Source organism: Diachasma alloeum, unplaced genomic scaffold (assembly GCF_001412515.2).
Source record: "Diachasma alloeum isolate Michigan unplaced genomic scaffold, Dall2.0 Dall_scaffold_00197, whole genome shotgun sequence".
Classification (NCBI taxonomy): Eukaryota; Metazoa; Arthropoda; class Insecta; order Hymenoptera; family Braconidae; genus Diachasma; species Diachasma alloeum.
In genome coordinates, this window is record NW_021680362.1 from 1,300,328 (window position 1) to 1,364,273 (window position 63,946).

The 63,946-nt window shown below is 36.5% G+C and overlaps 2 protein-coding genes across 2 annotated transcripts; one reads left to right on the forward strand and one right to left on the reverse strand.

The window, feature by feature from the left end:
- The first annotated feature begins 1,784 nt into the window (after nt 1–1,784).
- Nucleotides 1,785–2,611, forward strand: LOC107048807 (N-alpha-acetyltransferase daf-31). The gene has a single exon (XM_015272224.2). It carries the CDS (start codon nt 1,882–1,884, stop codon nt 2,470–2,472), a length of 591 nt encoding a protein of 196 aa, XP_015127710.1. The 5' UTR covers nt 1,785–1,881; the 3' UTR covers nt 2,473–2,611.
- Nucleotides 2,612–3,179: 568 nt separating this feature from the next.
- LOC107048806 (breast cancer anti-estrogen resistance protein 1) lies at nt 3,180–56,310 on the reverse strand. The gene is made up of 7 exons (XM_015272223.1): nt 55,908–56,310; nt 21,468–21,614; nt 20,169–20,312; nt 11,569–11,689; nt 9,254–10,218; nt 6,774–7,121; nt 3,180–5,520 (listed from the first exon to the last, which is right to left on the reverse strand). Exons 1-7 carry the CDS (start codon nt 55,965–55,967, stop codon nt 5,233–5,235), a joined length of 2,073 nt encoding a protein of 690 aa, XP_015127709.1. The 5' UTR covers nt 55,968–56,310; the 3' UTR covers nt 3,180–5,232.
- Between the last annotated feature and the right edge of the window lie 7,636 nt (nt 56,311–63,946).

Here is a 63,946-nt window from a genome sequence, read left to right on the forward strand (position 1 = left end):
GATTGAATAATGTAATTATCTCCAGGTTTTCCATCTCTTCTTACTCCAGTCGATGCCCCACCCGCATTGTGTCTGCTCCCTCAAATATTCTTTATTTATCCATCTTCCAGGCCAGTATTTCAGTGAGCAAGTTTTATGGAGCATTCCGACATTCGTTCTAGAAATCCTCTCAATAGAAAAGTTCAAAGAAATTCACATGGATTATGAGAAAAATTCTGCGGAAAAAAAGTCTAATTTTTCTCATACAGAACCAAATTTTTTATAAAATACTTTCATATGACGAACTCTTCTCATTCAATCGTTTCTGTAGGAAATATATGAATTCTCATAGAATAATTCCTACGGAAATCTTCCATACGTGAAAACAAGATGTCAATTTCGAAATAGCAACGCGTATGAAAAAATTTGACAGAGAAACACTTTTTCTTTCAAAAAACTCCAATTTCTTTCGAGATTCTATACGATTTGTATAGGAGGTCTATGCGAATTGTATTGCAAATCCAAAAAAATTTATCAATTTCTTGTGTTGTTTTGAAAATATCGTGAAATTGGTGATGGTGATTTCATCAAATGCTTATGGAAAAATCCCCGTTAAAAACTCTTGAAGTCACAGAAAAACTTTGAAGTGTCTTTTTTCTGGAAAATTTGATTCATCCAAAAATTCTTGTTATATTTTTCTCTAAACTTGCTCCAAAAATATTGAAACAAAAATCTGGATGATTTACTCTCAACTACTCCTCCCAATCACAATCATTGATTGAATAATAATAGAGTTCCTTTCTTGATTCACAATATTCTTCATCTTTCAGATTTGATCAGATATCTATAAAAATAGAGCACACCAGAGCTACATAATTGTCAACAGATGTCATAAACACATCATAGTCAAAAACACATAAATAGATTTTGTCGATCGAGGAATGCTAGATTTTTCTATTCAATTTATTCATAAAAGAAAGTTTTCCTCAATGTAACTTACGTAGATTTTACTTCCCTCCACAACACAGATTCAAGAAAATTCATCAACAACTTACCCTCAAATGTACACTATCGAAACTAGTGGATTCAAGTGATAACATTGAAATATGTTTTTTCTAGAAAATTTGATTGATCACGCGAAAGCTGTCTTAACATTTCCCTCTATACCCACTAGTTTCAAAAATATTGAAAAAAATCATCTGGACGATCTCCTCCTACCGACTCCTCTCAATCACCCTCATTGATGGAATACCAATATTGAGTAGTAATAAAGAGTTCCCTTCCTGATTCTCAATATTCTTCATCTTTCAGATTTGATCAGATATCTATGAAAATAAAGCACACCAAAACTACACAATTGTCAACAGATGTCATAGTCAAATACAAATTAATAGATTTTGCCAATCGAGGAATGCTAGATTTTTCTATTCAATTTATTCCTAAAAGAAAGTTTTCCTCAATGTAACTTTCGTAGATTTTACTTCCCTCCACAACACAGATTCAAGAAAATTCATCAAAAACTTACTCTCAATGTACACTATCGAAACTAGTGGATTCAGGTAATAACTTTGTAATACCTAGTTTCAAAAATATTGAAAAAATCACCTCTCAATTACCCTCATTGATTGAACCTGAATAAACCCAATGTATCTCCCTCCCAAACTCTCATGATTATTCTTCATCTTTCAGGATGGTATTTGGTTTGGAAATTCTTCTTATCCCGTTTCCGTTTCGTCCGTGAGCTCCTCGGTGGAATGAGTGAATCCTCATCAGTGCATGATCTCAAGAACGGTCGTTCTCGCATCAAAAAACTCCGCAAGGACTGAACAAACATCGAACAGAAATCCATCCAACGAATCGCCACAACCCATTACCCACTGATCACTAAAATACTCTCCTAAAATGGCGATAAACATTCGCTGTGCCAACACCAACGATCTTCTGAACATTCAGCACTGCAATCTCCAGTGTCTGCCCGAGAACTACCAGATGAAGTACTACCTCTACCATGCGTTGTCGTGGCCACAGTTGAGTTACGTCGCTGAGGACGAGAAAGGTCGGATCGTTGGCTACGTTCTAGCCAAAATGGAGGAGGACTGCGAGGACAATCCTCACGGTCACATCACGAGTTTAGCTGTCAAGAGGTCGCACCGACGTTTGGGAATTGCTCAGAAGCTCATGAACCAGGCCTCGAGGGCTATGGTTGAGTGCTTCGATGCTAATTACGTCTCTCTTCATGTTCGACGCAGTAATAGAGCTGCATTGAACCTGTACACGAGTAGTTTGGGCTTCGAAGTGTCAGAGGTTGAACCCAAGTACTACGCTGATGGCGAGGATGCTTATGCCATGAAGAGGGACCTCAGCAGCTTCCACAGCGAGAAGCAGGACAGGATCAGGGACGACGCTTGCAAGGGAATCAAGGACTGCGCGGTGAAAAATACTGGGGCCACTCAGCAGCACACGCATACTGGCCGGTGCTGCGATCACTCTTAGGAGGTTTTAATGAATTTGATGGAGTGGAAGGGGTGATTGTGTACATGGATTAATGAATTTTTATGGTAAATTAAGATTTTTGGAAGGGTGAGGTGATAATAAAGATCTTGTGGGATTCAATTGCTTTCTCTTTTTGGAATTTTCACTATTTATTATTTAAAAAAAAAAGTTTTCCAATGGGAATATTAACATTTGGGTACGTTCGTTTAGGGATGTTTGTATAATTTTTTAAATCATCAACTTCTTTTTAGACTCAATCATTGTAATGGAAAGGAAAGGCAAAACACGTGAAAATTATAAGAAAACATGAAATGGAAGATTTATTTATATTAAATGGAAGAAAATACCCAAACACCTCTTCCGAGTTTATCGAAATGTCTTCAATCGCCTGAAGATATTGCTGAAATAATTTGGTTTATGACCTGAATTGAAAATGATGGATCTAAATGAGATAGAAAATTCATCTTTATTTGGCTTTAATTCTTTATTGAATTCTCGGGGGATTTATAAATACAGGGGGTGACACGCCATAAAAATAAAAACCACAAGAAATTCAAAATTCCTGCAATTTCTCTTTTGACGCTGATAAGTAGATAATTGCTGCCTCTTCAATCCTGTCGATTACTATCTGATTGCACGATTTTCGGATACAGTATTACTCTCAATTTTTCATTCTCTACTCATGGATAACACTCATAGGACAGGAATTATATATAAATATTCATATTTATGTACATTGTATAATACTTTTACATCTAAAATCAATTAAGTGTTTTACAATTCTCTTTTTTCAATATTTTCTTCAATTTTTTGCCTCGATATGAGCCGCAGTGCTACGCAAATTGGCCTATTACCTAAAAACATCACAATACACGACTCGTCTTAAAAAACTAATACATTTTTTTACAAAATCTTATCGCAAATAAATTATAAACAATTTACGAAACTGCAAACGTGTATATTCCCTGGTCTTCAACGTTTCTCTTTATAAAATCAGTTCTCTGCATCAATCAGCAGTTTAGTGTCGTTGTGACTTCAATTCAATTTCAATAAAACATCGATAAGTATTCAAAAATCCAATGGTGGACTTACAGCTGCCCGACAAAAGTTTTTGTATAAAAAATTGATTCTCTTTCACTCAAAAAAGTCGATGGTGAAATCTCTTTTTTTGGTTCCTTCGAAACGTGAAAACAATTACTATTATATCCATGGGTCTACCTAATTCATCACTATCTCTTCTCTGTTCTTTCACTCTTTGTTGAATTTCTTTCGACTCTAAAACACGTGGAAAATTACAATGACTTCCAAAAAGGGTCTACGTGGTTTTCAGCTACCAAATAAAGGCCAGTATCATACGAACGTTCTTCCACGGAACGTATTCCAGTAATAAAGTGGTAAAAAAAGATCAGTTCAACCTCATCTCAAACATATCTTGGAATCATATAAAAGATTCAGAGAAAAATTATGAGACCATTTTTGCGGGAAACTTCAAGGTTTATGCACAAATATCTGCAAGATATGTTTTATTATTAAATGTGAAAGATTGAGGAAAATGTGGAAAGATCTCTAGTATACGATTTGAAGCTTCATTGAAGAATTTTAGAATGAATCCTCTGAAACCTAGAAGTTTCGAGCGTAATAAAAACATTTGTCTTACATGTATTATATTATCATTTCTTTGTTAAATTAGAAGATTCAGTCAGAGAATTCGAATTTAATCAAATTGGCTGCAAAATCTCTTAATACTTCTCTCTAAAATTGATGAGTTTTTAGATACACTCATAAAACGATATGAGGAAATTGCTTATTATCATCTTCAGAAAGAAAAGGTTTGAGAAACAAAATTAATACAACTTTTTTTTATGGAAACTCTACAAAAAAAGGTATCTTAATGAATAATCTGCAATCAATTTGTCTTATACAGCTTCCTAACTTATTTGCCACGTATATCTTGAATTGGAAACTGATGAAAAATGTCAAAAGATCTCAGCACAAAAATTTCTCTTGAAATCTTCCTCTAAACCTAATCATTTCTAAGATAATTGAAAATTTTTGGATCAGTTCGCTCAAATAGCTCAAATTATCACCGAGACGACATTTCAACTGTTTTCATCTGAAAATACACTAATTCATAAATTAATGTACTCGATTAATGAATAACTTCCGAATGGAAAGCTTCGAGCTTTAGCTCCAGCCAGCCTAGCCAATTTAACCCTTCCTCGCTCACGTGGGGTGTGTAGCACACCCCAGGCCTATTTTTCGATTTTTTTCATCCCTTTCTCATTATCCAAATTGAAAATATCCAGATGAATATTACTTCATTGCATTCTCGACTATTTCGTTAAATTTTTCTCCATTTCTACATGTTTCGTTTTCAGAAAGAAGGGAAAAATCAATCCAGCTCACGCCAGGTCAACCTCAAATGTCATCTACCCATAATAGACCAGATATCAATTATAACTTTTGGATCAAAAGCATCAAGATCTATCTGCGTACTAAGACTTTATCATTCATGAATTCACTCCTTAGTTGAAATGTCGTCTAGTCAATAAATGGTGGAGCCATCTTCTTTTACCACTTTCCTCCATACATTTGACTCCATCGTATTCATTTTATCATTTTATCTATCCGCAAATTACGCTTTGGCAGTACTTTAACGCTGTATAATGTCTAATAATTATTCTCGAACTGTTAAAAGTTCATTCTGCAATTCTTTTGAGGTAAAATTTCATTTCATCCACAGTGGCATATGCTTGGGATTTAAGGCTGCTGGGCAGCATGGATCATGGCAACTTTGAGTTCCTTAGACAGCAAGGAAACGTCAACAACACTGTCGACCATCTCTTGCACAGCTACGACACTTGGGAAGAACTGGGCTGCTTGTTTTGTCTTTGATACTGTCTGCGCCAGTGCTTCACTCAGGGCATTTGCACATTGAAGGACTCTCGTTCGTATTTCATTGCTCGTGACATTTCGGTGAACCGTGTCGCCAATGTGCACCAGACGGTGCGCACTCAGGACTACAAATTTTCCATGTGCCAGGAAAACCTAGAAGGAAACAAAAAATTGCCTGATAAATATTCTTGTTATCAAATTCTACCGTACACTGTACAAACGAATTTAAATTCAACTTGAGATTAAATCGGTCATTAAATTTTTTATTCATTTTGAGCATTCGACGAAATCGAATGTTCTTTAATTCTTCAACTCATTGTGAAAATTGGACATCACATTCTATTGAATTTCCAGAAATTAACTGATTTGCCAGTATCAAAATCAATACAAATTTCATGTGCATTGGGCGTTGTTCGAAATTTCAAAATTTTTTAAAATTGAAACGTCAGAATCAATGTTACAACAGTGAAAGAGACAGGGATATTCCGAGAATGATGTCAGCAGACATATTTTACAAATAATTGAATTGATTTGGTGAATAACTTTGAAACAACTACATTTGGGAAATAATCTGTTAAATTTTTTCAACTTCAAAGTTTTTTTTAGAAAAGAAAATGATTAATTAGTTATTTTGAGCTAGTTCCTCCATCTGCTAGGAAAACATAGCAAGAAACAACAAAAATTAATCATTTTTTTTATATCAAATTTTACTGTATACTGGTAAACATTTTTTTAAATTTAGTAATAGCTGCATTTGAGTTGTATATGTTGCAAATTTGAATTCAATTTAAGATCAAATCATGGAATTGTTCAATAAAGACATAATAATGTTTTTTTATTCATCTCGAAAATCAAAGAAAAGTGTATTCTCAAACAGCTTTCATTCTCAAACTCATTCTGAAAATTGAACATTCCATTGAATTCCCAATAGATCGGAAGCTCAGAATAATAGTTGCCTGAATCTCCACAATGTCCAATAATCTTGATTATCATCTGAAATTCCAGTGAATATTCCAGAAATTAACTGCTTTGTTAGTAACAAGACGCATGCAAATTCCATGTGAATTAGTTGTTAAGCATTTCACCATTTTTTACGTGAGATTTTAGGATCCATTTTTCAAAAGTGTAGGAAATAAGGATATTCAGAGGATCATATCAGAAAACATCTCTCATCATCAAATTTAGTGCAGATGATTTTATAAATATCTTTGAAATTAATATATTTGCAAAGTAATCTATTAATTTCCTCTCGAGTAATGTTTGCGTATAAACGAGGATCATTAATTAATTATTTTGAGCATTGCCCATTTATTATGTCACTCATCATTTTCCCAAGCAAAGATCTGTGAAAAAGTTATTTAAAAAAACCTTTTTTTTCAAAAGAAATGGAAGAATAGAATTTTTACCTTAGGCGGTTGATTATGCTGCACTGTCTGGAGAAAAGCCTCAATAGCGTGTGTCAAATGTGCCCCATGTGTTATCACTTGTGCCACATAGAATGCCAACAATTGCTTATCATTAGGATCCATTGGAGTTGGGGTAGTAGTTGTCTGAATAGCGGCGTTATCAGCTTCCGCCACGAGCAGATCATAAGTCTTCCTCAACTCGTCGGAAGGCAGGTCCGCCCTTATGTCCTCCCTCTGCTTCGCCACAGTCTCCCGTGAATCTAAATTCACGTAGTCATAGTCCTCTGCATTTGTGCTGGCACTGCTGGAGATGATTGACGATCTTTTGAATAACAGTGTTGAGTTTCCCTGTGGACACATATCAAAAGCATATTCAAATTCCATTTTACAAATTGAAATCAATCCTTCATCCTTCAAATTCAACGAAAAACGTGAAATCTTACATTGAGATCAGTTGCATAGAATCTTGGAGTTTAAGATAAATAGCACAAAACATAGAAAAACTGAGAATTTGCTTTGCGACTTTTTGGCGCACCGAGAAAATACTACATTTGAGTGTCTTTTAACATCATTTGGGTGTGTGGCGCCAAAAAAACCGCGCCAAAAAGACCTGCTCCGTCAAAATTAGACTGACATATGAAAAACGTTATATATAGTGATCAAGAATTTCTTCAGTCTTTGGATCTCGTGAAATTACTGAATTTATAAGTCAAATTTTGCTGCTCGGAGAGAAATTCTATAGAAAAATTTTAGTGTTATCACGAGTGAAAGGGCGCAAAGTTACGACTAGAGAACAATTCCAGTGCCGGAACTGGAAATTTTATTGAGTAGCACGTGAATTTTTTCCGTTCTTACATGAATTTTTTACACAAATCCTCGGAAAGTTTATCAGGAATCCCTAGAAATTTTAGCTTAATAGCACTAGAATTTTTCATGACCGGTGGATTGGGATTTTTTCTAGTACCAGCACTAGAATTTTTCTAAAGAATTTCTTTCGTGTGTCAAAAAAGCCAATGTTTCGACCCAGGTGCGGGTCATCTTGAGGACTAATGTATTGCCGAAATTTGAGTTGTAAATTCAGTAACGTCATAGGACCGTAAGGCCGAACAAAGTCTTGATTATAAATCCTAAACGGTCGAATAACACTTCTAAAATGATATACGTAATATAAATTTAATCAACACACTTCAGTTTGTGAAATGAAAATTTTTCTGGCACACTTCAACACCAACACAGCATTTTCCTTTATTTTTTGACACATTGGATGCTTCACATTAAGACCTTGCCTGCAGAAATTGTAATCCTCACGTTCTAACTGAACAATATCCATATTGAATTACTACTAAATTAACATTTATCAACCCAACTGTGCAATTTGAATACTACATTATACAAGTCAAACTTGTGAATGTTTAATTTGTTGGGCGCAATTTAACATGTATAATTCAAGTATGTGGAGTGCAGAAAAACACAGAATCCGTAAAACCCGGGCTCGAATCAGTGGATTTATTTTCCTTGAATTTTACATGCTGAAATTAAATCTTGTCGAAATTGTACTTAAGAAAGAACGTTTAAAACCGAATTATATAATGTGCAATTCAGATTATACAATGTGCAATTGAGTCGATAGATTTCAATTTAATAAAATTAAATATTCATTTCGTGTACTTCAAATGTGAGGATCCAATTCCCATAGACAAGATCTTGATGTAAAACATCAGATGCGATAAAAAATCTAATTTTCTGTTAAATAGAATAAAACCAAACATTGAAATTTGGTACCACAGACGGACTTGAATCACCATTTGTGGAGCTCTTGCATTTCTCGTGCCGAATTATCATTCAATCTCCTTTAACTCCAACGATATTGATCGTCAACTCACTCTAAATTTAAAGTAGTATATCTAAACTCCACGCGAGTCGTTGAGTGTTCCCAGAATAAATAAATTTAAAATACCCGAAAAAAAATTATTCGTCAATAAAAAATGTTTTATGTGCATGCACTCAGATCCCGTAATGCGAAATAAAATAAAATATAGCGGAAAAGCTTAGAAAATCCGTGCTCAATAATTTTAACAGGAAAAATCTCGAGAAAAATTCAAAAAGAAAAATCCAATCTATTGACTTTCTCCTATCAAATATCTAATAAAATCTGCACAAAAAAAAGAATTTTAACGAGAATTCCCTAGAATTTTGATAGAATGCTCACAGAATTTCTGGATAATTTCAATAGAATTTTCTCGCGAATTCACTAAGATTTTCCATTAAATTTTTTTACACATGCAACCAGGATGTTTTAATTCATATCAACTTCCGTTTAGAATTCATTTCCCATTTCAATCTTAAAAATTTAATTTATATTTATGCTACTTTAAATCCAGAAGCAAACCAAAACATTTCTACGAATTCACAGTCCCATTGTAACTCAACACCCCATCTCCCCCCCCCCCCCGCGCCAACAATCCAATAAAAAAAAATACCTGAATAAAACTGGCAATTTGTCGAACATCCTCAGTAAGTGCCCTAGCGCACGCGATGAGTTGATCCAGTGGATCAGGTTGTAGTGCTTGCCCAATGCTCGGTGGAGTGCCATTAGTGGGCGTTGGAGTCTCGCCACCCCCCCTCGCAAGCCTCCCGGCGTCCCACTCCATCTGATCCAACTCGGTCGCAGCCTCCTGGACCAGTTTATCTGAGTCCCTGAGGGCCTTAACCAGCGGCCTAAATTTCTTGGCAAGCCCCTTGTCAGGTGCCTTACTTGCATTACCAAGTGTGCCCTCAGCGAATTCAGCTAAATCATGCAGAGAAGTTCGTAATCTCAGAGCTGCCAGTCTTAAATCCATCAGTGTGGCATCGAGACGCTGTGGGGTCCTCCATCCGGGGCTGACGAAGCCCAGGAGACGTCCCACAGCAGCTGACGCCTCACTCTGGAGCTTCTGGAGGCCCTCGAGGGCTGACTCGAGCTCCAGGGGAAGTTCTTTGCTGATCTGTGGGCCCTCCTTGCTCACGGGAACGTCATAAATCTGTTGATTCTGCGGGATCTGACTCGGCGGTGGAGTTGTGGAGATCTTCTGGAGGCTGTTGTACCTCGAGGATGAGGGGAGACGAGGCCTAGGAATATCGTAATCGGGCGCTGTAATGCTCGATCTGTTGGATCCACTCAGAGATCCATCATTCGTCAGACTCGAGGCTGAACTGCTTGGGGTCAGTGGCTGCAGGGGACGAGGAACATCGTAACAGTCGAGGGGAGTGACCCCTGAACCACCGGAGCAATTGGAATTCGGTGTGCAGGAGGTGGGCGGCCTGGGGATGTCATAGCACGAGGGGGCTGGGCTTGGACTGCTTGCTGGAGATGGAATTACCGGGGTTGCACGGGGCGGCACGTCGTAGCAATCGCTCACGTCACCACCGGAGTCTATCGAGCTCTGGTGACCACCGGAGAATCGACCTGTTTTAAAAAAAAAAATTTTCCGTCAATTTTGCGAAGGAGATCAATTTCTGTGGCGATACGACAGAATATTTTCTTCCTCTTTTGAAGCTTGATAAATCAAACTCAGAGGTAACTCTGGGTTTATGAAAATTTCTCAGAGTTTCTCTCTTTCTTCGCTGGGTTTTTTTGATAAACCCAGAGTTGATACAGAGTTAACTCTGGGTTTGATCTATCAGGGAACTTTTATGAAGTTTTATGAGAAAGATCTTATGAAGAAGTTTTTTGCAAAAGAATACATCGGGAAGGTGACAGTGCACCTAAAAAAATGGTTCTTTTGAATCAAAACTCTTTATTTGACATTTTTTAATTAGTTCAAGAATTTTTTTGGTACAAATTAATAAATTTATTTATTTGCTTCATGAAAAAAGATTTAATTATATTAAGGGGATACGTCGATGAAATTTCAGTCTTCACTGGGTCTTGGGACACATTGAAAAGTTTGTAATATATGACGGAATATGGGAATAACTAGGGAGAATCGCGAACCCAATCGATTTTACCCCGTATAATCACGACAAACTTCAGTTTTTCCTGTTTTTACCTTTAAAGTGCTCCTTGCGCCGTAGTTTTCATACGATTTTTACTTTTTTTATGTTCATTACACTCCAAAGAATAAAGTTAGGCAGCCGTTTACTTTATTCGCAATAGATCATGAATAAATGAATTTTGAATTTTATAAATTTTTCGCGTCTCTGGAGTACAGTAAAATTTAGGAGACAAGGACACAGTAGGACCCTGCAATATCGATCGGCTATACGACCGGGGCTTTCCATGGTTTCCCGTGCAGTAGTAGCCCGAAAGGGGCGCAATTGATAATAGTAAGACGGCGCATGGTAACGCAGATAATTATGAAGAGAAAACTGGAAGAAAGACATAAAGGCAGACGAAAAGGGGAGTCTATCAAACCACAACGGTAGTAGGAAAAAAATAATGTTATCGAATGCTCGGAATGAATGAATAATCCCTTCCCTCCCCCTAAAGTGCGAATCAAGTGACAATTGAATGATATATTGATTACGAGGAGTTAGTCTTTTGTCTATGACGAATGAATTTGTCTCTCTCTCGCTCTCATTAAAATAAAACCCCCCCTTTAACGAAATAAAACTCTCTTATTTAAGGCAATGTGAATAGAAAAAAAAATACTCCAGGAATCTAGACTCGTTTCGTTAGACCACAAATCACTAAAAAAATTCATTAGTACAACATCCCCACATCGCAAACGACCAGAAAAAAACATTCAATCCCCATGAGCTGATGGAAAACTCTTAATTGAATGTTCCCACAATTGCAACGAAAAAAAAAAATTACCTCCATGAATTTGATCCATCGAGTTCAGCGGCGAGTCTCGATGTGAGGATGGGGCTGGGCTGCTCCGATTTGCTGGCAGATCGTACAGATAGACATCCCCACATTTTTGCGGTGTCACCACCTGTGGATCAAAAAGATAAAAACACGTTTTACAAAAAATTAAAAAAAAAAAGAACAAGCGGAAATTAAAGCCCCAGTCCTTACGTCCCCCGGAGGAGTATAAATTTGGATAAGATCCAGGACACCACCAACGCCGGCCACGCCTCACAATATCCATCAACTACCGTGCCAGTCACGTTCGATATCCCGGGGCGATATGATTGCCATTGCTATTGCCAGGCATGCCGTGAAAAATGAAGGATGAGGACTCTTAATTCTTCTCCACCGTTCATTCACCAATTAAACCCTCGGGTGGGTTAATTATGACGTTTCCGCCCTGAGTGAAGGGCTCGCATGTACAATTGAGGAGAAAAGACGTGTTTACTTTTCCCCCTATCGAGGGGAGATGAAGAGTACAGAATGAAAGGTTTAGACCTCCGGGAATGAGTGTGTGTGTGTGGTCTGCCGAAATTTCATACGCTTTATTATTTCAAACATCTTCAAATGTTCATTAAATGTTCCAGAAATAAATATCAAGATCTAAAAAGACTAAAAGATAAACTTGTCACCTTTATCCCATCACTCAAGAATTCACTTGATTGAAAAATTAATAAATTTACCATTCCAATAGCCACTCGATTCCTCCATTATTCTCTCTACTATTCCAACACAGCTCACCCTCATCAATTCTCTTTTTTTCAATAGAGAAATGAGAGAGACCTTTTCTTCTATAAATGAGTGTACGCGACGTGTACACAGTGAGCCTTCCTCTTGAAACGAAAAATGAAAGAAAAAAATGATGGAGTAGACTGAGAACGACCCTGAATTAAGCAGCCACGTTATTTTACTATTTCTCTCGTAGTGGAAATGCAGAGAGGCATCTAGGATGTTTGATTGTAGTGGTGAAGGGGGATGATGCTAGAGGGTTGAAAAGGGGCGGAAAGGGGTGAGATGGAATGAGAGGAAAGGACGTAGTGGAGTCAGTACGGAGTTGGGGGTTGAGGTCGGTCGATACCGAGCGTCGCGGCGCACTCTCCCTCTCTCCCTCTCGTCCCTCTCTCGCCACTGCCTTCACCGAAAGCCCTACGACCTGTAACGTGGAAAATGTGTACAGAAAGAGGGAGGGAGAATAGATGAAAACGGAAAGTGTATGCCAGTGAGAAAGGGATTGTGGAAATGAGAGAAAAAGAGGAAAAATTTTAGCGGGAGAGAGGACGTTGCCATAGGAACGCACAAAGATCCCTCCAGGTATGTCTTGCTGGGCGATCTTTAGTGGGGTTGAAGATGCTAGGGGGGCTCAGGTGGGCTATAGTTATGGCGTTGGTGAAACGTGCAACTGGTGCATAACAAGGGGGCCAAATGGGCATTGTTGTTTCTGAGGGAGGAATTAGATGAGGAATTATGTTATTGCGGGAGGTTTGGTGGGAACATTCTCGAAGGGAAATCCTGGGGGAATTTGTCGACAGACGGTTTTGATGGAGAATTTTTCGGCGGCTGTGGGAGATTGCCTCGATTGATCCATGTAAATCTGGTCTTTTTAAAATTATTTTATGAATAAAATAGGTTTATCATTTTTGGAACATCTTAGAGAGGAGGTTCAGAATAATTCATGGAAGTACAGGGGTTTTCGCAATTATCTCCGATACTATATTCGAAGGTCTATTAGAATTTAAACATGATGTTTAGTTATCTTTTAATTCATATCAAATGAAAAATCCGCTAAATGTGAGCGAGTGCTTGCTTAATCCGAATAAAGATTGTAGTTGTTAGACACCTGGAAAAATGATTTATTTGAATCAAATAGAGTTTATTTAAATAGTACCAAATAAAATTTTCTTATATTAAGAAAATCATTCATTTCAAATAAATAAATTATTTGGTTAATATAATTAAATCCTTTTTCTTGAAATGAGTGAAAAATGTCAAATAAAGTTTTTTATTTGATTAAAAACCATTTTTCTGCATGAAATGAAAAAATTGTTCAGACAGCGAAAAGAAAAAATATATTCACATTCAATAATATTGTATTAGATGCTGATAGAGGATTTTTTAGAATGTAGTAATGATTTATTTCATACAATGGAAACATTCTCATTAGAAAAAATTAGAGCTCATTGATTTAAAAAAAAAAATATTGTTGAAATGACCAGAAAAAGTTTAAATAAATAGTTTCAAAACGCCTCATTTTTCTGGGTTTAGAATCAATGAAAAACATGAACTTCAATTTTTGACAAAAAATATCTCTTCATAAAATTTTCTCAATCAACTCCTTCCGAAGATATTTGCAAAATAATCTGTAAAATTTATTCATTCTCCACTTCATCATTCACCCACACTGATAGAACGGATTAGTTATTGTTAACGAATGGATTTTGGTTGGAGGTTAGGGTCTATTCGGTCCCACCAAATGTTCATTCGTTAATAGTTAACGAATGTATATTTGAGGAGCCTTGTTTGACTTGACTTTCGCCATTCAAGTGAACCATTCGTTAACTATTAACGAATATTCATTTGGTCATATTCAACTCTACCATTCGTTAATAGTTAACGAATTTCGTTTGGAATAAATGAATCATTCTATCAGTGTATTAAATTGTATCACCATTGCAAAACGCCCAACAGACTTTCGTAATTAAACTTAAGCCCCGAGGAATATGATTTTTCCCCTTCTAATACCTAATTGAATATTGCCTACACGATGTCATCGCTTATAAACTTGATTACCTAATTAATCAGAAGCATTTTTATCCTTCAAGTGTGAGCTCTACACATACGTAGGACTCTAGGTCCTGGTGAACTGAGGATAAACCCACGCAAAAACAAGTTTCCCCGAGGTTCATTGATATCTCTTGTAGTTTCCCTGCCTACGCAGACTTCCTCAGGTACTCCATACTTCTTTATTATTTATTTGTTTTCACTTGCTGTTTATAGAATTGTGTACTGAGAAGGCGTTCTGCATTCAGATTTTATCGTTTTATTATTTGTTGTATTCTGCAATGAGAAGGGCCACGGGAGGACTAAATCGTTGGGCAGGGAGGCTGTTTTGAGGGACATTACAATCATTTTGAATTCACCAAGACATTTTCTGAACAAATACGAAGGTTAAAACTAAAGATATCAGCAATGAAATAGTGGAAGGTAGCAGCAGGGATGTGAGATGACGTCACGTTTTAAAATCTGTGACGGCTATGTGAAGTCAATTTTATTCACGTCATAATTACAGTCATATATTCCCTGCTATTCGGAACCCACTAAATATAAACTGGTCAGTAGAAATTTTTCTGCCATTAACCCTACTATATTGGTTATCCTATGAGGGAAACCCCGCCGCGCGTCGTTTTTCTTCAATTACAATTGACTGGTTGACCGGACAAATTAAAAAAAAATTGATTTGTCAATTGAAGTGTCTAAAAAATTATAATAGTTTTTGGAACAACATATTTTCCAAAATTTCTAAAGAAAACAAATTATTTCGGACAGATGAATTATTTTTTTTCCACGTTAAGGATGTATTACACCCTTTTCGCCAAGATTCACGTTTTTTGAATTTTTCTGGTAAATTGTTGATCGCATTGACGTGATAAAATATACCGTTTTTGCGTTTTATCATTACTCAATGACTCACGGAGTTTCATGATCGTGCAATCATTTTCCTGCGTTTTTTCTAAAACTTTTCGGAAATTGACCATACTTTAGAAAAAATGCAGGAAAATGATTGCACTATCATGAAACTTCGTGAGTCAGTCAATGATGATAAAACGCACAAACGGTATATTATTTTGCGGCAATCCGATCAATAATTTGCCAGAAAAATGAAAAAAAAGTGAATTTTGGCCGAAAGGGTGTAGTACATCCTTAAAAGAAAATGCCCATGACGCGACGTTGCATGAGACTCGCTAAACGCGCCCGGAAAGTGTAGAGTAAATTCGGCAACGCCAAAACCGAAATAGCACGGCGGGGAGTCCCCGCGGAGGTGACCAAGTCACAGAGTCACATTTGGTGACCAGGCTAGGATTAATTTTTGTCATATTTCTATCCAACCCTATGCATGCGGCGGTGGATTCTACACTGTATCGCATTCGCACCTCTATAGAACATAAGAGCGGCGTAGGAAACCACAGGAAACACATGCCGGTACTGGCGGTTACTCGATTAGCAACCTCCCGCTCGCCGGAGTTTCCCACTGAAAAATTTGGTTCCACTTGGGATCGAACTCGCAACCTTTCGCACACTAGACTCGGCCGCCGACATCGGTGTCATATTTCGTGATGATTCATATTTTTGACAACTCATTGTTGAATCATATAGGGGAGCGTCGGGCAAAATGGGACGTGTTGAGATCTTTTCCAATTGTATCTTCACTTATAAATGAAAATATTGACAATTACAAACGATCACGGAATGTCCCATTTAGCCCGACTCTCCCCTAGCTTTATTTCACAGAATTGTTTTAATGAGGTTATGCGTTAAAAAACGAATCGACATGGAGAGTGTCGGAGAGACATTGATATAAACATAAACAATGACGTCGGAGGGCAAAAGAACTGAGCGTTCTTTGTTATTAGGTCATGATATTCATTTGATCTTTGTAGAGTACAACCGTTTCTTTCTCGTACCATATTAATGAAGAAAGAACAGTAAAAGTCTATTTCTCATTTAGATTTGAATCCATTGTTTATATGTAATAACTGCTCAGGATGCACCCGTAGCATACATAAGAGAATTTGACTATAAAAGAAATAATCGTATAATTTAAGATGATCCAGAGAAGTAAATAGGATCCATGTAAGCGGTTGGAAGCTAATTTTAAAAGTCAAAAAGTCAGCTATCCCCACTAGCACGAATATACATTCACAATAATAATACTTAGACCCACAACTTCATCGCAAGTCAAAAAGCAAAATTGTTTGCATGTGTTTGACAATCCACTCAATGCCTCTTCATCATGAAACCATGAGGCTATCTCCGAATACCAAGTTCATGTCAGTGACATGTGATGTCCCTTTTTTGCATTTCTCCGTTGCATTAGATGCAAATTGTTTCAAAGATAAACGTCTCTCTGATAATAACGTTGAATGTTATTGATGTTTTCTCTCTATTTTTTAAATGTTTTCAAGTACAAGATTTTTATGCAAACCGAAAACCTCTAACTCATTTTTGAGCCAAATTCTCATGACAAATATAACTCTCACCGCAAGCGTTTTGCCCCCAGATTTCTAGCATTCCATTATTTCGTATGTTTTTTGCTCCAAAGAGGACAAATTAAAACACTGGACAAGAGAGGAAGTTTCGAATAAAAGTATCATCCACATAGGGGAGCAGATGGGCCTTATCCATGCACGCATCTTCTGTCCTCTACTCTTTGATGCCGCCCGCACATTCCATCGGGATGACTGCAGTGTCCTCTTGACTCTCTCCTCCATGTTGCTTTCTGTTCCTCTGTTTCCCCCTTTTTTTACAAAGTACTTTTGTCTCCTTTATTTCTGCTGAAAGATACTGGGGAGTGTGTTTGCACGAGTGCAGATACACTGTCGCACGCCCCACTGGCGTCTGCGACCGACCTCAGGGACTTATAAGGCCAACAAGAGACACCAGAGTGTCCAACATGGCAAGCAGACAAGCCAGCAGGTTCTCGATGGGAGACACCATAAAATTCCTGTTGTTGAAAAAAAGGTCTTGACTTCATCGCTTCTGTAAGTGTTTTGCGCTTTGTTGGTTTTGTAATGATGGGTTTGTATCCTGGGGAAGAAGGTAACTGTACAGCTTCCAGAAATATAAGTTCTCCGAACCGGTTGAACGGTCATTGGGAGCAAACAATTCGGTGTTGTTGAATTAATTTTTCTTTGGATTGAAATCAATGAAATGATGAACGGAGAGACGTGAATAGGGACTTCTATCATGATTAGGATTCATCCTTTGATGATGGGAAGGAGTGTTCAGCTGGCAAACAGAAGATCATGAGTTCGAATCCTGCTACTGATCATTGCTGGTTTTGATGAATGCAGAAAGATGCTCTAGAATTGTCTAGGAAAATGTAATTGTGTTCATGATGAAGGCGATGAACAGTAATCAACGAACTCAAGAATAATCTCTCCGATGGAGAAATTTGTAAGTGTCCAGCTTCCAGAAATATACTGAATTGGAAGTCAGTGGTGATTATTTGAAGTAAATAATTCGATCGCATCTAACTAATTTTCTCTTTCGATTAAAACCGATGGAAATGTAATGAACAAACATGAAACGTGTCATCATTTAGATTTTATCAATAAAAAGTCATTTGACCCAACACCAATCTATATAATTCAGTAGCGGATTGGTAAAACGGTTTAAGTCGACTTATCTCCCAGTTGAGTTTTTGAGGAATATTTCCGAATCTAAGGAAGGGGAATGAAAGGGAGGGCGGCATTTTCATGATTACATTTGTTGTAGCTCTCAATCGGCTCTACAAAAAAAGTTATAATATAAGTTTTGCTATCACCCTTAGATTCCGAGATATTCATTGAAAACTGGTCAATAGTCAAAATTGACTTGTACCGTTTTACCACTTCGCTACTGAATTATGTCAAATAAAATATTGGTCCAGTGGTGACATTCGACAGTTCATTGGGAAGCGCATTGAGCGATAAATTATTAATTCCAATACCCCTTCTGATATTCTTCTACCCATCTCATCATATCGAAATCACTTTTAGTTCCCGTCTTCAGAATCAAGTACTCAAACAAGATTTCATCATTAAAGCTTTCATCATTTGGCCCTCACATTTTGAGGAATGTGAGGAAATACTTTGTGGGCCGTGTGATGTGAACTATTTTATGTTACGGACCGGAAAACCGCGAGCTAGCCGAGCGAAACGAAGTTAGAATCGCAGTTTATCGGGCCTAATAACAAAAAATATTTCGAAATGGAAATATTTTATTCCAGCATTGAGAATATGTGAACTCCTGAATCTGGAATACATATTCTCGATTTTGGAATACACATATTCCTGATTCACACACATATTCGTAATTCGGGAGTAAAATATTCCCGATTCGTATTTTTTATTCTGTGTTTAGAAAAACCTAACACAATTATTTTGACGATAAAACTTGATAGTTTAATCCTTTATTTTACATGTCCACATAAGTTGTCTTCTGATGGTACACTCGACAGTTCAATGGTAAGAGAATCAACTCGATGATCTAAACATCATGAGTTCTTTGCGATCGAAATAGTATTTTTCCGGCCTGTTGCGATGGGTTTTTTTACTCGTGTGGTTGGCCATTCCTCGCCTACGGCTCGGAGGCCAACGCCACACGAGTAAAAAAATCCCATCGCAACAGCCCAGGAACAATATTTTTCTCTAGTGATTTTCAAGTTTTCGAGTTTGGGAAGTATGTAATACCAATTCCCAGACGAGAAATCGTGAGAAGCAGTACAGAAAATAATTTTTTGTGTCACGGGACCTGAAAATTAATATACACACCTCGCCATGGAAAACATATCACCCTTCCCCAAGTACTTGCCATCCTTGCCTTTGGCTCGGAAGGCAATCTTGCACATGGAGGACGGTGATCTGTTTTCCAAGGCTCGGGCATGTAATGTACTAATTTCTCATCGAAATAACTAGTAAAGGCCTCCAACAAAAAAGTAAAATTCATAAGTTTCCCGATTGGCCATCAGAACTCTTCCCCCTTCAAATTTCCGCTGAGAGATCCCAGTCAATCTCCACCAACAGTCGGGTCAGCTGACTCCTTCCCTTACATTATTCCCTCTATTTATTTTCCAACAGAACAACACGTACCGGCATATGGGTCCGACTAGGCACTGGGGGTGCCCATTCAAATTGATGGGGTGTACGGGTTCGCTCCGCACGAATTAGTCCTTATATGCGCACACAAACTAGCCAATGAATGTTACCCCCATACCCGACCATCGATTCAATCCAAATTGATCTGCTGGGGTACACCGAATTGAGCTTCAAATTAAACTTGGACCAACTGTCACTGTTCTCCCATTTTTTTTTAAGGAAAATAAAAGTCATGTGGGATATCAATCATAAGGAAGATGTCGGGAGTGAATTCATGGGTGAGGATGAGTATTTATAACGGTTTTGTGGTGGTAACACAATGATAGAACGTGGAACGTGTAAATGAAAGTCTTTGACTGGGGGGAAAACGGTGGGGATTTTTTTTCGAGAATAAAAGGATTCTTGAGGGACTCGTGAGGGCGTGGTCGGCCATTCTGGCACGTGGCTGTACTTCAATACGTATCATCAGCTGCTTCCTGCCTCACCTTTGCCAGTAATCTTTTATTTGACCCCCTCGGAGAGAAATGAGAAAAATCTAGTTGCTGTTTTTCCTTTTTGAAAGAACGAAATCAGAGGGAAAGGAAAGAAAAATCCGGAGAAAAATGGGAGACTATAATTTTGAACTCGATCCAATCATCCCGGGATTTGATGGGGGAGTTTTCTTTTTATGTGCAATGCGATTATTTAGCTCATCTATTTAAAGACACTCACCCTGTTCGATTGAACGTGCCAACTGCGTCTTTTTCCATGACGCTGGACTCCGTCCTCGGAGAGGGTGAGATCAGCTCGACTACCGCCAATACCGCTGTCGTACTGACCTACTAGCAGACGCAGTCGATTTCCTGGACATATTCCCTGAAAAGTTGAACGACAGTTAATAAGTGAACTTGTTGAAGTAGTGAGTTGTAGTTACTCGTACAAATTTCCTTGTATGCACGGAGAGAAATTTTTGATAAAAACTAACCTACCGTTCTATAAAAGTGTATCATGACTCATCGTTTCCTCATTTCTATTCCGAAATTTAGTAAAAATTAATATATGATGATCAAATTTTATTCTCCGTTAGAGAGATTTTATCCTCAAGCATAATAAATTTTACCCTTCCAGTCCAATAATTTTTATGTAGATAACAACGAAAATTCAAGAACGGTTGGAAAATTTTCCCTACCGGTACACTAATTTTTTCCTCTACCGGCACGGTAATTTTTATTTTTATCAGGATAAAATTTCTCTAATGTAGAATAAAATTTGATCTTCATATATTAATTTTTACTAAATTTCGAGATAGAAATGAGGAAACGATGATTCATGATACACTTTTATAGAACGGTAGGATAATTTTTATCAAAAATTTATCTCCGTGTGGGGTGACGAAAAAATATGCAAGCAAAGTTAATTCAAGTGCGTCCACCCACTTTTTTAACTTTTATATTCTGACCCTCTTTTTTTAACCCTAACATTCTGACCTTCATTCCTTCACCTTTAAATTCAGGCCCTCAGTTTTTGACTCTAATATTCCGACCCTCATTTTTTAACCTCCACTTTTTGACCCTTATATTCTCATACTTAGTGTGTAACCCTTATATTACACTTGAGAGCGCTTGGCACAACCCGGGCTGATACGAAATAATCGAATTGAAACACCAATTCCCCATTCGAGTATAAGAATCAAGTATATTGTACACTCAATTCAAGTATGGCAGCCACGGAATATTATTTTTCCGTGAACTCTAATTTTTTCAGAATTTTTAAATGTCGAGAAACACTAAAACATAAAAAAACGAAAACGGGCGGCGCCGCGCTCATTGAACGAGTGATCGAGGGTTAAGGACCACCCTAATAACTAAAATACAATAAAGTTTTCATAAACAATCACAAAACATTTAAACAAATCGCTGCTTAAATAGAAAACTTTAAGCAATAAAAGCCAATTTAATGCGAATCTTTCTTGAAAAGAAAAACTATAGATTAAAAACTAATCGAATTAAGGAAATGGGGAAGATAGATTACCTGCCTGCCCCTGAGGGCGCATAGCCACCATCCCTCCAGACCCGAGGTATTTTGCTCTAAAACCGTTAGAACGTCACCCTTCCGAAATGCCAGCTCGTCGGGTGCCTCCGCTATGTTGTCGTAAAGGGCGCGCGCCTTTACGCATTTCTGAAAACACAAAGGGTAACAAATGGCTTAAGTAAATTTGTTCGGTCTGGTTCATTCACCTTTTTACTCCCTCAAACGTAAACGAAATAATTTCTGTGCTCGTCGTTTTGAGAGAAATATTATTGAGGCCTCCCGTTCTTGCCAATTAATGCTGCTCTTTAGGCTCAGGGGCGAGTAAAAGAGGCGACAGTGTGACAATGTGTGAGACAAGTGTTTGGGTCTCTGTTATGTTGCCAGAAGCACTCAAGTGAGTTCAATTGAATTGGCCGCGCACTCAGAAGAAGTTTATGTGACGTCATTTTTTGGAGCATGTGGTCTTGCTTTGAGATTGAATTACTTGAGAGATTGGTTGCAGAGAACATGTGTAGAGAACATTTTAGAGAAATATGAAACCATTTTTAGAAACAATTGCAGTGACGAATTGAATGAAACGAGAAGATTTCAGGGATTTAGTACAGCTTATTTTCACGATAGGTTTGGAACTAATGGCTTTAGCGAATGATTTTCAACGTTTGCTGGTCGTAAAATTTCGTAAGGTAAATGTACCTATGCTCGTCTCTGTCTCTACACTGAGAAAAAAAATTTCAAATATCTGAAACATATTTTCTTCAGACAAGTAAATTTTTTTCAATTGCTTAATTCTAAGAGAAAGGCCTCATGCTTTAAAATATTCTTGTACTCAAGTATTTTTTTTTTATCGTTATTTTACATCGCTTCTACGCGATTGAAGTAAGTTCATTTGCGACAAAATCATACTTGAGTACAATGTTGTCCGGTGGCTTGGCGCAGTGGGTAAGTTCGTTGCCTCACATGCGAACGGTTCCGAGTTCAAATCCCGAACCGGTCTTCGACCCGGTTAGAGTATACTGCGATGATGATCAAGACTTTAAATGGTTAGATCGCACCATTCTACCCGGCCGGGATTTGAACTCGGAACCTTTCGCATGTGAGGCAACGAACTTACCCACTGCGCCAAACCACCGGACAACATTGTACTCAAGTATGATTTTGTCGCAAATGAACTTACTTCAATCGCGTAGAAGAATCGTCAATCTTCTAGCATTATTTGATCCTGTAATTGGCCTGTGCTGTTGGATCTTTATGAAATAAAAATGAAAATGAAATATTCTGTTGCACCTCTTCCTGTCTCAGAAATTCATCGATTCCAGTTTGGTAACTCATGTACCAAACGAGGGTTAATGCTGTCTTTTTCAATGAAAATCTTCTCATTTCCAGCACTCGCGTAATTAAAAAATGCTTCGAAGCATGAGATTACACACCATAACGAGAACAATATATTATTAAAATTCCTGTCTGCTCTCCACTTAAACCCTTCTTACCCGAACTCTCCTCTCATCCACCGAATTTTCGACGTTTTAATTAAATTTTGAACGGTTAATATTGCACGTGGAAGATTTTCAAGGCGCTCCGAGAGTGCTTAATGCAATTAGGTGCCACTAATTGGCGATGACATGCACTCTCCGAGGATCTAATCAACATTTAATCACCCCCGAAAAATCCGAGAGATGAACTTCGAAGAGAAATACCGTTCTGGAAGTGGAGATTGGAGACGCAATTGCATTCGGATATTACGAATGAAGCTTTCCCGATTTCCCTCATTCTCTGCAGCTCGATAAAACCGAGTCGTTACATACATCAGAGAGTTTGATTAAAACTGTCGCAAATGGTATTGTGGGGCGGGATGAAAGCCGAATTGAAATGAAAAAAACCTGTCCTAAACCAATATTTTGAGTCACCGAGGGGGACCACCGTCGAGGTAATTTTTTTGGTATCTCATGTGATCCGTATAAAAACCATTTTGTATTCAAACGTTGGTATTATGACACCGGCTGGTTCCTTCACCTTGTGTGAGTCAGGGGGCATTATCCGATCTTACCAGCCGGCGCGATAAATTCACGCGCTCAACTCAAGAGGGAATGAAAGACTCCACACAGAATGGAAAAACGTAAATAAATACAAAGGAGGGTAAGTTGAACTTTGTTATCTGTAGGAAAAATTGGTTACGGAGAACAAGTTCAAAGGGATTTTGGCCCGGCAATCTGTATCTCTTGGATGAATGTGATGAATCAATTGGGTAATGAAGGGGAAAACGGGAGATAAGGTTTACTTTTGGGGTTCGAGATTTTTTTCTTCCTTTGTTCGTTGATAGAAAATTGAACGGTAATTCTTCTCTCCCACAATTCTGGCAGATGAAGGAAAATAGGTAGAGATGATGGAAGGGGAAAATGTGAGAAAAATTCATTGTGAGACATAATTGATATTTAATTATAGTTAATTGTAGTGATATTTAATATATATTTAATTATAGTTTGCATAAATTAAGGAGTACACGGAGAAAAAAGTTGAATGAAAAGTACTACAAAATTATGGCAAATTTTACTATACGAAAGGTAATCGTGGAGTGAAGTTGTAGTTCGATAAAAAATACCTCTTGCGGAGGATATCTTACTATTTGTTCGATTAAAAAAAAACAAATCTATGGATGCAAAAATTACTGTTTCCTGTACAGTAAAATTTCTCGATGTGAAGGTTATGGGAATGGACGAACGTGAAATTTTACGATACCGCGTTTGGTAAAAAAAATCATCTTCAACGGAAACACTCTGTTTCAATTCTCCTGCATCGCCAGTGGTCCTACTGCGCATTCCTGTCGCGCAGATGAGCCCACACACTACTTACACGCGCTTAGATTGTTAATGGTGGGGGAAGTCAACTTCTCCAACTGAAATCTTAGAGAAGCGAAATCATAGGGAGTATCCACTGCATGAGGTATTCGCGATTGTGAAATTCAGTGAGTGCAGAAATCTGAAATTCAGTGATTTTGTCAACAATGTTCAGCAAAATTATCACTAACTTCCAATGACATCATCATGAATTTTCAGAGTAATATCATTCATTTTCAGGAGTCCATCTCTAATTTGTAGGAATCTATCAGTAGATTTTAGAGATAAAAATCACCCATGAACAGTCATTCTAAATATTATCCAGTATCACCCATAATCGGTAATGGATTCCTACAAATCTCTATGAAAAGAAAGCCAGCCAAACTAAATGGTCCACATATTATTAAAGACTGAAGTCCTCATTTGAATCACAACAGGCCAACCTTATACATGACCCGTTTAAGTAACTTGATCCTGCTTTGACTGGGAACCAAAGTAGCCGAATTCAATACAGCAATAGTCATTTTGAAGCTTATTCAATGCTCTTGCAAATTCTACAATGCACGTCCCATTTTTCTCGTCTTCGTCGCATGGCCGAAGTACGATTAGGTGGAATCCCATGTACTTGAAAGCAAAGTGAGAGCAGAACATCCCAATTATTTCCCCTAAAAAGAAGAATAATAGTAATTTACGCAGGTTTCAACAGTATTAAGATCAGTTCACCATTCCACTCTGCATTGTACTTATCTCCAAAGCATCAAAACACCATAAAGGAGCCACTTCAAAAGACGACTCTGACGAGAGTTTACCACTAATCGTTTCGTCCCTTTGACCAACGAAATTCCAGTGATTAGTATCTTCAGATTGACGTGCGGAGGGTCTGAAAATTAGCCTGCCAGTGACTCGACGAAACACGAAATATACTCACACTATACAATCCATTCGTCAGCAAAAAAAAGGAATTTCCTCGTGGCTCAAACCACAGAGAATTCGCAATTTGTATTCTGCTTCAGTAGAACCATGTTCGGGCTCTTTCCTTTCGAAAGAGAATTATTCAGAAACCACAGAAATAATAGATCGGAATTTTCATCCATTCATAATGCAGAATCACATTCAACGATTTAGTGGAATAGACAAGTATTGACGATCTATGCTTTCTTTTTACTTCACAATCGAGAAAAAAACATACAATGACCTCCCTATTTTAAATCCCGTCCAGAAACGGATAGCGGGAGACGAATTCACTGCTATTGTTGGCTAGCGGGAGTTTAACTAAATAGTACTCAGATAATCTCTCATGTTTAATAACTTTCTGGGTAAGTCTCGGGATTTTGCGTTTCACTAAAGAGGGGAGTTTATGCAGCGTTACACGTCTGGTGAGGTCACAGGATATTGTTGGATAGGATTTTGAAATAGGAAGGAGGGGAACTAGGATAATTCTTGATATTAGTTTGAAGAAAAATCTACTGAAAAAATGGATAGTCCAGACCGGGATTTGAACCTTGAATGAAAGCCCTCAAGTATTCGTCAGTTTTTTCATATTCTAGATTTTCGAAATTTCAATTAATTGGAGATTCGGCGATTTAACACTAAATATCAATTTTTTCGTAGAAAATTCTAATAACTTGAGAAATTCTTGTCGTAATGCTGCTTCAAAATTTGGAATTTTCGGTGAAATCTAAAATTTTGTAATTTTTTCCCCCTCAATCCCATTCAATATTTATCTTCGGAAAATTACAAGTCAGCTGTCTATGAAATTTTTAGGACAAAGGCCGATTGATCATAAATCGAGTGAAATAATTAAGAGTCTCTCCCGTTTACCTGACGAGGATCAAACTTCGTCATGGTCATAGTTATTTTGGCATTTATTAATTAATTATTATCAATAATAGTAAACTAAGAATTGAGCGCTAAGTTAAACAGAACGCTTCTATTCTTATTAACTTCCGTTTAGAATTTTTCCAGATTGTAATCTTTGAAATCTGAGTTACATTCCAACTTTAAATCTACTAACAATGGGGTATTTCATGAGTAACTGTAGAAAAATCAATCATTTGTGTAAAATCTCAAATTTTACAGGGGTCTCATTTTGCCCCGGTCTCCCTTAATAAATTTACGTACGTTAGAGATTAGAAATTCAAAGTGCACTGTTAAAAATTTCCGTCTGAATTTTCCGTGTCAAATTCCCGAAATTTTTATCTCGTTCAAGTTCTACTGAAATTTCTGTAAATCTTGTCATTGAAAAATCAAATGTTTCATTGATTTTCTTGTCAAATGACATAGAAATCAATTAAATACTTGATTTTTCAGGTCAATTATTCTGTGAAAATTCAGAAAAATCAGGAAAATTCAGGGAAAAATTGAATATTCATGTAATTTTGTTTCGGAATATTCATGTTCCACGGAAAATTTAAATAAGTTGTGAAATTTCCATCTCACTTCCACTGAAAACTCATGAATTTCCGCGAATTCTAGTTAAAACTTGAAATTTCATGACCATTCTTTCCCTGAATTCCATTCAATGTCACTCTCATGAGATTTACCGTAGTATCTTCCATGAAATTTCAACAGATTTCTAACGGTATGTATTTATTCTGCTGTTCATCGATCGAAAGGATCGATCAATAAGCAGACTACGTTATTCGTTCGCTCATTGATCAAGTTCACCTTTATGATATCCCTCGACTAAGAAATGTTCCGACCTGAAAAAACAAATCCTGATTATGAATTCAACTACACGGAGAGAAATGTTCAGTAAAAATTACGGAACTCACAATTCGCTCACCGATTACGGAATCGACTCAGAAAATTTAAGTGATGGTATCGTAATTTTTCAGAGAAGATTCAGATAAAAATTGCGGAACGCTCTGGAAAAATTCCGTGACAGTTCCGTAAAATTTCCTACAACCACAATTCGCTCCGGAATTACGGAAAAGATACGTGATTTTTATTGAATATTTCTCTCCGTGTACTTTATGCGTCATGCGATCCCTAAATTTAATAATTAGAAATCAACAGATGCTGCAGTGCAGTCAGTACAGCCTCTACTTGAATTACTCTGAGGTCAATGGAATTTAGTCTGGCGAGAAATACAATGAAACAAAAAAAAGCCAGTGGTAAAAGGTGAAAGCGATATCGTTCTCCTTGCGACATTGTTTACCACCTATTGTCGTGTTCCAAGGAACAAACTGATTATACCGGTAAGTCAAGTTCCAAGTGTAGCTCATGGTAAGTAATTCAACGCTAATACAAATGTACACCACTTGAAAGATTGTAACAACACAACATTTAAATTCTATCTTATACAATTATCCGCTGACAGCCCGCATAGTTATCTAATTCCATTGTATTTGAGCATCCGAGGCCGGACAAAAAGAAAAATCTAAGGAGAGTAAAAGTCGCACGCGTGTCGAATTAGCTCTGCGGGTTGTAGCTTCCCTAGTTCCCATGGCTAATTGACTCGCTTCGTTACGTATTACAATGTAAAACGATGGGATGAATAAATAAATAAATTTGAATAAACCAGTGAATTCATTAAAAAATGCCCAAACGCTGGAGATTATTGCCTTATACTGAACATTTTGTCAATTGTGTGAATTGTTTATTTATTTATCATTATTTATTCATTGTTTTTTAATTATTAATTTATTTAGTTATTTATCAATGATTGTACTCATCTCCATGATGTTAATCAATATAAGAAAGGTCAAGGGATATCGCACTGAGAGAAAAATCTGAAGTTCGATTTACAATAAGAAAATAGTTGAGGCATTTTGGTGAACGATACGATTGTTTTTGTATGCGGCACATAACATTATAGTAACTTTACAAGCTTAATTTTTGCAAATCAAAATGCAGTTAAACTAACCGAAGTTTAAAAGTAACCACGACAAATCTATCGTGAGGAGAACTATAAAATAGTTGCAATGACTACATTCCATTGTAGTAATTACTTCTCCGGCCATAGTTACCGTAACCCATGAAAAATTGTTGAGGACTTTTTGACTATAATTCGATGGTGATGGAATATAGTCAGAAGAATTATATTTTTCTCTCAGTGCGGAGAAATAATTACGACGTTGATTAAATTGTCATAGTGCGACGTTTCGTTGAATTATTTTAGCTTCATCATGCTCTTGACGGCAATCTACACCTAGTCAAACTATTTCTATCAATATTCGGGTCTGAACACATAATGTGCAAACAATTAAACAAAACATATGAATAAAAAGTCAGTGTGCAGAAACATAGGATCAACCAAACGCAAGGAGACAGGGATTCATTATTATTTATTTATTTCTGCGATTGATACATGATATTATTTGGCACGAATATCCCTGAATACATGAGTACGGAGAATATGCCAATCTTCCAGAGAAAAAGAAAATAAGAATAGTTCATAGAGAGAAATGTTCAGTAGTAATACCACGAGACCTCCAAAATTATCGGATATTCCCGGATTGTTTTGTTGCGTAGCAACGAGAGGGAGAAGTTTTGCAGATTAAAATCCCGAGCGCGCAGCGCGAGGGATTTTTGTGCAAAACTTATCTCAATCGTTGATACGCAGGAAAACATGAGGGAAATGTCCGATTAATTTTGGAGGTCGAGTAGTATTCGACGGATTATTTTTGGTAATCGGATCTTCCCAAACCGACTCATTTTGACTTTCTTCCTGACTTTTGTCACTCCACAGGATAATATTTGACAGTTATTTGGTTAAAGAAACAATTGCAGAGCTAGAAGGTAATTATCAAAAGCTACAGGGAAATTATCAAAAGCTAGGGGGAAATAACCGCTGTAATCTTAATTGGGAAGTACTTCATGTTATTGAGGAATATCCAATAAAAATGACGTATTTTTTTCGTAATCGGTGAGAGAACTGTGAGTTCCGTAATTTTTAATGATTATTTTTAGTAATCGGATCTGGCCTTCCCTGGGCCAATCAGAGTTCAGTATTTACTCAGTTCAGTTTTCAGAGTTTTCAGAGTTCAGTTTTTTTACTTCCGAATGGAAGCATTGTATTCGTCAAAACCGAAATTGAATCACTGAATTCAATTGAAAAACATTTGTAGCACCAAAGAGATGAATAAATAAAAAAAAATAGAATTCAATTGAAAATACATCGTCATAGAAATTCCATTCCGAAGTAAATCGCTAATTTATTAGCAAAAATTAATTGACTATCTCATGATGAAAGTAATTTTCCACTTGTTTTGCGAAGATTTATCAAAAAAATTCGAAAAATCGCACGTACATGCGGATTTAAAGACGCACATTTCCTAAGAACATCATATCTTTACGTTTCATGACATTCTACATCATTTCCAGGCAAAATGAGATCATCAAAATCAACGATAACAAAGCTTCCATTCGGAAGCAAAAATACAGTGAAATCTATTAATTTAGGAAAATGAATAAACTTGAGTAGTTGAAATTCAGTTCAATATTCGAAAATGGAAGAATTCTGCCCCTAAACAAGTGTTCTGAAATTGAATATTAAGTGCCTCGCATGTCTTATTCCAAAAATATCCATTGGAATATGTTTCAACTTTTCTCTTGTCACATGTTTCATTGTTTCGTCCAAAAACCATGCCTGCTCTCCCCCCACTTGTTCCTCAAACTCAAAAGACTTCCAGAAGGCCAATCGGTCGTCTTTGAAACCCGAAACGTCTGGACTCCCCTGATCTGCATATGTATTTATTTCTCCTAATTCCCGTATTTCTTTCAGGCATCAATATTCTAGGAGACAATAGAAATTCGAACTGAGAGAAATTCCAAGGGGTTAAGCCTGGTGAACATGTGGTCGTTCTCACCGCAGGTTAGAGTACTCTACCTGTGTTCGCGGCGTAAGAATTTAACTCCCTACATTATTTCCTCTCCATACCCGGAAAAATGACGCATTTGGATCGAATAAATTTTTTTTAATTTTTTTGCTTATTTCAATAAAAATTTTGATGTTATATGAACTAAATAATTCATTCCAATTAAATCTACTCTTAGAATGAAACAAACGTTCTATTCGATCAAAATACAGAACTACTGCATATCAATTAATTAATTTTCTTCGCAGTTTCAAAAATAATTTCATTTATAACTAATAAACTTTTGATTTGGATCAAGGAAATATTTATTTATATTAATAAAAATTCATCATACGATATTTCAAATAAATTCCTTTCCTTCATTCAAATCAAGTTTACGCCATTCAAATGAATCATCTCTCTGAATGCAATTACTTTTCTCTTGAAGAATGAAAATTTGATAGCAACATTTCTTTCATTTTTATCTCACTATTAAAATACAGATTAACCTAAAAACAAGGGAGAAGAGTAAAATTTCAAATACGTTTCACACGACTGAAAGGAAACTTAGGAATTTGCCCCTTCATCAACACTTAATCAATAACTTATATATTTTTTCTATAAAAATGGTTTTAATCTTCAATGCTATGAAATAAACCAACATCCATCCTCTGAAGAATGTTGAGTGCCTCTAGATAACTGAGAGGCAAACCCCATAATATTCATCACTCAGCAATTACCCGATAAATCTAATTCTTCGACTCAAGAAATTGCAAAATTGCCTCAATTCCCTCGAATTCAACCTAAAAATTTCTGAAAAATGCAGCAAGATAGGAACAATCTCAATGCAATAATTCCCACCACCAGAGGACCAGTTTTCTACAAGACCTCAGACCGATAAACAGCCTTAAGTGGTCCACAAGCCGCCACCGTCGTGCCTACCATCTTGGCTCTACCTTCCAGGAAGGATATAACCTCGAGACAACCACCATCCGAGTCGCCGAGGAGTCATAAAACCTGCGTGGGATGAATGGACGTAGAAGTGAGGCAGAAATAACCAACACAGAGGAAACAAAACGGAGGAGAAAAAAAAATGGCCTGAACCTTGGAGGAGGGGATCGTAAAATTTGGCTTGCACACGTGAACACCAGCCGTTTAACTGCCAATATGTTCAGCTCGTCCCTCTGAGGCAAATAACAGGAGTATCTGGTCCGCATTTGCAGGGCACATTTTTATCCGTTTTTAAAATGAGGGAGGCTTGTGTAAGTACTGAGAGTTGAAGAGGATGCGGAAAATTTCCGCTTTGAAATATTCCTCGTAAATCGTTGAGTTCAGACATGACAGAAATATTTATTTCTAACTGGTCGTTGCCCCCCGGATGCACTTGATAATCCGGGAATTGCTGAGTCTAGCCAAATGCTTCAGTAAAGTGCAGGAATTCAATTTTTTTACTGACGTGGAAAAAAGAGGAAATGATGGGTAGAAAGTGGTAGAGTTTGTGCTGGGAATATCGTTCATTTCCGCGAGATTCAATTTTTTTGTCGGGACATTAGTGACGATGTGGGCTAATGGAAGTTTCACATTAGGAAGACCATTAAGATCAATCACCCTCGTATGCTTTTACGTTGAGTGGAAATATTTTAATCGCAAAAGTATGATCCTATTTTGACGACCTTCGACGACAGAGGTTCAATAATTTTGTCACGATTTCAAGTTCAATGGCACATTTTTTTGGACGCCATTCCTGGCACGTGTTGGGATGTGTATCCCACATTGGAATTTTTGCATTGATTCAGGACCACAAGTATTGGTCCGCAAGTTGAATAATCCGAGGGTAACTATATCTCCACTATAGTCCATACGCTGACAGCAAAAGGTATAAAATTGATGTGAACACTTGAATCTTACACATTTTATGATTTTCGATGTACTGTCAATAGTTACTAACAAAATTTGTTTTACACCGACATTTCGATAGATATAAAAAATACTTTAAGGGAACCAAATGGATTTGAATTTTCGGAAATTGGCCAATTTTTGCGAAAGATATAATAGTTTGCAACAACTGGGTACTAGTGACCACTTCAGTCCTCTGGTAACATTCCCACCCAATTGTTGCAAACTATTATATCTTTCTTAAAATTGACCAATTTCCAAAAATCTAAATTTATTTTATTCGTTAGATTTCAAGGAATATAATTTGCTTGAAGCATTTTTGAATATCTGTCAAAATGGCGTCGTAAAATGCATTTAAATAATTAAATTGTTAATAACTATTGACAGCATGACTGTATTGCATGCAAACTTACACATTTGGTTTCAGCTCATCAAAAAACTAAATATGTAAGTTTCACGTATTCACAAGAATTTCATACCTCTTGCTGTCAGCGTAGAGACTACTATTAGAGCCGTAGAGCCTTTATCCAAAATATTCATACACACCATTAGGAAAACCGGACTCACTTATCTCTTCTCCTTTTCCTGGGCAATCACAACCTAACGTTTCAAACGCACTCTCATTAAATACTCGGACACTGGCAACACTCATCATCATTCAACCACTTGCTTAACTCAATTTCGCAAGGAGTACAAGTTCATCTATAGCTTACGCTTCATTTTCACGCAGTCTCACATTAGAGACCGTCGCATTTTGTACATTATACGTAAAGGAAAACAAAAATAAAACAAAATTATCGCTGAAACTTGAAAGTTAAACTTCGGATTGCTATTACCGACATGTCCACCTCAACGAATTACTGAAGCTCTGATTACTGGTATGTAATGAATATATTTATTCGGTACATCCCTCGCACTGATAGAAAAGGGGGAACGATTTAGTTGCCGTTATCGAGACTTCTTAGCCATAACCACGATTTGTTAATATTGAATTTCCGGTTTACATAATACGAAGCAAAAAATAATCTTACATTTTTTTCTCTATGTTTATACTTTGGTATGACAAACATTTTGATGGGCGAAAATTCTGAGTAGTGTGAGCTATGATGTTCATGCTTTGGTTTTTACATCTAAATAGAGTTGAATGAATAGGACCTATTGATTGCACGTCACCAGAGATCCAGGACGTAATATTCCTTTGTCATTTATTTACTTCGTCCGAGGAATTGATTAAGAGTGGGTTTGTCTTCCGATCGTATTAAATAAAGTCAAAGTAATAAAGTTTCTTATGCATAGTTATGTAATGGTTATCTAGTAATGGTTATATTAAGTAATGGTTATTTAAATTATTCCATTTCCAATGGTTAACGATTAACAAATATCTCCCTAATAGTTAAGAAACCTCGCCAACAGCAACTCAATCCTTCTATCAGTGGATCATTCAGAAATGTCTCATTTCCATAAATTCTGATTGCATTAACAAACTTTCATCATTTCAATACCACCAAGAAAATTGGATTTGCGGTCCTGTAGCATTGGGAAGTGCAGAGAAAAGAGCAAGAAACTTATAACAATTTCACTAACATCAAATTACCTTAGATGTAGTAATCCTAACTGTAAATTCAATTCTACAAAGAGCAATAGTCCGTATAAAAATTACTCTTCCTCTCGATTCAGTTTACTATATTAGAGACAGTCCCATTTTGGGCATTCTTGTGTACAAAGGAACAGTCAAATAGAAACTGAACTAGCGCTTGAGGATTTGTTCCTCTCCATCAATTATTCAAGCCCTAATCACTGGGATTTGACGACTTCCATACATCCCTTATAGTTAAAAAAAGAATGATGTGCGTAAATTATAATTGTATTTCCAAATTTTCATCGGTAGTATAACACTAAGAAAATCTGATCTCAGATCCCGTAGCATTGAGAAGTGTAGAGAAGCGAATACGAAACTCCAAACAATTTTAATAACATCACATTACCTCAGGTGTAGTAATCCTAATTGTCTAATGTTTAACTTGAAAAGTTTACTCAACTCCAGTATGCAAACATGAGTCAGGAAACGTTTCAAACTTCCGCCCAAGAATCCCAACGATTTGTGAATGATAAATAATCTTTACCAGGAAAAGACGAGTTACTTCGTCATCTTCACAAGTTTCTCATCTCGTGCGTCACTGATTCCTCAAGCACCGCTGAGTTTATCAGGTTAACACTTGAGAAGTCATTCATGCCTTTTTTTCAGGAACAAGGCGACAGTGTAATGTGAAACTACGGTAGCTGCCGCGATCGACCGGGACATGAAAACCACAATTTTTGTTGATGTCCAGACTACTTCATTTCCACGGAAGAGAAATTTCATCAGCCTCCGGGGGTACAAAAGCTGGCAGGAGTGAATGTTGAAAATGGGTGGGGCGATGGGATGTCCCTGGAGGGGATGAAGGAGACGGATAAAAATTTGCATAAATTCGATGCATCCTTGGAGGACCATCTGTTCACCAGGTTTGTCTATTTTCTCGGACTTCCTCAAATACCAGGCAATTTGTGGATTTAATGGTGCGTTTACATTTGAGGAAAGATACGACAAAAAAAATTCTGTTGTTTTTCCACACTGACAGAAAAAACAAACTAATATTATAAAGATACAGGCAGATACAAAATTATAAAATTCCCTTCACATCCTTCAGGGAACTCCACAAAAATGAGTCCTTTATTATCACAGAGCAAAAGATAGAAACAGTTGGAGCTGGTAAAGGTAATGAGTACTTCCAAAGATACTATAAAAAATGTGGAAAATCATGGTTCTATAAACGGAACCTTTGAAGAACGATAATTATGTGGATTAATCGTGCGGGAGCCAATCATTATAACCTGGTCAGCTCACTTACCAGGAGTAATGTTGTTCCATACCGTCAATGTGAATGTTCTAAGAAGAACTTGAATCACGTACAGTAATATTGTCCTCTATATACTGAGGAAGGACAGCAGTTATGGAATAAACTCAAAGAGAAAAAAATATTCTCACCCTTTGACATAAAAGTCTTTTTCAGAGTCTTGAAGGCCGTTGACTCATTTTTGAGATAAATCCATGTAGATACTTGACAATGAGTACTTCCAGTGAGTACTTTCAAAAATAGTTTAAAAAATGTCGAAAACCATGGTTCTACAAACAGAAATTTCCAAGAAAGATAATTATGCGGATTAATCGTGCGAGGGCCAATCATTATAACCTGTTAAGTTCACTTACTAGGAGTAATGTTGTTCCGTCTAGTCCATGTGAATGCGAATGTCCTAAGAAGAACTTGAATCATGTACAGTGGTATTGTCCTCTATATACTGAGGAAGGGCTGCAGTTTTGCAATAAACTCAAAGAGAAAGAAATATTCCCACCCTTTGACATAGAAGTCTCTCAGAGTCTTGAAGGCCGTTGACTAATTTTCGAGACAAATCAATGTAGATACTGGAGAATGAGTACTTCCAGTGAGTACTTTCAAAAATACTATTAAACATGATGAAAACCATGGTTCTATAAACAGAAACTTCCAAGAATGATAATTACGAGGGTTTATCGTGTGAGGGCGCATCGTTATAGCCTGACAAGCTCTCTTACCAGAGTTAATGTTGTTGCGTCCCCTGAATATGAATGTGGATGTTCTGAGGAGAACTTGAATCATATACAGTGATATTGTCTATATATATACTGTATATACTGTCACTATATACTGAGGAAAGATTGCAGTTGTGCAATAAATTCAAAGAGGAAAAAATGACCCCACCCTTTGACATAAAAGTCTTGCGTAGAGGAAATTTTTGGTAATTTTCAACTAACGATTTTGTTGGCCCAAACAAGACTTGTTTGAGAACTTGTTCGTTTCTCTCAGTGTACTGCAAATGCAATGGAGATTTCTTCCTGCATGAATGCTATATTAATTTAATACAGAAGTTTCTGATTCATGATTCACAGGGTCGAAAATTCTACTCTTTTCCGTTATTTTCTCATCTTGTGATATAAAAAAATGATTTCTTGAGTCAAAAAATTCTCACTTTATCAAGTAGTGCTCATATTCAAGTCAAGAATACTTCACGGAATTCATATCGTTCCTGGTTTATTCTACGGAATTCTTGTCCCAATAAGAGATGATACATTCGGGAGAATAATTTAATTTTATGATATTAACTCGTTTTTCTCTTTATCTTCAAGTGTAAAACGCCAGAACGTTTGAGTTGTTCTATTTACGAAATGTTTTCGTCCCGTCACTTTAATATTTTTTGATGGAACGATAGGAAGCGAAAGAGTGAATTTAAATGACAAAAGAAGAAATATAGAGATTCAATTTTCATCTCGAAAGAATGTTCATTCATAACTTCTAGTTGAATTTATTTTTATCCCCTTCATTGAGTCACAAATGCGGATCTGTGCGTGGGTGACGTGGTTGCCACTACCACACATCATCAGGTCCAAGTAGTGACGTATCATCCATTGCATGATGACGATGCTACCACCTAAACACGTACGACGCCTCACTCAGCGTTCAGTCGCATGAAATCCCATTAATGTTAGCGTCGAGGGGGTCTCGAGGTGTCAGCCCCAATCGTTGTATACTGGACACGCACGAGTTTATAATCCAGTGTAGGTAACTTGATTATTCACGCATGGACAAGCCTTTAGTGATACAAACAATGGGGGACAGAGTGAGGAATCTGATAAAACCACTCAATTCGTGGATTAATTCAAGCAAAAAAATCAATTGCGCATTGCACAATAGTGTTTAACATCACCGAACACTTAAATCTCTCAAGTTAATTCATATGTCGATGATGTAATGAATTAGCTCAATCAAATATTCATACAGAAGAAAGTCCGAGAAAAAGGAGTGACGACGGTCGACTGGGGTTGAACTCAGAACCTTCAGATTATCGGGCCAATGTTTGATCCACTTGAGTTACTAAGAGTCACCGTATTTAGTATGAAATTTGTAATTCTCATATATTGCGGTGATTACCTCTGTAGTTTAGGGATTATAATTTTTTAACATGAACTTTTCAAGTCCAATATGCGTTCTACATCACATTGTCGGTCTCATGTATAGTGACTTAATATGTGTAAAAGTACTGGTACTAGGTGAAGAAGTTGTAAAATATCTTCAATTTGACATAATAAATGTCATTATTACTTAAATTTAAATTTGAAATTATCAAAATTAATGAAGGTAGGTACACTGAGAAAAAAAATTTCTAATATCTGAAACATATTTTCTTGAGAGAAGTAAATTTTTTTCAATGGCTTAGATCTCAGAATGTATGCACTTCACGGAACTCGAATAAATTTTCATTCATCAATATCGTTCCGAGTTACGTCATGAATATTTTACATATTGCAATATTGAAAGTGCATAACGAAAAAATCATGAAAACAATAAAGACTAGAAGATTGACGATTCTTCTACACGATTGAAGTAAGTTCATTTGCGACAAAATCATACTTGAGTACAAGAATATTTTAAAGCATGAGGCCTTTCTCGGGTCATGTGAGTTGAGATGCCTAAGAGAATTAAGCAATTCAAGAAAATTTACTTGTCTCAAGAAAATATGTTTCAGATATTAGAAAATTTTTTTCTCAGTGTATCATTGTCAGTGATCTGGTAAATCTTTAACTTAATTTGAACCTCTCTGAGACATAAGTATTTCATTTATATGCTCGTATAGATGTACGCGCTCATCGCCTATCTCTGCCTCCCTCCATAAGGCAATAAATTTCATAATTTGTGATGAAGAGGTATACATAAGAAATTATGTCAGTAATGGTCTAGTAAGGTCTCACAAACCTTACCAGCTCTTGGCCTTACCCCGGATTTAACTCCAGCCACGTTCCCATCGGGAATTACTTTATTATTGCCTAAAAAACATGATAGGATTTTCAATCCCGTATGACAATACAATACTGACCCTTTCTCAACAAGACCGAACGTGCGCTGTAATTGTAACAATCATAATTGAAAATTTCAAAATTAAATTAATCATGAATAAAATTCGCTGCCTCGGACGACTGGAACCAATGAGGAATAAAGCGTGACAGACTTGCGAGATATCGATAGTTATCGACTTTAAGTATGTTCTTTTTGGAATAGGAATAAACTTTATATTTCGGGAGTTTGGGATCTTATGCCAGCCACATCTCTGTCGTGAATCCTGGATAACGACAAGAGCTGCACAGTTAAAAATTCGGTGTTAATTTTGACACTAAATCGGTATCCCAGAAAGCTCACACTGGTGTGAAGCATAATTTCGGTGTTAACGCTAACAACGAGGAGGTGTAACGGGTAACACTGTACGGAGTGAATGATAATACCGACTGAATAGTGTAAAATGGAAATTTTTGAATTTTAATGGTGTTCATAAAATCAACACCGCTTTCAGTTTTAACGAAAGACTCGGTGTTCATTTTTACTTAAAAATTTGATTCATTTTAACACAAAAATATTTTACTCCGCCCATCGTGGACTTGAACTTTTAAAGAAATTTTGACAAGATGAGAAAAATTCATAATGCTCAGCCGGGCATGCCAATGATAAAAGAGGCGAAAATTTTTAAAAATTCATAAAAAATCCGAATAATTTTGCAGGAAAAAAAACCGCAATGATTCCTTGAAAAACTATCCATTTTTCCGGATCATTTCGCTGATTAAATTGCATTCATACCTCCACAATAACCAATGCAATAGCAGAAAGACTCGTTATCTCCTCCAGTAGGCGTCGCCTGGGCTACAAGACATTAGCATTGAGGACCCGGCGCCCTTGTTGCGATTCAAAGGGAAACACGGATTGGATAAGCTCAAGTAGATTGCACCGTACCCCAAGGGATAACAAGAGCCACTCTCACTCGATAAATCGTTCCGCTTTTATTCAAATAAATGAAAAAAAAAAAGATATTACACCAATGGTTTACATGAGTAACGACGCTTGCGAGATGTAGCCACGTGGCAGATTTATTATTCCCCATCATAGAGTTCAACCCTGTTCTGCTGTATGTATGCAACCCCCAGTACAATATACTTTTCATTCATTTTTATTCAGCTGAGAGAGAATGGCCCAGGTAAATTTGATCGCTTTTTATGGTCGAACTGTTGAGCGCATATTAATGCTCCCTTTGTTACAGATTGATGAAAAACGTGGGATTTTCGGGGGATTCTATATCCGGGCTATTTTAACCTCAACGAGACTCATTAAACGTAACAATGGATTGGAAATATTCGAGTCATGAAATGGTTCCACTATTTCCAACAATGAGGAACAAAAATTACTTTCGCCGAGGAATGATTTTCTTGGGAGATGAATTTATTTCTCTAGAATTCAGTAGCGAAGTGGTAAAATGGTACAAGTCAATTTTCACTAGTGACCAGTTTTCAATGAATATCTCGGAATCTAAGAGAAATAGCAAAATTACTGTTATAACCTTTTTTGTAGAGCTGATTAAGTGCTACAATAAATGTCATTACGAAAATTTCTCTATCTCCCTTAGATTCGGAAATATTCCTCAAAAACTCAACTGGGAGATGAGTCGACCCAAACCGGTTTACCACTTCGCTACTAAATTGTATTTCTCCAAGCCATTCATTCCCAGATGGTCCAAGTCCTTCTCCAAATATTACAATTATGCTGAATTATGGTATGATTGTGCTACATATGACCTTGAATGAAATCCATTAATAATTTTTAACATTTAGAATTCAGTAGCGAAGTGGTAAAACGATTTAAGTCGACTCATCTCCCGGTTGAGTTTTTGAGAAATATTTGCGAATCTAAAGGAGATAGCGAAATTTTCGTAATTAAATTTGTTGTAGCTCTCAATCGGCTCTATAAAAAAGGTTATAATAAACATTTTGCTATCTTCCTTAGATCTCAAGATATTCATTGAAAACTGGTCAATAGTCAAAATTGACTTGTATCGTTTTGCCACTTCGCTACTGAATTATACTAATAGTTCACTGTGGTATAAGGGGTTACCGCGGGACGGGTGTGCTTGTTGCAAATTTCACACTCGTCATAACCTGCCACTGATCGTCCGAATATCACATACTATTTTATGTCGAGGCTAAAGTCGAAAGTGCGACAACGTTTAGGGAGGGGCGGGGTGGTGGCGCAAAACGGGGGTCCGGGGGGCGAAGCCCCCTCCCCCCATTGCAGAAAAACAAAATTATTACTGAATGAAAAATAATAATTTTTCAAACCCTATAATCATATTCAAACTCCATAATCAATTCCATTTGAATGAAAAAATTAATAATTTTTTATTGAAAAAAAGTCCCTACGATTTCAAAAAGAAAAGATTATCTTTGAAATACAATTATCTCATATTTGACACAATTCACTTTATTCAAACGATAAAAACTGTCTTCCACAACTTTCATATAATACTTCTTTCAATCTATTAAACATAATGAATTTTATTTTACCAAAAAATACTCTTTGGTAACCAATGACAAGGTCAACGGGACTTGTTCAAACGAAATCGCAACAGATGTGCAAAAAGGGTCAACAAATCCTTTTGTAAGGAATTTCAAAATCGCCAAAAATACCTAAAACAAGTTGTTCTAAACCCCTTCATAAGAAAATATTCAGAGGATCAATAAACAACTTCCTGGCTGCTCAATTCAACTCCAAGACTAATGAAAAAAATTTGTTTGAATCATCAATGAGATGCGCCACAACCGTTGGGAACTGATCTGACACAGTTTATGATCTTCATGAATGATTCAAAGGTCGTCCTCGGGGTCAAATAACCAATGTGGGTCGATGTTCTGTGATACCTCAACTTCCTTGATATTTCTCCCAATTTTTTTTTTTCATCATCCCACATTTTATACGTGTTCCCGGGATATGGCAATCTTCCAATCTCCGAATCCTTCTCAGCATCCCTAAAACGTAATCTTTTCTTGCTAGAGGGTAAGCACGATCGAACGTGAGAGACATCTTTTCATGTTCACGAGTTAAAAAAGAAGCAATTCACGTTGTCCAATGCATTTGTCAACCAATTCTCCGTCCAAAGTGCTTTCCACATTCCCCCGCTTCTCCCATCGTTTCGTTATTATTCGTTGTTTTTTTTATTTTGCTCTTAAGGGTCACTCCAATGAAATTCTATTCCCAACATTCATTCTCCTTTCATCTGTCACCATGGCAGTCTACTTTCAGTCGAGTGCATTTTAACTTTGCATACGCTACTGTAGTGAAAACACATGAGGCAAACTTTTCGTCGAGACTCTAGTTGTACACTTGACTCGCTTAGACGACGCTTTGGTATGTGTTTTTGTGATGGAGGGGCACGAGTGTTTCACTTTAGCAGACGCCCGTTAGCCTCTCGCCTTCTGTGCTTTCTCATGTGAATCTAGTGGGTACAGAGATTATGAAGGAGGTTGATGATATTTTAAGAGGAAAATTATACTTTTTATGGTTTTTATGACTTAGCGATAACAAATTGAATGGGAAAATTAGATTCATGGAATCATCTCGTTATTTTATGATGGGATTGTGATTTTATGATATTTTCAAGTTTTTCATGGCAATTAGGTGTCTTCGAGATAATTCCACAGTGAGAGAAACAGATTTACTTGAGGGAAATTAACCAACTTCATAGAAGGAAATGGAATATTTTTCACAAAAATGAAATTTTTCGTGATTATCCGAAATATCCCTAGAAGAATTCGAACTGCAGAAAAAAATGTAATCTGATATACAATAATCATTCGATCTGAGAGAACTCCATAGGTTTCTACCACAGAAAGAATACATTGACGAGGAGAGAATTTTTTTTCCTAAAAAGAAATTGTCCCCACGAAATTATTTAGTTTTGAAATCATCATTTGTTCCATAGAAATTATAAGTGTTTATTGGATAGAAATATCCGCTACTCAAGAACATTCACTTGATAAAACCGAAGTCTCATAGAATTCTCTGTAGAACGAATGTATTTACCCGAAACATACAAATGTCTGACGAGATCAATTACTACTACGGAAGTTACCATGTTTTGATGGAAACTTTCTTTTGTCCACATGTAAATTGATTCAAAACGATAAAACATCTCTTCAGGAGAACGTGTAATTTTTCGGCAGAACTAATTGTTTCGTTTAGTGCATATTTCTTTCATTTGTCTCATTAATTTCACGGAGAAAAAATATAATATTGCCAATCAAATCAGTTTCTGACAAACAAATGCCCGAAATTTCTGTACAAAATCTTCCTAGAAATTCTTGCCTGAAACATATTTGATTGGCAGAATTATATTTTTTCTCAGTGCATTCCTAAAGGAAAAATTAAAAATTGATGAGAACAAATAAATAAATAAGTAAATAAAGATTAATGAATGCACAAATAAAAAGAAGAATTTTTGCAGAAATCTACCAAGTTTACAGTTTTTTGTTTTTTCATGTTTTTTAAATTTATCGTTTTGTTGCCATGAGCTCTGTAAATAACTCTAAATTATATAATTGTCCATAATCATTTTTTATGTAATGTTCTGAATCTATAATTGGCTTCATGCTGTTGGCTCTCACCACCCACCAAATAAATAAAAATAAATCAATTAATTTCCGTAACGAGTAATTTCCAGAGGAATTTTCCAAAATGACTTTTGTAGAAATTGAAATTCTCTACAAAAAATATCACATGACAACTCTCTTGTAATCATATCTAATTAACCCCCCATTTCTACTTGCAATCACCTCAATCAGAATACTAAATGATCCATTGCGCTCTGGCGGATAAACTTGAAAGCGGAACAGTCAAACGCATGGACTCAATTGCAGTTGATTACCAAAAAAGGACCTGACTCGCCTCTCCAAATGTTGCCAACTCGTCCAGTTCCATTCGGTTCTGTTCCCCAGTGGTTGCCAAACGCGTGAATATTTTTCTCCTCCCCAGGGGTTTAGCTCCTTGAACATTCTCCCAACGACTTTAGAAATTCAAATGCATCAATCCAGTCTTCCGCAGGCCCCATCAAAAATTATTGAGGATAAAAATAAAGATAGCAAGGAACTAGTAGTTTGTATCGCCGATAAAACAGCGAAAAAAAAACCTTAAAAAATAATGTATCCGCGTCGAGTCTAAACGTTGCACGTGGTGTACACATTGTTTATAGATAAGCGTCATATTTGCGTTGTGTTATCGTGCCACGATAGGATCATATTTTTAATCACAAGCTACCATGACTCAAAACCACTCCTTCGCTGATGGAAATAACCTTTCAATAATAACGAGATATCACGCATTTCACCTACACCGTAATTTCAATAATTTCTTTTTCGCTCTTTTATTCTCAATCTGCTATTTTATTTTTGAGCCCAAGGACAATTACCTGTACTGGGCCTTCATCCTGGGCATCCGTATGCATCACGTGCTTTCTCACGGTATCACTGGACACGCAAAAGCCAGGGTAACGCTGATGATTCGAGAAGCCCACGGGAAAGATGAGGTGAGGTAGAAAATGAAATGTAGAGCACCTGGAATTCATGACTCCGAGGCATCATTTTCCATTCGTGGTAGAAGACTCGTTTCAACGGGATGAAATTAACCGCGTATAATTTTCCATACCGCTTCAATCGTGATTACGGACGGGGGGACTATCTTGGGTGTACAACGGATTGACGCCCCATTTCAATGGAGTTGATAAGATTAAATTTTATCGTCAATCGATACAGGGAGATTTCTAGACGATCGTTTCGGGTTGGGGGCATATTGCATGGAAAAGTATTGATGGATTGGGAATATTATACTTGGTGTGAGGCTAAGCATTCTTGACTGAAAAATATATATCATGAAGAAGATTTTTTCAAATTAAAGAATAAAACTAGATATTCTTGATTCAAGAGTATTCAGCTTTTTTCGTGAGACGAAAGAGTGTATTGTGTTACAGGGGCCTAAAGGAGCACTTTCCGGGTGCCTGTAAACTGGCACTTTACAGACGTTTTGCGACAAAATAGTGTATGTCGATACAAGTGAGACGAAATTTTCATGAGTGTGATTGGTAGCCCTCGGCTCCCCCTCGGGCCGGCAACTTCACACTCGTGAAAATTTCCGTCTCGCATGTGTCGAACTAATTATACAGTGTTTACTAAGATTTCAGCTTCGGGGGAATGAATTCCACGAATTTAAATCGTCGGGAAGCCCCTGCTCATACACACGGAAAGATAAATTCAATAAAAATTACCAGAAAAAAAAACGTGAAAATTACGTTTCAAAACGTAATCCACGAGCGAAGTACAATTCAATAAATCCCTCCCTAGGGACCCTTACCCACGTGTTTACCAGCCTAGCCGAAGGCGAGGGTAGGGAATATACTTTTCGTGTCACGGGACCCGAAAAGCCCCATTTTTTGTGGCGCTGCGCGCCACGAAATTGGCGTCTTGCGGGTCCCTCGACACGAAAATTAATATAGACACCTCGCCATGGAAAACATATCACCCTCCCCCACGTGCAAGATTGCCATCCTCGCCTTCGGCTCGGGACGGTGATCTGTTTTCCAAGGCTCGGGCATGTAATGTACTAATTCTGCACATGGGCAGAACTCCTATATTTTATCTACCGTGGTCAGGACGTTATTTTCTGTCACGGCATAGGCGCAGTCAGATTTCCGCGAAGTGGGAGGGAAATGTACACTTGGTGCCCGCCGTGGCGGAAAAACTACTCCGCTGGGACTGAAGATTCCAAAATTTACAATTTCAGAAATAGAAGTTTTTGCTTCAAGGTAAAGAAGATTGTCAAATTAAAAATGACATTTTCTTCATATCAGGAATAATAATACTCTCAGATTGCCAATTATACTTCTCTGAAGATGCTTTATTCATCATATTTGTGAAATAAGATGCATTATTTCGGTTGTGGAAGAAAAAAATTTGTGAAACTGGTAATGGTGAAGAGACAGAAGCCCTCTTCTTGTCCGAAATATTTAAGAATATTAGAATTTTTTATCCTTTAGTGAGTTAGAAGTGTAAAGAACGAGGAAAATTCAGTTCTAGTGAATTACGATATTTAGTACAGATTAGAAATGCTTAGAGGATTATCTGTGTTGGAGTGTCTATTAACGGATAAAGTACTTTACCATCATCGTAATGATTACAAATTCAGGAATATTTCCCGTTCAAAGAAGATGAAATGACTTGTGCCAAATAGCCAAAGTTTTTTATTGACGCAAATATCTCAAAGTGGGTGATTTTAACAGATAATATCAGATGACATTCGCGGGAAGAAATGATCTCGGCTTTGGAAACGCTTCCTTTACATTCTCTCCTAGAATAACTCATTCCGGAGATAAATGCATAGATGAGAGGGATTACCCATTTAACCCAAACCGTTATTCTCCTATTAAATTTTTATTAAAACGGGAAAGTAGGCTATTACTCTGGAGTATGTGAAGGTGCAGTTTCGTTTTATGAATTCATCAGTGGAGCACTTTTAGATGTGCATAGCTCAATTTTACTGCAGAATAAGGAACTTTTTATGAACGGTATCTCCCCAAAATACCAGTCATTCACCAAGTATTCTTGCCATCCAGTTTTGTGTTGTTTTGTCCATTTATCGCAGAGGAAAGAATTTTTTCTATCAAACAAACGATACGCAATCTCAGCTTGGAATCTAATCATATGAGCAGAATGTAATCTCACTCTTGCAGGACAAAAGATTATTGGATCGCCATGGCGAGTCCAAAGAACTTCCTGAGATGTCTCACACTGAGAAAACAAAAGTTTTCTTGAGAAGTACGTCGTTACTTGTATCAAGAAACTCATGGCTCGAAAATTGACAAGAAGAAAATATCTCACACGAAGAACCCTTTCAGAAACCTTTCGTCAAGAGATTTTATACTTATCCGGATGATGAGGGAGAATTTGTTCACAATAAAAAAGCGACTTCTCGAACCAAGCCGAGCGGTTTTTGCATTAAAATATTATGTATTTGAGACTTGAAAACTATTGAATTACTAGATTTAATTTGAGAAATCACTTTCCCGTCATAAATAAATTGTCCTTGGCTTTGAGACAAGAGCAAAATGTCTTCACGAAATTTTTTTCTTTCACAGCGTAAGATATTTTCTTATCCATAGATGTTTTCTTTACTATTTTTCATTGAATTACAATTCCGCTCCATGATTACCTTTCGTATAATAAAATTTTACCCAAATGATAAAATTTAATCCACCTTTTCCCTCCGCAGAAAAGTCCATGAAATTTCAATATTTTTTTTTCAACAGTACAGTGCGGCTGAAGAAATCTCCAACAAGAATTATCTATCACGCTGTTATCCTGAATCCCTATCATCATGATTTCCCATTTTCCCCAACGTAGAAAATCAACTTGGAAAAGTTTTCCCACTACTCCAGCTTCCAATCTGAGACCGAAGCAAAAATCTGATCCCCATGATTGCAATGCTCTCATTCGGCAGCTCATAATTTTTATCACCTCAGGTACAAGTAAAAATGCCACTTTCACCAAGTAGTAGAGAAAGGACGTGTGTGGACTTTGAACTAAACGTGACATTGACCAAGCGTGAGCAGGATAATGTGAATCAACCTCGATAGGGCGTTGGAGGAAGGCCTCGAGAATCGATCGTAACACACGAAAAGAAGGCAAAAAAGTCGGCGCCCACCCGTTTGTCCTTTCAGTGCTCCCCTTGGCGCTAGCTTTATTCCCCCGTCTCCCGTTTTTTTTAGTGCCGCGGCATCAGTGCCAAATGGGTGAGGCAAAAAGTGCATTACCCCTGGAGGAAAGCGAAAAAATGGTCGCGAAGAGGACAGGAGTGAAAGAAGACTTTGAACACAAACTGTAGTGTCTCGCGTCTGAAGGTGGTGATATCTCCGGAGACACAAAATGTATTGTTGACGGTTTGCTTGCGAAATCGTTTGGCGAAGGCCTTCGTGGAACTAAATTGCAAGCGGTGCGAAAACAAAGCGATAAAGAGAGGTGAGAGGGTCGCGGGAGGAATAGTTGGTTACAAACGACGGGTTTCTTGACACACGCGGACACCTGGGAGTTACATGGTGGTCGTACAATGAGGTCTTTCTACGATTCTTTTTCTTCTGTGTGTTCTGAGATAAGTGCCAAATGAATTGGGATAAACGTTTGATTGTACTTTCTGTTGGGGATTTTTTTATTGGGTAAATGTACGGAACGAGCCGTTGAAACATTCCGGGATGTTGGACTTCACTTGACGTTTGCATTTTTGTATTAATAGTTATGTAAAAAACCTAATCGGCTGTATATGGGTAAATAAATAATTAGAATAAATATTCATAGTTTCAAGGAGGTTGTTGACATTTTAGAAATGGAGTGATGGGGAATATGAGGATCGCCGATTCTATTGCGACTATCGGTGATCATTTTTATTACACTTTCTGTAAAACGGAATTTTTCGGACACTTTGGGTCCCAAACGCCGTGCGTGATGCTGCGAGAGACGAGAAATAAGACGAGACGAAAAGTTCGTCTGAAGAACAAGAGAAACGAGACAAGACCCTTATATTTTCTAACCCTTATTGTTTCAGACGTTTATTTTTCTTACCCTTATTTTTTCGGATTTTTTTTCATGTGGGGAGAGACGGGATAACACGAGTTGAGAGAAGAGACTACGAGAGACTGCGAGAGAATCTTCCGACTCTCGACGAGATGAGAGAAGAAATATCTCTCGTACACTGAGAGAAAAACGACAAAATTCTCAAAGAAATCTTACTTGTGCCAAGAAAATAGTTTTTTGGAAATGATCAAAAAAGGATTTTTTGTGTCAAACATGCAGAGAGTGCGCCAAAATGAAAAATTTTTGTCGCAAAAATAGATTTAGTAGTTAAAAAAAAATTGCATTCTCTGTAGACGCAAGAAATGTCATTTCTAGCACTACTCCTTCGTCATTCGGTACTCCTATACGTATTTTGCTCCCGAAAAATCTTTGTCTTATGCGAAACAAGGGATAGTAGTTTTTCGTTTCGGCTGTCTAATAATCACAGACAGGAAATGGACTCTCAAATGAAACAATAGTAATGATATGATAGCAATCTTGTAACTTGGGGATAAAATATTTGTTGATAAATTTTCCTCTATATGAGATATTTTCATCCTGAAAAGGCACCGTCTGGTGTGAATTATCCGCCTCTTGAGCCAAATATTTTACTGCTGTCGAAAGCAGAACAATTATTCATGTTTGAGACTTTCAAATTCGAACCAACAAATTCTTTCTTGGCAATTTTCAACTAGCGATTTTGTTGGCCCAAGCAAGACTTGTTTGACAACGTGTTTGTTTTTCTCTCTGTGTATGTCAAAATAAGATGAGACGAGACAGGAAAATGCCATTTCTCGTCTCATCTCGTCTCGCGGGATCACTAAACGCCGTTGACAGTCTGAAAAAAAATTAGCTGCGTCCCTCGGCCGAAATAGTATATTTCACGGTGAGTGTCATGGGGTTTTTTGCTTGCTATTGGAAATGGGGTAATTTTAAATAACTATACTGGTAAATAAGTGAACAGAATTTTCCTTTATTTTATACGCTCGGAAGACACATCTGCTCAGTACCATTTCCTCAGAGGAACTAACTATATTGACAAAAGGGATTCAACACCCTGGGCCTGATGACTCACATTCAAAAGGTCCCACTCATGAATTGTGCTTAAACTAGAAAAATAGAGCATAAACATCATGCCTCAAATTTCTCGGAATTTTCACACTTAAAAATGTTCTTCGATGTGAAATGGAAACACAAGAGATGAAAGAAATATAAAACGTACAAAGACGTATTCAAACCAACTAAAGATTAATTTTTGTTAAGTATTTTTCAACGAAAAATCCAACACTTGCGTTGAGTTGGCGACCGAGCTGAAGGCTAGGGCTGGCCAACCATGGGAGGAAAAAAAACCATGGCGCTAGTCGTGAACGATATTTTTCCGCAGTGTCCTTCACTTCGCCTCATCCGGAGATTGGCACTGGCCATTCCCTAAGCTCGTAAAAGTGAAAATCACTACGGAAGAATATCGTTCGCGACTAGCGCCACGGCTTCCTTTTACTCACCTTCAGCTCGGACGCCGACTCCACGCGAGTAAAAAACTCCACGGCACTCGCCCTGAAATATATTATTCTGACTCTCTGTTTTTTCCGGGCTTGTAGCAAAAATATACATTGCGGTTCTCCTTTATGTGAATGAGTAGGATACCCCGAGGAAAACATGTAGATCGTATCGTCTGGTTGTAAGAGGAGAGAAATTCTTTAGCAAAATTTCAGTACTGTTTGCAAAATTTTTGAGGATTCCTCTGAAAGGGTTCCTTGAGAATATGTCCCCGAACCTATAATTCCAAGATGAATTCACAATTGAGAAAAATCTTGGATATCAGAGAAGTCTTCCGTTGCTTTCAAGTCATTCGTATGCTCCATAATTATTCGTAAATTGAATTTCATTTTCATGCGTATTTTATCATTGTCAGGAAGTTGTTATGCAATTATGTTAATTTATTAAAATCCCAATGGATTTGTCTGTCGTTAACTTAAAATAGAAATTAAAGCCTTAAAAATATGATAAAAAAATTATCCGCCAAAAGGTGGAATGCATCAAAAGTTAATTAAACGGATATTTTTAATGGAATATCCTTGCCTATAGCAATCAAACCGTTCTCACGTTAATCCTTAAAAACGATCAATTAATTGCCGTAAAAGTCGCCGACAATTTCTCTCGGTACTCATGCACAAATTTGTTCTTTATATGGAAGACAGGTATCGGCTTACTTGGGAGAAAGGTACTGAAGTTGACCGGGTGACTAACGGTAAATTAGAACGTAATTTAAAAAATCATTGCTCACGACCTTTTGACCGATTCGGTATATGACCTGTCTGAATGCGATACGAGAAGCCTTTAATTTGGCTACTGTTCATTTTTTTCTCTCTCCTTTTCAGCGGGTTTCTCATCTCTGGGATTCTTTACTGAATGCTGACTAGTCGAGCATTCTATCAAACTCGTTCAACCGAAATGATCAATTAATAATTCATTTTTTGGTGAAAAATTAAATTAGTACTAATTCTATTATACGGGTTATTATTTTCGCTTGATGGAGGCATTGTATTTGTCAAACCCGATATTTTCCATTTTTTCCAGGTTTTCACTGAAATAATGTACATAATTATGGGTGTTTTCGCCAATTATTTGGATGATTTTGTACCTTCAAAAATTTAATTTTGTTGAAGCTTCTTATATGACTTTTTTATCATTGAAAAGGCCTAAAAAATGTTTTCTCTCCCTTTTTCATTTTTTCATTCCAAAGAGATAGGGAAAAAAAATTTAAACCGAAATTTAAAAAAAAAATTATTTTTGGATAGAATGGATCCGAGTCCTAGTCTAATTTTTTAATGTTTCTAAATTACGCAATCACCTCGGAATGATTTGCGATTTTTGAAATGTCAAAAGAACATTTTTGCAATATCTCAGGACATTTCTCATCAACATTCCATAATTAACAGAAGAAAATAATTAGAATAATGAAAACAGAGTAAAATTAATATTTTCTTTCAATGGAAGTATGAAAAATATCGAATTTCAAATGCCTAGAATAAATGTCATCTCTCCATAATTCAATCAAAATTTTGCTCCAATATATTTACCGTCACATCTGAACTAGTTGACACCCCTCAATACCTATTAACGACATTTCAATTATTTCCATCCCAATTACTCTCTTTACCATTGTCATGATTTTTCGTACCAATTTGCCTGACAACTGAGTGCTCGAAATGCACTCTACCAAGCCATTGGGAACAATTAATCGTGATGGAGTGGCTTGAATCCCCGGAAATTTCACCCAGCAGTTACTCCATAATTTCTCAAGCTCCAGACGCCGAGACGCGTGACAGTTGCCAGTGGTTTATGGATTAAATTCCATTTCCAACTGAATACTATTTGGTTTGTATTATAAAAGGATTGACATATGACGTGAGGAAGTTTGGGATATTTCGGAGAATGTTTGAGGAGATTAGAGGGCGCTTGTTGTAATTTAAATGAGCCCTCGGGGCTGATCCTGTGCACAGACGAATCCCCCGAGAATATTCAATGTTTTCCAACTAGAATGCGTGAGGAATTCACATCTCAAAGTTGAGACGGGTCTCCAACTCATAATTGATTCGATCTCGAAGTAATATTCAGGGTTGGAATGATTTATCGACGCTTGAATGAATTTTATTGAGGAATTAATGGGTAAGGGAATTTCCGCTTCTCTCTGGGAACATGTAATTACTCATATATGGCATTTCTAGGTTACACTTGTCCTGAGAATGATTAGTTTTATTAGAGAACATTGGGAGACATTTCTCGCAGCTGAGAAAATGTCCAATATGAAATGCTCCTCGACATTCTTTCCTGATATAAATCATGGTGGGAGAAATTCGATGTTTAGACAGATATGAGAGAGTTATTCTTCCATGAATAGCTGTGTCGTTGTATCTGTCATTGAGAAAATTCCAGAATTCTTTTCCTCTTGTATTATACTGTGTATTTGTCTAGTGCGACAATTGACGAGGAATTGCTTCATATCAGAAAATATAAACGAAATGAATTGACCAGTAAACTCACTCAAACGAGTGATATTGCCATCTTTCAATCCATTTCATTGTACGAAGACTAGCACATTTTATTGTGAAATTCATTGTGATGAAAGGTTCAGATAATTGTTTTACGTGCAAATAATTAGTTCTCAAAATTAAATTCGAGTCCAATGAAACTGATTAGGAAATTAATGAGGAAGAGAATTGTGTTCCTTTCTGAGGAAATGTAATTAGTTAAGTGACATTTCAAAGGTATACTTATCTAGAAAATAATTAGTTCTATGGAAAACATTGAAAGGTATTTTTCGTAGCGGAGGAAATTTCCGAAGGAGAATATTTTCCGACATTCCTTCCCAAAATAAATCATGATCTGAAAAATTAGATTCTCACGAGAACATGAGAGAGTTATCCCATAAATAGTTTTGTCGTTGAATTATAATTGACGAAACTACCAAATGCTCTTCCTCTCAAATCATATTCTTTGTTTTTCGATTTGAAGAAATAACGAGACAGTTTTGCTCCAAAACCGATGAATTTGGACTATAAACTTCAAATGAAATAAGTTTACAAACGAATAATGCCTGATTCAAATGAACGATGTCTCCAACGTTCAATTCATTTCATTGGGCGAAGATGCAACATATTTTACGGTTGTGTTCATTATGATGAAAGATTCAGAATATTTGACTTCTGAGTAATCACTTTTTAAAAGTAAACTCGCGTTGAATGAAACTCATTAGAAAACAAAGAGGACTGGAATCTCGTCCCTTTCAGAGAAAATGTAATTAGTTGAAAATGACATGTCAAGAGTATAGTCATCTAGAAAATGATTAGTTCTACGGGAAACATTGAGAGGTATTTTTCGTGGCTGAGGAAATGGCCGACAGAAAATATTTCTCGACATTCTTTCCCAAAATAAATCATGATCTGAATAATCACATTCTTATGAGGACATGAGAAAGTTAGAAAAAATTCAAAGATAATCACCTTACCAACATTATTGTCCTTCTATAAATATTTCTTTCGTTGAATTTATAATTGACAAAACTTTCGAATTTTCTTCCTCCCAAATCATATTCTCTGTTTTTCGATTTGGAGAAATAACGAGACAGTTTTGCATGAAACCGATAAATTTGGACTAGAAGCTATAAACGAAATAAGTTAAAAAATAAACTGACTCAAACGAATAATATCTGCAGCTTTCAATCCATTTCATTCGATGAAGATTCAAAATATTTTACTTCTGAGTAATCAGTTCCTAAAAGTAAACTCATGTTGAATGAAACTCGTGGGGGAATCACTGAAGAATGGAATTTTGTTTCTTTCAGAGAAAATGTAATTAAAAATGTATGAAAAATGAATTTTCAAGGGTATATCATCAAAAGAATGATTAGCTCTATTAGAAAAAAAATCGGAGACATTTTCTTAGCTGAGAAAATGTTCGAAAGGACATACTTTCGACATTCTTTCTCAAAATAAATCTCGTGACCTGAAAAATTGAATTTTTATCGGGACATGCGAGTTATCCTTCTACAAGCAGTTTTGTTGTAGAATTTCTAAATGACAAAACTGTAGAATTTCCTTTTTCCCATATTAAATTTCCCATTTTTCGGTTGTAAGAAATAACGAAAAGGTTTTGCTTCAAAACAATAAATGTTGATTAAAACTATAAATGAAATAAATTGACAAATGAAGTCCTCCACACGAATCACATCTCCATCTCTCAATATATTCCATTGTACAAACACTCAATATATGTTACTGTGTTATTCAAATAAATGTTTTCATTATAAATAATTAATTCTCGGCATTAAATGCGTATGAAATTGAATTGTATGAATCGTTTCCCATAGTAAACACTTTATTTTGATAAATATAAAATCCTCCAACCAAATCCAACATTCAAGACAAGAGATGTTTTTATTCACTCCGAAAAGAAAATTGGAGCAGAAATAATCGAAAAAAGAATCGTTGAATAATATATCAATACTATAAAATTCCACTCTCGAATGATCAACTGTTATTTAAACGGAGACTTTAAATTTAAATAATAATGATGAAAGATTCAAATGAATGTTTTGATTATGAATAATCCATTCTCAGCATTGAATTCGTATGAAATTGACTTTTATGAATATTTTCCCATATCAAACACTTTGTTTTCACAGAAGTAAAATCCTCCAAACAAATCTAACATTCGTGGCGAGAGATTGTTTTTATTCACTCCAAAAAGAAAATTGGAGCGCACGTGGAAACGCGGAGAGGGAATATCTCACATACGAAATAAAAACACAAGCAAAATTCCACAATACCTCCAGCCTTTTATCGCTGCATACACATTTCAAAGTATCATTGCAGTATTCATTGAGATGACCAATGAGAATGACTTCTCCATTGTATTGAATCGTCTTTTTATATTACTGAATTCTTTTGAAATACAATTCCTCCCATGAATATCTTCACCTCATTCTTCATTTTCATGATAAACACGAGCAAACGAATAGGGGAGGATGGGGCAAAACGGTCCCCCTTCAATCGTCAATATTTTCCGATTCAATAATCCGATTGGGATGAGTTAGAGCTCGTTTTGAAGAATGAAAAATTATCTTCAAAATGAAGTTGAAACTGGGAATTTTCACAATGTCATTCACAAGTTATTGACAATTGAAGGGGGGCCGTTTTGCCCCACCCTCCCCTATTTAAAACAAATTTAAAGTTCAAGACGATTTTTTCACTCCAAACAACAAATTGGAGCAGAAGTAATCGAAAACTAGAAATCCAGAGGGATAAGGTCTGTTAAATAATATTGCTATATTATAAAATTCCATTCTTCGTACAAAACTCGAAAATGAATCAGAAAACAAGAATATTTAAAACTAATTCAAAGTCCAAGATGATTGTTTCACTGCAAAGAGCCAATCGGAGCAGAAATAATCTAAAACTAGAAATCCAAAGAGATGAACTTTGCTCAATAAATTAAACTAAAGTGGATAAAGTAAATTATAGTAAATAATATTACTATATTGTAAAATTCCATTCTTCAATAATCGTCTATTACTCAAACAAAGAGTTTAAATTCAAAAAATAATAATTAATAATATTGAAATAATGTGCGATTCACCATGGAAACACTTAAATAAATTCGATGGATATTCGGGAATTTCTCAGAAAAAAAAATCAAAAATAAAATTCGCTATTCAACCAAAATAGGGGAGAGTGTGGAAAAATAGATTATATTTGTTTTTCAATGTTCATAACTCAGAAATAAATTTACCAATTGAGCCCAGTCTAGGATCATGACGAAGAGGAACAATTTTACTTTCCATTGAAAAAAAATTATTCCTATTTATTAATACTTCAACGACTTATTAACATTTGAAAGAAAAGTCACAAGTGTTCATTTTACCCCACCCGCCCTATTTAATCACTTAAGAATATCCAAGTATCTTTTACAGCTTGGTACAGACCACACTATAGATTCCACCATTTTCAGTCATCAAATATGCCAATTATATAGCGTGAAAAAAATATTTTTTTTCAACATTCTTTGTTTATAAATAAATAATTGAAGTTGTTTAAACTTTCGGAAACTTCATTTTTCTAGGCATGAAATCAATTTCTGGTAACATTCAGAATATGAATAAATTTATTACGATTTCAAACAAATGATTTTTATGATGAACAATGGATTGCTAATCAATTATTTATACAAAATGCTCGTCGTTTTCAAAAATTGCAATTTTGATATTATTTCATTAATCTTCCTCTAAAAGTAAACTTTCTATTTTTTTCAGATTTCCCAAATGTTTTCTAGCGATTCAATAACGGAATTCAAATTCAGACCTGCAAACTTTAAATAATCAAATCACTGTAAAATGTCCGGAAACTTATGGTCAAATGTGGCTCAAATGAAAGCTCTGATGTTCGTCTACAAAAGTAGAAAAGCATTTCACTGGAGAGAAAATAGCCAAAGTACTTGGATATCTTTAATTTCCATTGAAAAAAATGCCAGGATTTCCTTGATGACATCACTTTGGAAAAAAACTCTGAATCCCCCCCCCCAAACCCCAATAACAATGACGATGTGCAATAACACCCCTCGCCCTCAAACGAACCCACAGTCCAATGAACCCAATCCTCTCAAAACAAATCGTCCAGTCTGATCGATTAGAAATTAAAATGGCCACATTGCGATGCAATAAAAATTGCATTCAGTACCGATTGAGTCCAGTCATCGTTCCTCATTTGAATGCCCCCGAGTGAGCCATCTACAAAAATACCCGGAAGTCGGCACGCCCCCACCTCCCACAACAAAACCAAAAAACCCCCCCAACCTCCAGGAGAAATTTGAATTGACTCACCTGGTTGAGAGATGTCGAGATAATTTCAGGTGTCTGCGGCAGCATTTTAACGCCAATCATGATGTCACCGGTGATCAGCAACTCTCGGAGTATCACAGATGAGTGAACATAATAGAACAATCACTCGACAAACGTCAAACGTTGATGTAAAAACAATAGAATCAAAATCAGAGGTACACAGATATACAGCACGATCGATATCACTTCAGTATCCAAGGTAAAACTGCCACCAATGGACTTTATTCATCTGCCCGGGGCGATTATTTACGTTTAAATACGACCCCCGGTGCAGCGGGTGAGTGAATAAAAAAGGGTTGATCAAGTTTCTCCGTATTTAGTTTCCATTTAAATCGGAAACACGAGACGGTGCGAAAAAAATCGGAGGAGTACACCTTCCCTCGATGAGACCGTGCGCGGTACTGCCTTTCAGTCCGGGCGGGTATTGGATAGCCTGCGCACCGATTCTCACCGATCACTCACGAATTTCACCGAACTGAGTTTACTCTCTCCGTGACGAAAAATCGTAGTACTCACGGTGTATAGTATTGGAAAATTTTGTGTCTGCGTGAGATGAGACTGTGTGGGTGCGGACTTTGGAGATTTATTATTTACGAGGTGTCTTCTCCAGTAATAGAACGTTAAGAGAGGAGCGATCTGATAGGTAATAAGTTCCTGGTTCTGGGAAACTGGTGGAGAAATAAGGCATGGGAAATTAATGGAGATGTGATCTTTTGGGGGAGTTTTCTTTATTTTGTTTCTCTTTTCAATTGTTCATTGGTGATTGTTGGTGGGAGAGAAGGTTTTTGGGGGGGAGAAATTGGTTCGGCAATGTTTCGGGGAAGAATGGGAATTTGGCAATTCAATTTAACGGAACAGGTATTTAAAAATGTCTAGGTTTTTTTTATTTAAGCATTTCTGAACAATTACAGTTTAATTTGCATACATATTTCTTGTTATAAACGTGAGATTATGTAAACTATTTACAAATGTTGTGGTCGCTTAGAACTATTAACAATACACTTCAAATTTTTATGCAACATTTGACAAGAAACTCGTTAATTATAACGAGACAGTTTTTATCTAATCTAATTAAAAATTCTCGTGCATGATATGGTGGAACAAATTTTTGGTTCACAAGTTTTTGAAACAAGATTTGTCTGGAATAGTATCCAGATACTTTGGTTTTTTCCCCAGTGAAATGCTTTTCTAGTTTTGTAGTGGAACATCAGGGCTTTCATTTGAGCCGCATTTGACCGTAAGTTCCCGGACTTTTTACCATGATTCTGTTATTTAAATTTTGCAGGACTGAATTAGAATCTCGGTATTGCACCGTTAGAACATATTTGAAAAATCTGAAAAAAAATTAGAAAGTTTATTTTTGGGGAACGATTGAAGAAATAATTAAAAATTTTCAATTTTTGAGAATTACGAGTATTTTTTATAAATAATTTATAAACAATTTTCCAGCATAAAAATCATGTGTTCGGAATCGTAACAAATTTATTCATACTTAGAATTTTATCAGAAACGAATTTCATGACTAAAAAAATGAGTTGAACAACGAATATTTTAAAAAATAATTCTGTGCAAAATGTAATTTTAATAATGCTGAATGTTCTCTTTTTTTAAATTTTTTCGCGCAATTTAATTGACAAATTTGATGCTCGAAAATGGTTGAAACTATCGTGTGGTCTGTACCAAACTATAAAAGGCACTTGGATATCCTTAAACCCTCAGAGAAATATCAAAAGTCTAAAAAATTCTGTTTGTAAAAGAACTTCACTGTTTCTTTACTGTTGAAATTATTTTAAGAAATCGAATAGTGTTTTCACATATGTACTGGGAGAAAAAATTAGTTCTGTCGAAAAATTATGTTCCTCTGAAGACATTTTTTGTTGTGTTGAATCAATTTACTTGTGAACAAGAAAGAAAGTTAGATGTGCACATAACGCAGAAGTGAGAGGGTTCTACAGCCAATAGTACTTAGAAAAGTCTGGAGAAAATTTCTATGGGGTGATCAGTAACCCCAGAGTACCCTTAGAGGGTTAACGTAAACAGCCATCTTTGAATATAACCGATCAGGGCTAAAAGGCGTTGAGAATGTTTTCGGAATTTTTTATAATAATTGCACTCATTTACACTGATAGAAAATTACTCCTGAAATTTCAAGTAAAAAATCTTGAAATTTTTAACAACGAATAATTTACATGGAATTTCCATTGATCTTGTTACTGATAAATCAGTCAATGTTCTTGAATATTCATATGACAATGAAAATTACAGAAAATTATGAAAATTCATGTAACTTTTCTTCTGAATTTTCAATCTGTCGCTTAATTTTCGCGATAAATTTGAAAATCCAAATTGTCATTGAAAATTCCATGACCATTCATAATGAAAAACTTAATTTTATTGAATTTCCAAGATGAATCAGGAATTCCGCGACCAATTTAGTCTGAAATTGAATTCAAGATCAGAATATTGAACATTCAAATGCATCCTTTACTTAAATTTCAACAAATTTCTAACAGTGTATTGTAATTTCAATTTCATCATTATGTTTCAGGGCGAATATAAATATCTAACATCGATCTATATGCTAAATTTTTCCAGACATTCTACATTATTTTGAGAGATATCTCGTAATGTTAACTTGATGGTATTTTAAAGACTCTTTCCAAGGATTCGTTTCACAGAAAAAATGGATGAGTTAAAAAAAATAGACTTCACCTTTTTTTTCATTCTGGAAGATAAGGCTCAATATTATCGAGGTCACTGTGGAATTCTCCAGTAGTTGACGTCATTTTTAACGAGTGTCCCGTAATGTTTATCCATCCGTCATATTTCAATGTATTTGTGATAACACAGATGTTGGGATTTTACCATATTTACTTCCGCCGATCTTTTTCAGGAAAAAAGAGAAATTAATTTTCAAAACAGAATATTCCAGTCCATTTGCTTTCGAAAGAGAAATTAAGCGTATTGTGTGTTCAACAGTATTGAATATTCAAATTCCAGCGCCAACATTATCAATTCTATTGTGGGATTTTCCCAGCAGTTCCTGTAGCCTTTATCGTATATCACTAATGGGTTCTTAATCATTCGTATTTAACATGTTGAATCAAAAAGGGATTATATTCAAAGGGAGACTATGGTGAAATTTGAATGTCCCCGTTAGAGCTGTGTAGGGACTTATTAGACGATTTTTGAAAGATAATGGCATATTTTTAAAAAATGGAAAAAATGATGATTATAGTGAATTTTGCCGCGTAATTTAACGAAAAGCAACGTTTTCTTCACTGTCGCACAAACGAAAATTTTACGCACGCTCTGTGTGCCCAAAATACAACTTTTCACACATTGTGACGAAAAACAGGGTTCGATGCTCATGGGAATACTGTTCTTTTCCTTTTGGAGGGCAGCACTCGCCTTCGGCGAGCACTACACACCTCCCACGGGTCATATCAAAATAGTAGACTTCGATACGAGTACTTAAAAGGGTTTTTTGCGAAGCGTGCGTTTAAACAACTTCAACAAAAAATTGCACTTTACGCACTAGTGATGAAACCGTACATTCAGGACGAGTGCCATGGGGTTTTTTACTCGCGTAGAGTTGGCACTCGAGAGGGAGGCGAGGACTGGCCAGTGGCCAACCACGCGAGTAAAAAAAACCCTGGCAATAGTCGTGAATAATATTTTTCCGTAGTGATTTTCACTTTTATGAGTTTGGGGAGGGACCAATACCGATCCCCGGACGAGGAAAGGTGAAGGTCAATACGGAAAAACATTTTTCTGCCACGACGGGCGCAAAGTGCACATTTCCCTTCCGCTGCGGGAGTGTTTTCCTACCTCATATGATTTCAGTAGCAAAGTGGTAAAAGGGTTCAGTCGACTCATCTTCCAGTTGAGTTTTTGAGAAATATTTCCGAATGTAAGGGATGGCGACATTTTCGTAATTACATTGGTTGTAGCACTCAATCGGCTCCACAAAAAAGGTTATAACAAAAATTTTGCTATCTCCCTTAGATTCCGAGATATTGATTAAAAATTGGTCAATAGTCAAAATTGACTCATACCGTTTTACCACTTCACTACTGATTTGTTCCATGGAAATTATAACTGTTTATTGGACGAAGATATACACTACTCAATACCATTCACTTCATAAAACCGGAGCCTCATATAATTCTCTGTAGAACGAATGTATTTACCCGAAGGACATAAATGTCTCACGAGAGCAGTTACTACTACGAAAATTATCATGTTTTTGGGTGGAAACTTTCTTTTTTGTCCAGAAATGCATTGATTCAACACGACAAACCATCTCTTCATGGGAAGATATAATTTATCGGCAGAACTAATTTTTTCTCTCACTGTACAGGACATTACTTCCAAAGAATCACTTGTAATAAAAGATGAATAAGAGTTGTATAAACTGTTGGCAATTTTATTTTTCTTGCGCAAAATCGCGATAAACGAGTGAAAACGGCAATAACATCGATGTCAGCACGCGAGTCAATCGAAAACAACATGTTTCTCATAAAAAAGAAGCCATAAATCATTGATGGAGTTGAAAATTATTTCCCAGTTGCAGGAATTGCGTTTTTTTGCTGAATAATTCTCCGACAATAATTTGAAAGTCTGATGACACATTTTTCATGTTCCAATTCTCTATTTTCCTCTCTACATACTTCATCTCCCACTTTCATTCGTCATTCTACGTAATTCCTCAAGGCAATTCACACAAGAATGTCTCACCTGTTTAAAGCGATGATGATAACGAGTGAGAATGATTGCGTCACGGATGGAGTGACTCAAGGCTCAGTGATGCCGGGGATTTTTCGGGTGAATTCTTCTTCATTCGTAGCGTCATGCTCCATGAAATGAAAGGCGCATGAGACAGACCCGGATTTAATGACCTTCGTTTATCGTTCATATCGATTTCTTCATGTCATTTCTATCATTTCTGTTTCATTTCGGAGAGGAAGAATTTTTTCATCGGAATTAACGAATAGTATGAGGTATTCCACGTCAAACGAGTCAATCACTGACCCTCACCCTCTTGGAAATTAGTGGCGATTTTTTCTAAGATCGGGGAGGTTGAAAAACTATCTCTCAAATTTTTTCAGATTTTTTCGGCAGCCCAGTTCGGAGATGTGATTTTTTTCACATTTTTCCGTTTTTTCCAATAACTCGAGTTCTATTTGTCCGATTTCAATTTATTAAGCGTCAAAATTTTCCATTTTTTACCGCTTATACGGCTATTTTTAGTAATTTTTTGTCTCGATTCCTAGATGCTCATAATAACGAATTTTCGAAAAAAAAGTTGAAAAACTTGAATTTTGCAAACTATAAAACGTCCCGTATATCCACGGTCAAAGTTACCGTGGAGCGTGTGAATAGAAACTGCCGATGAATAACCCCATTATGCCCGTCATCATGGGATTATTTATTGCCGCAATTCACCCTCAAAACTGCTCAAAACAATAAATCAAGAGCCGAAGAAAATTGAAGAAAAAATTCAATAGTTATTTCCCGCCCAAAAGCAGAAAAAAAACATATGTAATATGTTAAACCCTTCATTTTCATTTTTCCGATGTCTCATAAAGGTCTCAAGTTGAATGTAGTGTCCCTGGCGCCGTACGGCGACCTAGACGCTCATCAATAAAACATGAAATAGCGTCCGAGGGATACGACAGTCAAGAAAACCCGTGGAGTGAAAAAAAAAGACAAATGAGAAGTTGTCCCACACACTTGCACGTAAGAGGAGGGCAGGGAAATTAATCCAGCGCTTAAGGCGTTGATTTTACTCAATAATTGCAGAATAAACGTTTTTTCAAAGTATTAAAATACATGGAATTAGTCGATCATTCTAAGTCATTAATTCTAAACATGTTTTCTTGGGTTATTTCATTCACTACACGTTGTAACGCATGTAATTGCAGTGGTGTAGATCAAAGGGACAGTATCAGACGACAATTTCAATTCCAGGAAGTCAACGTGTGTTGTTTGTTTGAACTCCGTGGCCGGGGGGGAGTACATGAAGGACAGTTGTCTTTGCGGTGGTTTCGTGTGATCTGAAGCTTAATAATCGATATCCAGGTCATTAGGGACACTTTAACGAGCTCATAATTACTTGTGGTTGGTTCATATCATGGAAAGGAGTCGATGTAATTTGGTGTGCAGCAGGATTTTTTGAGCAATTTGCGATCAGATTAGGGAAGTTAGACCCTCTGGGGATACACTGGGGTGGTTGATCACCCCAGTGTTATAACTCTCTGATATTCTCTTCTAAACCGATGTACACGCACTGATAGGACGGATTAGTTACACTGAGATAAAAATATAATTCTTCTGACTATATTCCATCACCATCGAATTATAGTCAAAAAGTCCTCAACAATTTTTCATGGGTTACGGTAACTATGGCCGGAGCAGTGATTACTACAATGGAATGTAGTCATTGCAACTATTTTATAGTTTTCCTCACGATAGTTTAACTGCATTTTGATTTGCAAAAATTACGCTTGTGAAGTTACTATAATGTTATGTGCCGCATACAAAAAAAATTGTATCGTTCACCAAAATTCCTCAACTATTTTCTTATTGTAAATCGAACTTCAGATTTTTCTCTCAGTGTATTGTTAACGAGTGGATTTGGTTGGAGGCTAGGGTCTGTTCGGGCTCACCGAATGTTCATTCGTTAATAGTTAAAAAATGCATATTGCAGTTGCGAAGTGGTAAAACGGTTCAAGTCGACTTATCTCCCAATTGAGTTTTTGGGGACTATTTCTGAATCTAAGAGAAATAGCGGAATTTTTGTAATTACATTGTTTGAAACGTAGCTATATCTATCAGTTAAACGATCGGTCCTACCGACAATCCTCGAGCACCATCGGGAACCTTCGGTTGAGCAGTCAGGGGATCGCGAAACTCCCGAAAAGTAGTTGAAATCTAGTTATTGAGAAGATCGCACGGGTATTTAATTGTAGCATTTCGTTCAGTACATCACCACAGTTATGAGTTAAATTTCGATTATTATCAGTGATTCAACGTTATTACAATTGCAGACACTTAGCAGTAATTTTAAGACACTCAACAGTGAAATTTAATACCAAAGAGTGTACAAAGAATTTATTTAACGACGTGGTTCGACCCCACAATAAACGGCGATTTTTATAATCCGTCTCAACAATTAATTTTCCAGCATCTCCCTTCACATTTTCTCCCACATCCATACCCTAAATCTAGTTGCTCACCAAACATACATTTGTTGTAGCTCTCAATCGGCTCTACAAAAAAGCGCAATCGGCCACAAAAAAAATTATAACAAGAATTTTGCTATCTCCCTTAGATTCCGAGATATTCATTGAAAACTGGTCAATAGTCAAAATTGACTTGTACCGTTTTGCCACTTCGCTACTGGTTTGAAGATTCTTATTTGACTCGACTTTCACCTTTCAAGTGAACCATTCGTTAACTATTAACAAATCGTGGTAATAGTTAAGAAGCCTTGTTAACAATAACGAAATCGTTCTATTTCTAGGTCCTGTTCACACTACATCGGGGCAAAAAGTGCGAGATGAATAGTGAATTATTTTCCGCTAATTTGACAATTATCCACGGAAAAATTTATTAAATGTGAGGGTAATTTGTGTGGAAATTGTAAAATTTATCATTTATTCAATCAAAAATTATTCCATGACCGTAACTGATTGCTCAACAACCGTAACTGATTGCGTAATTATTCACATATTTGTAGGAATTTTTCCGTGATGAAGAATCATTTTTTTACCAAGCGCGGTACTGTAAAATTTCACTTTCGTCCGCCTCGCGTATAGTGAGAGTAGAAATTGTTTTTCCTAAATATTCAGTTACTTGAAAGGAGCACTGATGTTTTCAAAATCGTATTTCTCCAATCGAGTCATTCACGGGCGAGTCTGATTAGGTTTCAATTATGGCAACATGCTTTAGAGGATGACTATGTTGCACATAACCTTGGATGAACTCCTCCAATGACTATTCTTTTTCCCTAAAAA

Bases quoted from the DNA above. Each gene is read 5' to 3' on its own strand.
- LOC107048807 (XM_015272224.2), top strand. From the start codon at position 1,882: ATGGCGATAAACATTCGCTGTGCCAACACCAACGATCTTCTGAACATT.
- LOC107048806 (XM_015272223.1), bottom strand. From the start codon at position 55,967: ATGATTGGCGTTAAAATGCTGCCGCAGACACCTGAAATTATCTCGACA. The intron at 21,615-55,907 runs GTGAGTCAATTC...TTGTGTTTTCAG, and splicing joins TCTCGACATCTCTCAACCAG to AAATGCGTAAAGGCGCGCGC. The intron at 10,219-11,568 runs GTAATTTTTTTT...TTTTTAAAACAG, and splicing joins GATGGATCAAATTCATGGAG to GTCGATTCTCCGGTGGTCAC.